We start from the raw sequence: 72,089 nt of genomic DNA on the forward strand, positions 1-72,089 counted from the left end.
CAAATGCTTTGTCCGCATCGCAACTGACTACTAGCACTTTGGAAGAGGGCCTACACTATGTATTGCTGCAATCAGGGTGTCACAACTGAGGGCCTGAGCTGACGGGAGGCAGCCTCAGTTGTAGGGGCTGAGATGTACCGGAACCTGGGAGGTTGTATCAGACCCCTGGACATGTAAGTAACATGAATAATAACTGCCCGAAGGCGTGACCACGACAACTTGGATAAAAGTCAATGATGTTTATTATGACAACTCCGCAACACAGCAGCAGTAAAAGAAAACGTAAAAGTCAGCAAAGAATAAATACAGTTCCTGCGTACTACAGGATGGCAGGAGCCACAGGGCACTGGTAGTGTGAGATAGTTCTTATGATCTTCTAGATGGAAAGTCCTTACCAGGCCCGACTGTAGCAATGGAGATAACCCAGGATTGTGCCAGCTGGTGTTCCAGGAAAAGCTGGGTTGCTGAAGATAAAACAGCTGCTGTGGATACTGGCTGGAACCAGACTGTTGTTAGCACGGAGTGGATACTGGCTGGAACCAGTTAAATAATAAATGAACTTGGGAGCGATGAAATATGAACTGAAGTGTAGAACTTGAGAGCGGAGAAATAATAATACCGGTGGAGAGTGGTAAAGTGTAGAAAGGACACCGGCCCTTTAAGGGAAGCTGTACTCTGCTGGAAGCTGAGCTGGAAGCAGGTAATGTTGTAGCTGGAAACAGATGAATCCACAATGGATTGGAGAGTCAGGCTACACCGCAGGTGGAATGCTGGTGCGGGTCTCTATGGTGGAAGTCTTGAGACAGGAGCTGGAACCTGGAAGACAATCACAGGAGAGAGACAAACAGGAACTAGGTTTGACAACCAAAGCACTGACGCCTTCCTTGCTCAGGCACAGTGTATTTATACCTGCAGCAAGGAAGGGATTGGCTAGGCAATTATGCAGATTATCAATACTGAGAACAGATTGGTGGAAATGATCAGCTGACAGAATCCAAGATGGCTGCGCCCATGCAGACACTTGGAGGGAAGTTTGGTTTGTAATCCATGTGGTAATGAAAACAGTAATGGCGGCGCCGGCCACCGGAGACAGGAGGCGCCAAGCTGACAGATGCACATCCAACCACGCGGACACAGCGGAGGCCGCGGCTGACGTAATCGCCACTCAGACACTCTGCATGCAGAAGTTCAGGGACGGCGGCGGAGGCCGCGGGAGACGCCATGCCAGGTGTAATATGGCGTTTACTGTGACAGCGTCCCAGAGTGACAGGAGAGGATACAGGAATGTACACATCAGGATAACAGATGGGATCCGGTCCTGGAGCGCTGAGCCAGCCTTAGGAGGCATCTGATGGGTAACAAATGGCGTCCAGATACCCGGATCGTGACAGCACCCCCCCCTTTAGGAGTGGCCCCAGGACACTTCTTTGGCTTTTGAGGAAACTTGGAATGGAATCTCCGGACCAAGGCAGGAGCATGGACATCAGAAGCATTGGTCCATGAATGTTCCTCAGGACCATAACCCTTCCAGTCAATAAGATATTGTAGTTGACCGTAACGGTGACGTGAGTCCAGGATCTTGGCCACTTCATACTCAACGCCTCGTTGAGTTTGGACTTTCGGAGTTGGAGGAAGTGAGGAATGAAACCGATTCAAGATCAGCGGTTTCAACAGGGAAACATGGAATGTCCTGGGTATTTTTAAGAAGGGAGGCAACTGGAGTCTGTAAGCAACAGGATTGATGACTTGTTCAATCTTGAAAGGACCGATATAGCGAGGTGCAAACTTCATACTGGGAACTCTTAACCTCAAATTCTTCGTGGATAACCATACCCGATCACCCACCTTGAGAGCAGGAACTGCTCGACGCTTCTTATCCGCAAACTTCTTGTACCTGAACGATGCCTTGAGCAGAGCTGATCGTACGCTCTTCCAGATATTGGCAAACTGATGCAAGGTGATATCCACTGCGGGAACAGAAGTTGCTGGAAGCGGTTGGAACTCAGGGACTTTAGGGTGGAATCCAAAGTTAGTGAAGAATGGTGTTGAAGCAGATGAAGAATGATACTGGTTGTTATGACAGAACTCGGCCCAGGGAAGTAATTGAACCCAGTCATCTTGAGAGGAGGACACATAGATGCGGAGGAAGGCCTCCAAGTCCTGATTCACCCTCTCGGTTTGACCATTGGTCTGAGGATGGTAAGCCGTGGAAAACTTTAGCTTGACTTGGAGGACTTGACATAAACTTCGCCAGAATTTGGCTGTGAATTGAACTCCTCGATCTGAGATAATTTCTTCAGGAAGACCGTGGAGTCGGAAGATCTCTTGTATGAATACTTGAGCCAACTTGGAAGCTGACGGAAGACCGGTGAGAGGAATGAAGTGTGCCATCTTGGTGAACCGGTCAACTACCACCCAGATGGTATTGAACTTGTTGCACATGGGTAAGTCTGTAATGAAATCCATCGACAAGTGGGTCCATGGTCGACGGGGAACGGATAGTGGAACCAGTTGCCCCGCAGGCGACTGGCGGGATACTTTATGTTGGGCACACTTTGGGCAAGATGCAATAAACTCCAAGACGTCCTTTTTCAGAGTTGGCCACCAATAGGACCTAGAGATAAACTCCAGGGTTTTTTGGATACCTGTATGTCCGGCAAAACGGGAAGCATGGGCCCAATGCATGAGCTTCTTCCTTAGCATCGGCTTCACAAAACTTTTCCCTGATGGGGGCGTAGAGTCCATCCCTACCGTGGAGAATGCCAACGGATTTATAATAGGATGCTTGTCTGAAGACTCTGACTCATTTTCTTGCTCCCATGAGCGGGAAAGGGCATCGGCCTTGCGATTCTGAGAGCCCGGACAGAACTGGAGTTTAAAGTCGAACCTGGAAAAGAAAAGTGCCCATCTGGCCTGACGAGGGTTGAGACATTGTGCGCCCTTCAGGTATAAAAGGTTCTTGTGGTCTGTAAGTATGGTGATTGAATGAGAAGCTCCCTCCAACAGATACCTCCACTCTTCTAGAGCGAGCTTGATGGCTAGCAACTCCTGGTCGCCAATGGCATAGTTGCGCTCAGCTGGGGAGAACTTCCGGGAGAAGAAACTGCAAGGGTGTAAATGGCCATCTTTAGCCCTCTGAGATAACACCGCTCCTACTCCAACGGAGGAGGCATCAACCTCTAAGATGAAAGGAGAGTCGATGTCAGGCTGTTTCAGAACAGGCGCAGAGATGAACCTTTGTTTTAAAAGATGAAATGCTTGCATGGCTTCTTCAGACCACTTGGACGGGTTAGCACCCTTCTTAGTGAAAGCAGTAATAGGCGCCACAATGGTGGAAAAGTCTCGTATAAACTTTCGGTAATAGTTGGCGAACCCTAAGAACCTCTGGACCCCTTTGAGGGTTAAGGGTACCGGCCAATTTTGGATTGCTTGTAGTTTCTCAGGATCCATCTCTAGTCCGGAACCGGACACAATGTACCCCAGAAACGGAATGGACTGGACCTCAAAGACGCATTTTTCCAATTTGCAATAGAGATGATTGACACGGAGACGGGACAGAACCTCCTTAACCCAAAAACGATGCTCCTCTAAATCGTTGGCAAAAATGAGGATATCGTCTAGATAGACCACGACATGACGGTATAGAATGTCTCTGAAGATCTCATTGACAAAATGCTGGAAGACAGCTGGAGCATTGCTCAATCCGAAGGGCATGACGAGGTACTCATAATGTCCGTCACGGGTGTTAAAGGCGGTCTTCCACTCGTCACCCTCACGGATCCGGATGAGATTGTATGCACCTCGCAAGTCCAGCTTTGTAAAGATGGTAGCTCCGCTAACTCTGTCAAAGAGCTCAGTAATCAGGGGTAAAGGATAACGGTTCTTGATGGTAATGTCGTTCAAACCTCTGTAGTCGATGCACGGCCGCAGACCACCATCTTTCTTTTTTACAAAAAAGAAGCCTGCGCCGGCTGGAGAAGAAGAAGGTCGAATGAACCCCTTTGCTAGGTTCTCTTTAATATATTCCTCCATAGAATGCGTCTCAGGCAGAGACAACGGATAAGTTCGGCCTCGAGGTGGAACCTTCCCTGGAACGAGATCAATCGGACAGTCCCATTCTCTATGAGGAGGAAGGATATCAGCAGAAGCTTTACTGAACACATCCGTGAAATCTTGATATGGAGGAGGTGGAACATCAGACGACCTGGGGGAGGAAGAACAGACAGGCAATACTTTAAACAAACATGTCTCAGCACAGGAGGAACCCCATGCCAGGATTTGCGTAGTCGTCCAATCAATTGTAGGATTGTGAAGACGGAGCCATGGAAGGCCCAGGACCACAGGATGTGTGGCTCTTGGAATCACTAAAAAAGAAATAAGTTCGGAATGAAGAACTCCCACTCTCAGACGAACTGGTAGAGTCCTTAAAGAAATAACTGCATCAAAAATTTTGCTGCCATCCACGGCAGTTAAAGAAATGGACGAAGGAAGTCTCTCGGTGGGTAGGGACCACCGTTTAACATAGGCTTCGGTAATAAAGTTCCCAGCTGCTCCGGAATCAAGGAGGGCAATGACGTTCCGATAACGTTGAGCAACTTGAAGCGAGACTGGGAGATTACAATCTTGAGGAGATGGAGAGGAGATCATTACTCCTAGCCGGCCCTCTCCTTGGCGAGCTAGGATTTGGAGTTTCCCGGACGTTTGGGACAGGCATTAATGGTGTGAGACGGAGCTGCACAATAGAGACAGAGAAACTCGGAGAGACGTCTTCGGCGCTCAGCAGGAGTTAAACGGGAACGGCCAAGTTGCATGGGCTCATCTTTAGATGGTGACAGTTGACGAGGAGGAGGAGCAGAAGATTTTGGAGCAGATGATCTTCCACGCTCAGTTGCTCTCTCTCTGAAACGTAAATCAACTTTCGTGCAGAGTGAGATTAGCTCATCTAACTTAGAAGGTAAGTCTCTGGTAGCTAACTCATCTTTAATACGCTCAGATAAGCCATGCCAGAATGCAGCATACAGGGCCTCGTCGTTCCATGCCAGTTCGGATGCCAGGATCTGGAACTGTATCAGATATTGTCCTACAGTACGTGACCCCTGGCGTAAACGGAGAATCTCGGATGAAGCTGAGGTTACCCGGCCTGGCTCGTCGAAGATGCGCCTGAATGTTGACACGAAGGCAGTGTAGGAAGATAGCAGGGTGTCGGACCTCTCCCATAACGGTGATGCCCAATCAAGGGCTGAGCCACTGAGAAGAGAAATAATGTAGGCAATTTTTGTACGGTCACTGGGAAAATTGCCAGGTTGTAGCTCAAACTGAATCTCACACTGGTTGAGAAATCCCCTGCAGAATCTTGGAGATCCGTCAAATTTTGCTGGCGTTGGAAGATGAAGACGTGGAGCAGAAATGGGTAAGGTGGGTGGGGTTATAGCTGGAGTCACTGTGGTTGACGCACCAGACGCGCCTGATCCACGGAGAGTTGTCTGAATCCCATCCAGCCGAGTAGAGAGATCCTGGAGACAGCGGATGATGTGGCCCTGTGCAGCCTCCTGATGTTCTAGTCGGGCTGCCAGTTCTTGCATCGGCCTGGCCGCTTGATCCTGGTCTCCGGCTGGATTCATTAGGTCAGTGCTTACTGTCACAACTGAGGGCCTGAGCTGACGGGAGGCAGCCTCAGTTGTAGGGGCTGAGATGTACCGGAACCTGGGAGGTTGTATCAGACCCCTGGACATGTAAGTAACATGAATAATAACTGCCCGAAGGCGTGACCACGACAACTTGGATAAAAGTCAATGATGTTTATTATGACAACTCCGCAACACAGCAGCAGTAAAAGAAAACGTAAAAGTCAGCAAAGAATAAATACAGTTCCTGGGTACTACAGGATGGCAGGAGCCACAGGGCACTGGTAGTGTGAGATAGTTCTTATGATCTTCTAGATGGAAAGTCCTTACCAGGCCCGACTGTAGCAATGGAGATAACCCAGGATTGTGCCAGCTGGTGTTCCAGGAAAAGCTGGGTTGCTGAAGATAAAACAGCTGCTGTGGATACTGGCTGGAACCAGACTGTTGTTAGCACGGAGTGGATACTGGCTGGAACCAGTTAAATAATAAATGAACTTGGGAGCGATGAAATATGAACTGAAGTGTAGAACTTGAGAGCGGAGAAATAATAATACCGGTGGAGAGTGGTAAAGTGTAGAAAGGACACCGGCCCTTTAAGGGAAGCTGTACTCTGCTGGAAGCTGAGCTGGAAGCAGGTAATGTTGTAGCTGGAAACAGATGAATCCACAATGGATTGGAGAGTCAGGCTACACCGCAGGTGGAATGCTGGTGCGGGTCTCTATGGTGGAAGTCTTGAGACAGGAGCTGGAACCTGGAAGACAATCACAGGAGAGAGACAAACAGGAACTAGGTTTGACAACCAAAGCACTGACGCCTTCCTTGCTCAGGCACAGTGTATTTATACCTGCAGCAAGGAAGGGATTGGCTAGGCAATTATGCAGATTATCAATACTGAGAACAGATTGGTGGAAATGATCAGCTGACAGAATCCAAGATGGCTGCGCCCATGCAGACACTTGGAGGGAAGTTTGGTTTGTAATCCATGTGGTAATGAAAACAGTAATGGCGGCGCCGGCCACCGGAGACAGGAGGCGCCAGGCTGACAGATGCACATCCAACCACGCGGACACAGCGGAGGCCGCGGCTGACATAATCGCCACTCAGACACTCTGCATGCAGAAGTTCAGGGACGGCGGCGGAGGCCGCGGGAGACGCCATGCCAGGTGTAATATGGCGTTTACTGTGACAGCGTCCCAGAGTGACAGGAGAGGATACAGGAATGTACACATCAGGATAACAGATGGGATCCGGTCCTGGAGCGCTGAGCCAGCCTTAGGAGGCATCTGATGGGTAACAAATGGCGTCCAGATACCCGGATCGTGACAGCACCCCCCCCTTTAGGAGTGGCCCCAGGACACTTCTTTGGCTTTTGAGGAAACTTGGAATGGAATCTCCGGACCAAGGCAGGAGCATGGACATCAGAAGCATTGGTCCATGAATGTTCCTCAGGACCATAACCCTTCCAGTCAATAAGATATTGTAGTTGACCGTAACGGTGACGTGAGTCCAGGATCTTGGCCACTTCATACTCAACGCCTCGTTGAGTTTGGACTTTCGGAGTTGGAGGAAGTGAGGAATGAAACCGATTCAAGATCAGCGGTTTCAACAGGGAAACATGGAATGTCCTGGGTATTTTTAAGAAGGGAGGCAACTGGAGTCTGTAAGCAACAGGATTGATGACTTGTTCAATCTTGAAAGGACCGATATAGCGAGGTGCAAACTTCATACTGGGAACTCTTAACCTCAAATTCTTCGTGGATAACCATACCCGATCACCCACCTTGAGAGCAGGAACTGCTCGACGCTTCTTATCCGCAAACTTCTTGTACCTGAACGATGCCTTGAGCAGAGCTGATCGTACGCTCTTCCAGATATTGGCAAACTGATGCAAGGTGATATCCACTGCGGGAACAGAAGTTGCTGGAAGCGGTTGGAACTCAGGGACTTTAGGGTGGAATCCAAAGTTAGTGAAGAATGGTGTTGAAGCAGATGAAGAATGATACTGGTTGTTATGACAGAACTCGGCCCAGGGAAGTAATTGAACCCAGTCATCTTGAGAGGAGGACACATAGATGCGGAGGAAGGCCTCCAAGTCCTGATTCACCCTCTCGGTTTGACCATTGGTCTGAGGATGGTAAGCCGTGGAAAACTTTAGCTTGACTTGGAGGACTTGACATAAACTTCGCCAGAATTTGGCTGTGAATTGAACTCCTCGATCTGAGATAATTTCTTCAGGAAGACCGTGGAGTCGGAAGATCTCTTGTATGAATACTTGAGCCAACTTGGAAGCTGACGGAAGACCGGTGAGAGGAATGAAGTGTGCCATCTTGGTGAACCGGTCAACTACCACCCAGATGGTATTGAACTTGTTGCACATGGGTAAGTCTGTAATGAAATCCATCGACAAGTGGGTCCATGGTCGACGGGGAACGGATAGTGGAACCAGTTGCCCCGCAGGCGACTGGCGGGATACTTTATGTTGGGCACACTTTGGGCAAGATGCAATAAACTCCAAGACGTCCTTTTTCAGAGTTGGCCACCAATAGGACCTAGAGATAAACTCCAGGGTTTTTTGGATACCTGTATGTCCGGCAAAACGGGAAGCATGGGCCCAATGCATGAGCTTCTTCCTTAGCATCGGCTTCACAAAACTTTTCCCTGATGGGGGCGTAGAGTCCATCCCTACCGTGGAGAATGCCAACGGATTTATAATAGGATGCTTGTCTGAAGACTCTGACTCATTTTCTTGCTCCCATGAGCGGGAAAGGGCATCGGCCTTGCGATTCTGAGAGCCCGGACAGAACTGGAGTTTAAAGTCGAACCTGGAAAAGAAAAGTGCCCATCTGGCCTGACGAGGGTTGAGACATTGTGCGCCCTTCAGGTATAAAAGGTTCTTGTGGTCTGTAAGTATGGTGATTGAATGAGAAGCTCCCTCCAACAGATACCTCCACTCTTCTAGAGCGAGCTTGATGGCTAGCAACTCCTGGTCGCCAATGGCATAGTTGCGCTCAGCTGGGGAGAACTTCCGGGAGAAGAAACTGCAAGGGTGTAAATGGCCATCTTTAGCCCTCTGAGATAACACCGCTCCTACTCCAACGGAGGAGGCATCAACCTCTAAGATGAAAGGAGAGTCGATGTCAGGCTGTTTCAGAACAGGCGCAGAGATGAACCTTTGTTTTAAAAGATGAAATGCTTGCATGGCTTCTTCAGACCACTTGGACGGGTTAGCACCCTTCTTAGTGAAAGCAGTAATAGGCGCCACAATGGTGGAAAAGTCTCGTATAAACTTTCGGTAATAGTTGGCGAACCCTAAGAACCTCTGGACCCCTTTGAGGGTTAAGGGTACCGGCCAATTTTGGATTGCTTGTAGTTTCTCAGGATCCATCTCTAGTCCGGAACCGGACACAATGTACCCCAGAAACGGAATGGACTGGACCTCAAAGACGCATTTTTCCAATTTGCAATAGAGATGATTGACACGGAGACGGGACAGAACCTCCTTAACCCAAAAACGATGCTCCTCTAAATCGTTGGCAAAAATGAGGATATCGTCTAGATAGACCACGACATGACGGTATAGAATGTCTCTGAAGATCTCATTGACAAAATGCTGGAAGACAGCTGGAGCATTGCTCAATCCGAAGGGCATGACGAGGTACTCATAATGTCCGTCACGGGTGTTAAAGGCGGTCTTCCACTCGTCACCCTCACGGATCCGGATGAGATTGTATGCACCTCGCAAGTCCAGCTTTGTAAAGATGGTAGCTCCGCTAACTCTGTCAAAGAGCTCAGTAATCAGGGGTAAAGGATAACGGTTCTTGATGGTAATGTCGTTCAAACCTCTGTAGTCGATGCACGGCCGCAGACCACCATCTTTCTTTTTTACAAAAAAGAAGCCTGCGCCGGCTGGAGAAGAAGAAGGTCGAATGAACCCCTTTGCTAGGTTCTCTTTAATATATTCCTCCATAGAATGCGTCTCAGGCAGAGACAACGGATAAGTTCGGCCTCGAGGTGGAACCTTCCCTGGAACGAGATCAATCGGACAGTCCCATTCTCTATGAGGAGGAAGGATATCAGCAGAAGCTTTACTGAACACATCCGTGAAATCTTGATATGGAGGAGGTGGAACATCAGACGACCTGGGGGAGGAAGAACAGACAGGCAATACTTTAAACAAACATGTCTCAGCACAGGAGGAACCCCATGCCAGGATTTGCGTAGTCGTCCAATCAATTGTAGGATTGTGAAGACGGAGCCATGGAAGGCCCAGGACCACAGGATGTGTGGCTCTTGGAATCACTAAAAAAGAAATAAGTTCGGAATGAAGAACTCCCACTCTCAGACGAACTGGTAGAGTCCTTAAAGAAATAACTGCATCAAAAATTTTGCTGCCATCCACGGCAGTTAAAGAAATGGACGAAGGAAGTCTCTCGGTGGGTAGGGACCACCGTTTAACATAGGCTTCGGTAATAAAGTTCCCAGCTGCTCCGGAATCAAGGAGGGCAATGACGTTCCGATAACGTTGAGCAACTTGAAGCGAGACTGGGAGATTACAATCTTGAGGAGATGGAGAGGAGATCATTACTCCTAGCCGGCCCTCTCCTTGGCGAGCTAGGATTTGGAGTTTCCCGGACGTTTGGGACAGGCATTAATGGTGTGAGACGGAGCTGCACAATAGAGACAGAGAAACTCGGAGAGACGTCTTCGGCGCTCAGCAGGAGTTAAACGGGAACGGCCAAGTTGCATGGGCTCATCTTTAGATGGTGACAGTTGACGAGGAGGAGGAGCAGAAGATTTTGGAGCAGATGATCTTCCACGCTCAGTTGCTCTCTCTCTGAAACGTAAATCAACTTTCGTGCAGAGTGAGATTAGCTCATCTAACTTAGAAGGTAAGTCTCTGGTAGCTAACTCATCTTTAATACGCTCAGATAAGCCATGCCAGAATGCAGCATACAGGGCCTCGTCGTTCCATGCCAGTTCGGATGCCAGGATCTGGAACTGTATCAGATATTGTCCTACAGTACGTGACCCCTGGCGTAAACGGAGAATCTCGGATGAAGCTGAGGTTACCCGGCCTGGCTCGTCGAAGATGCGCCTGAATGTTGACACGAAGGCAGTGTAGGAAGATAGCAGGGTGTCGGACCTCTCCCATAACGGTGATGCCCAATCAAGGGCTGAGCCACTGAGAAGAGAAATAATGTAGGCAATTTTTGTACGGTCACTGGGAAAATTGCCAGGTTGTAGCTCAAACTGAATCTCACACTGGTTGAGAAATCCCCTGCAGAATCTTGGAGATCCGTCAAATTTTGCTGGCGTTGGAAGATGAAGACGTGGAGCAGAAATGGGTAAGGTGGGTGGGGTTATAGCTGGAGTCACTGTGGTTGACGCACCAGACGCGCCTGATCCACGGAGAGTTGTCTGAATCCCATCCAGCCGAGTAGAGAGATCCTGGAGACAGCGGATGATGTGGCCCTGTGCAGCCTCCTGATGTTCTAGTCGGGCTGCCAGTTCTTGCATCGGCCTGGCCGCTTGATCCTGGTCTCCGGCTGGATTCATTAGGTCAGTGCTTACTGTCACAACTGAGGGCCTGAGCTGACGGGAGGCAGCCTCAGTTGTAGGGGCTGAGATGTACCGGAACCTGGGAGGTTGTATCAGACCCCTGGACATGTAAGTAACATGAATAATAACTGCCCGAAGGCGTGACCACGACAACTTGGATAAAAGTCAATGATGTTTATTATGACAACTCCGCAACACAGCAGCAGTAAAAGAAAACGTAAAAGTCAGCAAAGAATAAATACAGTTCCTGGGTACTACAGGATGGCAGGAGCCACAGGGCACTGGTAGTGTGAGATAGTTCTTATGATCTTCTAGATGGAAAGTCCTTACCAGGCCCGACTGTAGCAATGGAGATAACCCAGGATTGTGCCAGCTGGTGTTCCAGGAAAAGCTGGGTTGCTGAAGATAAAACAGCTGCTGTGGATACTGGCTGGAACCAGACTGTTGTTAGCACGGAGTGGATACTGGCTGGAACCAGTTAAATAATAAATGAACTTGGGAGCGATGAAATATGAACTGAAGTGTAGAACTTGAGAGCGGAGAAATAATAATACCGGTGGAGAGTGGTAAAGTGTAGAAAGGACACCGGCCCTTTAAGGGAAGCTGTACTCTGCTGGAAGCTGAGCTGGAAGCAGGTAATGTTGTAGCTGGAAACAGATGAATCCACAATGGATTGGAGAGTCAGGCTACACCGCAGGTGGAATGCTGGTGCGGGTCTCTATGGTGGAAGTCTTGAGACAGGAGCTGGAACCTGGAAGACAATCACAGGAGAGAGACAAACAGGAACTAGGTTTGACAACCAAAGCACTGACGCCTTCCTTGCTCAGGCACAGTGTATTTATACCTGCAGCAAGGAAGGGATTGGCTAGGCAATTATGCAGATTATCAATACTGAGAACAGATTGGTGGAAATGATCAGCTGACAGAATCCAAGATGGCTGCGCCCATGCAGACACTTGGAGGGAAGTTTGGTTTGTAATCCATGTGGTAATGAAAACAGTAATGGCGGCGCCGGCCACCGGAGACAGGAGGCGCCAGGCTGACAGATGCACATCCAACCACGCGGACACAGCGGAGGCCGCGGCTGACGTAATCGCCACTCAGACACTCTGCATGCAGAAGTTCAGGGACGGCGGCGGAGGCCGCGGGAGACGCCATGCCAGGTGTAATATGGCGTTTACTGTGACAGCGTCCCAGAGTGACAGGAGAGGATACAGGAATGTACACATCAGGATAACAGATGGGATCCGGTCCTGGAGCGCTGAGCCAGCCTTAGGAGGCATCTGATGGGTAACAAATGGCGTCCAGATACCCGGATCGTGACACAGGGTACGTACGTTATGTACCGATGTCCTAGTCCTTACAAACCCAGTTTGGGCAGGATGTAAAATACGTTGCAATGTTAATTGGAGACGAGCGGCCATTAATTTGGTGAATAATTTTAGGTCTTGGTTTAGAAGGGATATAGGTCGATAGGATTGGATATACGCAGGGTCTTTACCTGGTTTTGGAAAAACAACAATTCTGGCTTCGGTAAAGCCAGAAGGGGGAGGGGAGCCTTGTAATAACGTGTTAAACAACGTCAACAAATAAGGTAGCATATTGGGGGGCAAGCATTTTATAATATTCCGCCCCAAACCCATCCGAGCCCGACGTTCTCCCATTATGGAGTGATTTAATCAAGTTTAGTAATTCTAATTCCGTTACTGAGTCCGTCAAAGACGTCCGTTCCTCCTCCGTTAATGTGGGTAAGTCTGCCTTCTCCAAAAAGTCCATACCCTCGGCAGGGCTATCCAAAGGTGCTATGTATACATTTTTATAGTATCGTCTGTCGTCGGAGGGGCTGAGTCTATGTGTAAGTGAGTTATGCGAGAAGGGGTTGTAGATGACCTCATTAAGTTAGCCAATAGTTTGCCCGACTTGTTAGCACCACGAAAAAATTAGTTTCTTTGAACAGCGTAGGAAAAGCTAGCTCGTTCAGTACACAATGCGTCGTAAAGGTGTTTTGCGTCAGTGTAGGCCCGTCTATTGTCTGGGGAATCAAATAATAACATAGCGTCATATGCTGTCGTCAAGGCTTTGCTCAGATTGTACAACTGGGTGCTCTAATGCTTGCGTTTTCTAGAAACATATTCCAAGATTTGTCCACTGACTACTGGTTTAGAAGCCGACCAGAACAAATTAATGTCGTCAACATGAATTTCATTATCACGTGTATAGTTAAGGAAGGCTTGAGTAAGAAATTGATTGAAATCCGAGGAATGTTCCAAATAAGCAGGAAAACGCCAGTTATAGGACCTAGCAAAGGGGTGTCTAGGGTAATCGAGATCCAGATTGGGGCGTGATCTGAGAGTGAGATGGGTTCTATTTTAGCGTCTACAACGTAGTGCAAAAGAGAGTCGTAACTAGCCAAAAATCTAATCTAGAGGAGGAGTGATGAGGGTGGGAGTAGAAGGAATATTCACGGGCATCCGGGTTGCGAAGTCTCCACGGGTCAGATAGTCGTAAAGAAGAGGTAAGCAGTGTTAGTGAAGGTGGATGGCTACAGTAGGCGTACTAGACGTCGTTGTCCTGTCTATATTAATTGATTGTACACAATTAAAATCTCCACCCATAATAATGGATCCCTCCGCCCAACCCTGAAGTTTTGTGTATATAGCGGAGAAAAAGGATGCGTTAGGGCCATTGGGGGCATAGATATAGGCCACCGTATATATTGTATTTAAAATTTTAAGCTTCAAAAAGAGGTATCTACCTTCTAGATTAGTCAAATCATCCAGAATAGAACAGAGAGCGATTTATTGAGGATGGTCAAAACGCCTCTGCGTTTAGATGTGTAAGAAGCTGTTCTATATTCTCCCACCCACGTGTCCCTTAGTACATTGAGGTCTGAAATCTTCCAATGAGTTTCTTGTAATAACACTATATTTGGTTTTAGTCGTTTTAAATAAGTAAGGACCTTTTTCCTCTTAATAGGGGTATTGAGTCCCTCAACATTCCATGAAACTAACTTGAATCGTGATTGTATTATCGTCGAAGTGTCACGTGTTAGCGGCATTTAGCCGATACCAACCCTAGGCCAAAAACGGATTACAGTATGTCGTAATGGTTGATCCCAACCCGTCCCAGCGAGCGGGTCGTGATGGATTAAAGACTTAAAACAGCAAAGATAAAGAAATATGTACATTCCTATCATAGTCCGCAAAGATAGTGTGTGTGTGGCAAGTCATAAACCAAGGTGCAAAATAATTTCAACATTTTAAGAACCCATGCGAGTACCCTTTGAAATATTGTCAGCATCCCAAAGGGAAGCATGGACACATGTGAGGACATCCTCAAACAAAGAATCCAAGGGCACCATAATCTATAATAGTATAACAAAAAATGAGATAAGGGGGAGTGGGAAAGAGAAAGCAGCCAAAAGGAAGATAAAAGAGAAGATAGCAGGTAGAAAAATAAACTTGGAGGAAAGAACATAGGATTATTACAAATACAAAGTCACTGCAGAGCAGCAACATTTAACTTTCATCACAGTGCTGCAACAGAGCAAAATCAATACACTAAACAGAGAGGTGTTATTCATCCGTGTCCCGAACGGACATGCTATAGGTGACAATTAACCAACTGGAAAAGGACATAAGAGTCAGTCAGCGTCATCCATACCAGTAAGCAGTGTCGTGTCTAACGAGTTGACAAAGTTTCTGGCTTCTTGTGGAGTTTCAAAGAGGTAGGATTTGCCTGCATGGGTGATTCTCAGCTCGGCCGGATACAGTAATGCAAAGCAGTGGCCAAGGTCAAATAGACGCTTACAGGTTGGTGAAAACTCGCGTTTTTTTGCAGCAACTAAATAGGAAAAGTCCTGGAATAACAAGATCTTGGAGTCTTGGTACCGAAGGTCAGCACATTTCCGATAGGCTTCCATCATACGGACCTTATCAGCGTAATTAAAGATTCTCATGATGACCGGCCTGGGTCTATCTCTACTGGACTGGTGATCAGGACCAATTCGATGGACACGCTCAACCAGGACGTAGCTTGTGTCCGAGACGCAACCCAGCTCTCTTGGTTACCATTGGGAGACCAGTTTCATAAGATCGGATGTTTTCACAGATTCTGGAAGACCTATGAGGCATATATTATTTCTTCTATTGTGATTTTCCAAATCTTCAAGCTTGTCTTGTAGGGCTACTAGCAGCTTTTCCTGTGCCGTTCAGGATGACTTGGCCGCAGAAAGATCATCTTCTAAGTCAGAAATTCTTTGTTCAGCCTCGGATATCCGCTGATCGTGCGCTGTGAGTTGCGTAAGTGCAGAGTCCAAAGAATCCTTCAAAGGCACTAGCTTTTGATCCAGTAAAGATGAGAGGATATTTGTGATCTCGCTCGTAGAGAAGGATTCAGATGATTCCATGGTTGGTGTGGTCTGTGGGTGTCCCCTAGGGCTAGAACCCTGACTATATGTCGGGGAGACCGAAGCACTGTTAACTGAGCTTTCACAATTTTTGACTTTACCCGTCTGGGCCCCCCGTGGATTACGTAGTGTTTTAGACATGTATTTGTCAATAATAAGGAGCACAGAAAGAATGGTATGGCGGAGTACAGGGCTGTGATGAAAGATATCTCAGAAGGAGGTGTCTGGTCAGGGCACGCCACCTCAGAGCACTGATAGACAAGAATGGACACAGGCTAAAAGGCAGAGACTACCAGTCGGATGGATTTCCAGGTATCTTGAGAATAGGTGTATAAGCCTGAACGGCTGTATATAAAGATGAATGAAGTACAGGCAATGCTTCACCTATAAAGGCAATGAGGGGTAATTGTCGAGAGGGAAACTCCGGCTGTTAGGACTGTACAGATGTCCCAGGAGATCCTCTCCTTGGCTAAACTTAGTGCCCTAGTACCTGTATGCAAGACTCCTCCGCAAGCTAGAAGAAAGGAGCTGCAGTTCAGCAAGGCGCGCTGTCCCCTGTTGCACAGGGTGTCCTGCAGCCTCCAGCCCTCCTCCAATCTCCCCAGCCACCCCTCCATGCAAGGTGGGTAATCTATTCACAATCAGGGCCTCCAGGTATAGAATCAGGCGTGCAGCGCCTCTATTGTGTGACGCCCCGTGGAGAAGCACAGTCACGCGGGCATCCCGGCTCCAGCTCTCAGACGATGTCCCGGCTCGGGCGGCTGCCGTGCACCGCAGACCGCATGTCAGCCCCGTTACCTGGATCACAGAGCAGTTGGCCGGGGGGGCAGGCAGGTCGCAAGGCTCTGGCTAGCGGCCGCAGGGAATGTCCAGCATTGCGTCGTGCCTCACTTCTACCCGGGCTCCACCATCACCCGAGGTCCCGGCTTCCTGCTAGTGGTAGGCCTCAACCCTCACGAGCAGAGAAGCTGCCCGCCGGCTCTGCGAACCCACCATACACCGAAGGCAGAGGTATGCAGGGAGGAATGAGTGCAGCTGGGCTTTCCAAAAGTGGCTCCGTTGGCCATAATAGAAGTAACAGGCAGGAGCTCCCTGGAAGCACGTCCGTCACGATCAGCCTCCCCACTGCACGCCGGCAGAAAACATTTTTACCTCGGGACAAGATAGCCAAGGTACAGTCAAGGACTCAGGATTTGTTACACAGTCAAACAATATCAATCCACGCAGCAATGCGACTGATGGATTTGACAGTGTCAACATTCGACATGGTGGAGTATGCACAATTCCACTCAAGACCTCTGCAGCGTCTGATTGTGGCCAGATGGAATGGAATACATCAGACAATAAAGAAACAGACTATGGTACTTTCACACAAGATAAGAAAGTCATTAGCCTGGTGGCTACAAACATCCCATCTAAACAAAGGGAGACCCTTTTGGATATCAGATTGGGAGATCCTGACAACAGATGCCAATCTTCAGGGTTGGGGAGCAGTGTCTGGAAGATTATGGTTCCAGGGACAATGGACCACAGAAGAAAGTTGCCTGCCAATAAATCTGTTAGAATTTCGGGCCATATACATGGCACTGATTCAGGCAAAGGACACTCTTCAAGGAAGACCAGTCCAGATCCGCTCGGACAATGTAACGGCGGTAGCGTACCTCAACCATCAGGGAGGAACGCGCAGTCAAACAGCAATGAAGGAGGTAAGTCACATACTAAAATGGGCAGAACTCCATCTTCCAGCATTGTTCGCAGTATTCGTTCCGGGAGTCCTAAACTGGGAAGCAAACTTTCTCAGTCGACACGCCATTCAAGCAAGCAAATGGGCTCTCCATCCGGAATTCTTTCAGACTCTAGTAGACAAGTGGGGTCTGCCAGAGATAGATCTCATGGCGTCCCGTCTGAGCAACAAAGTACCCGTATACGGGTCAAGAACAAAGGATCCTGGAGCAATCTTTGTGGACGCCCCTGTCAGTGAAATGGGATTTTCATCTGGCGTATCTGTTTCCTCCGATCATCCTGCTACCCAGGGTGGTGAGGAAGATAAAAGAAGCAAAGGGTGCCGTGATTCTAATAGCTCCGGCTTGGCCCAGAAGGCATTGGTACACAGATCTGCAGAGAATGTCGATGGATGCTCCACTTCTGCTCCCTCAACATCCACGTCTACTAATGCAGTGTCCCTGTTACCACAGGCATCTGGATCGACTATCGTTGACGGCATGGCTGTTGAAACCTCTATCCAGAAGTCAAGAGGATTCTCACAACAGGTAGTTCAAACAATGCTCAGAGCACGGAAACCCTCCTCAGCTCGCATTTATCACCAAATATGGCAGGCCTATATTCATTGGTGCAGTGAAAGCAGTGCCGTAACTAGACATTTTAGCGCTGTGTGCAAGAAATGGCATCAGCGCCCACCCCTATGTAAAATAGGGGCAGTGCGCGCCGTGCCAGCGCCCAAAAAATATAGGGGCGTGGCTTCATGGGGAAGGGGTTTGGCAACAAAATAATACTAATTCATATTACGGTGCACAGTAATCTCCATTATTCAAATTATGCAGCACAGTTGCGCCATTGCACCAGGTAGAGCCCTTTTTACACATTACGGCGAGTCCACTTTTTTTACACAATATGGCAGACAGTCCACATTTTTACACATTACGGCAGACAGCGTCCCCTGTTTACACATTACGGTACACGTCTCCCTTTTTTACACATTACAGCAGACATCGTCCCCCTCTTTGTACATTACGGCAGACATCGTCCCCTTTTTACACATTACGGCAGACAGTCCCCCTTTTTACACTTTTAAAGCAGATAGCGTCCCCTTTTTTACAGATTACAGCAGCAGAGTCCCCCTTTTTACACATTATGGCAGCAGAATCCCCTTTTTTACACAGTAGGCAGGCAGAGTCCCCTTTTTACACATTATGGCAGCAGAGTCCCCCTTTTTACACAAATGTATGCATTGTATGGCAGCCTGCACGCACCAGTAGGGGATACTATGGTGCTGATGAGGCTCTGTGTGAAAGGTTGTGTCTGTGTTCCCCCTGTGTGAAGCTTCCAGAGCCTGCTTACACAAAGTATGAGGGAACCACACAACAGAGGTGGTAAAAAAGGTGTACCTCGCGGTCACTCTCAGAGGAAGACAGTATGCAAGCACCCCCAGCCGTGATAGAAACCAGACTGCACTCTCACATCCTTTAAGCTGCCTGCGCTGCTAGCAAAAGAGTTGTGACTGGGGGATAGTGAATACAGAGCAGGGCAGCTGGAGTGCGGCACGTCCTTCAGGGAGAGGCTGGCAGCGCTGGTACCTGTAATAGCGCCGGGAAGCTGGTCCCGTGTAGTGAATACAGAGCAGGGCAGCTGGAGTGCGCAACATCCTGCAGGGAGAGGCTGGCAGTGCTGGTACCTGTAATAGTGCCGGGAAGCTGGTCCCCTGTAGTGAATACAGAGCAGGGCAGCTGGAGTGCAGCACGTCCTGCAGGGAGAGGCTGGCAGCGCTGGTACCTGTAATAGCGCCGGGAAGCTGGTCCCCTGGGCGGCTGTCACAGCCGCATCTACAAGAGACCAGAACAGAGAGCACAGCACCCAAAAGTGAAAGCAGCATCGAGAGACCAGCCAATCCTGGGCCAGCTCTCAGTGGCCAAATGGAGTTATGACAGCCTGAAGCGGGGACTAAGCAGCAGTGAGGAGATTATGAGTTTGTAAGTGTGACTGTGATCTGCATCGGGCGGACAATGCTAGTTTGGCGTGGGTGGCCCTGCGGGTGTTGCTGACGGTTCTGCGCCTACAGTGCATATGTGCTGTGTGCCAGGCACCGCTGGCACACACCTAGTTACGGCTCTGAGTAAAAGAAATATGGACCCAAAATCTTTCCAGATTTCTAGGGTCTTAGATTTCCTTCAGGCGGGAATGGATAAAGGTTTGAAGGTGGCTTCCTTGAGAGTACAAGTATCAGCATTGACTGTATGGTTCCAAAAGAAAATTGCCAATTTACAGGATGTGCGTACTTTCTTCCAGGGAATGCTGCACATTCAACCTCCCTTTGTTCCTCCTACAGTGCCTTGGGACTTAAATTTAGTCCTGAAAGCTCTTCAAGTTGCTCCATTTGAACCACTTAATAAAGTGGATCTTAAATGGTTGACAGCTAAAGTTCTCTTTCTACTAACTATGGCATCAGCTAGAAGAGTATCAGATTTAGGAGCACTTTCTTGTCGTTCTCTTTTTCTGACTTTTTATCCAGATAAAGCAATTCTAAGAACTAGATCTGGGTATCTTCCGAAGGTGGTGTCTAAATTCTACCTTAATGAAGAAACTGTAGTCCCAGCTTTTCAGGTATCGGGACTTTCTGCGGGAGATGCGTCGCTGGACGTAGTCCGGGCATTAAGGATCTACGTGGATCGTACCAGTGCCACCAGAAAGACAGATTCTCTCTTCATTCTCTACGGATTTCACAAGAGAGGATGGCCTGCTACTAAACAGAAGCTGGCAAGATGGCTTTGAGTGACAATTTCAGAACCATATTCTCGAGCTGGTCTCCCTGTGCCGGATAATGTCTCTGCACACTCAACTCGTAAGGTAGATCCTTCATGGGCAGCACAAAATGGTGCTTCAGCAGAACAGATATGTAAGGCAGCCACATGGTCTTCCATTAACACATTAATAAGACATTATTTCTTGGATACTTTTGCCTCTCATGACGCTGAATTCGGGCGAAAGGTTCTCCTGTCCAATCAGGAGCGTCCCCACTCCTGGCGATATTAAGTCCCTAAAGAACATTTTCCTCTGAAGCCGAACGTAAGAGGAGGAGGGGCTTTGTGATGCGCATGTTTTAGAGAAAGTTGCCGTATTGTTTTCCGCAATACTAGATAGGAATTCCATATGGTATGTGTCCCATATAGCCATCAAAATTGCTGCCATAGAGGGGATAGTTTGGGATTTCCAGTGATGCGCAATCTTGCACTTCACTGCACAAGTGACATGCCAGATAAGTTTCTGATGTGATTTAACTGCATCACAAATGAAGCGAGGAAATAGATGGGGCGAAGGGAATATCTACTTCTGTGATGCGTAAAATCAGCCTGCGAATCGATTTCCATAAAGGAGAAATTTTGGGACAGTCCCAGAAAATATGGAGCAGGGTGCCCTCCATCCCACAACCTCGCCAACAGAGATCTGAAGTAGACGGGAAAATACGCTTTAATCGTGTTGGGACTAAATACCAGCGTACATATATTTTAAATGAGTTTTCCCTGTGTCTAATAGCAGTGTAGGAAGCTACAAGGCTTTGCCTTATTTGGGTCCATGTGTCAGGGCCTAGTTGTTCATGTATATCAGTTTCCCAAGCCATCTTGTGTACTGCAAGAGGAGATAGTTTATGATTAAGCAAAGTCTGATCTACTGTTGAGATTAGGCCTTTTGAGGGGGAGCGGAAAAAACATAACGATTCAAGGGTAGTCCAAACCGTTGAACTACATGAATGTAGCCAAGATGAGTGGAAGCTACGAAGCTGTAAATATTGGTAAAAACATTGAGGGGGCAATTTATATCTGTCTTGTAATGTTGCAAATGATGGGAAAGAGCGTGAAGGAGCTATATCATTGATAAAAAGTAAATTATGTATACGCCAGTTTTTAAAAGCTTGGCTATCTTTACCGTCAGGAAAAGCTGAGTTATCCCAAAGTGGAAACAGTGTAGGGGGAGGAGAGCAGCAAATAAGCTTTGCTAATTCTGTCTCACAAAGATAGAGTGAATGTTATAGTCAGGTACCTTGATAGAGTAGTGGGTCTTTGGGTACGGGGAATCCACAATAAAGAGGAAACGGAACTCATCTGAACTAATGCCGATTCCAATTGAACCCATCTACATGTAGATATGTTGGTATGCCATTGAATTGCTTGAGAAAGGTGAGCCGCATAGAAGTACAATTTCAAGTTTGGAACACCCAGTCTCCCCTCCTTCGCTCCACTATAAAGAGTTTTAAGACATACTCGCGGTCGTTTGCCAGACCACAAAAATAGAGTACATTTTTCCTGCAGAGTTAATAAAACGTGTGATGGAATAGTGATTGGAAGCGCTTGGAAAAGGTATAAGAGGCAAGGCAAAATGTTCATTTTTAAGGCATTCACTCGTCCCATCCATGAAATAAATTGCCCTGTCCATTTATTAAGATCTGCAGCTATAGCATTAATCAGCCTAGGATAGTTAGCTGCGAATAGTTGGGAATATTTTTTAGTGAGGTGAATACCTAAATATGTCATATAAGATTGTCCCCAATCGAAGGTAACGTTCAAGGTTAAAGAATGTTTCAGGGAACTAGAGAGATAAAGGTCTAAAACCCCTGTTTTCGTAGTATTAATTATAAAGTTTGAAACATCGCCAAATTCTTGCAGAATCTGAAAAAGGTTGGGTAAAGCTATAAGGGGATTAGAAAGAGTGAGGAGGATGTCGTCTGCGTAAAGGGATATTTAAAATTCCACTGATCCTATTGTGATACCTGAGACATCCGGACTATTTCTGATTCTGGAAGCTAAAGGGTCTACCATGAGGGCGAAAATTAGAGGGGAGAGGGGGCAGCCCTGTCTAGTACCAGTTTTTATTGTGAAAGATTGTGAAATAAGACCGTTAACCAAAACACAGGCAGAGGGGGAATTATAGAGAGAATTAACTCCCGTTAGAAACCTGTCGTTAAAACCAAAATGTTGAAGGGTCCGATGCATATAGAGCCATGAAACTCGATCGAGCGCTTTTTCTGCATCTAAACCAATTATCAGAGAAGGGGTTTTGTAGTAATCTGCAAAGTGAATAGTATCAAGAGCTCTTATAATATTATCAAAAGCCTGTCTGCCCGAAATGAATCCCACCTGATCTGGATGAACCAAGTGGGAGATCATCCCAGTAAGACGATTAGCTAGAGTTTTTGCGAATAATTTTAAGTCAGAGTTTAAAAGTGATATAGGACGGTAGTTACCACACATAGTAGGGTCTCGATCAGGTTTGGGGATAACAACTATCTCCGCTTTGGTGGTGGCACTATCAAATGATGTACCTGACAAAATATCATAAAAAAAATATTTTAAGAAGGGTAACAGTGACCCTTTAAATTTCTTGTAGTAAAGAGCAGGTAAGCCACCTGGGCCAGGAGCCGATGAGTTCCTGAGAGATTTAATTGTATATTCAATCTCTTCAGTTGTAAATACCGCATTTAGAGAATGAAGTTGTTCATCGGATAACTTCGGGAGAGAACAACTAGATAGAAATGTATCAATACGATCCTGTAAGGTTATATTATCCACTGAGTTGGGGATATTATATGCCTGATAAAACTCTTTAAAACATTAAGCAATTTTCTGTGGATGATAAATCTGTTTATGTTGCGAGTCGTGCAAAGAAAGGATTCTGTTTCTTTGTTTACTAGCACGTAGTCGAGCAGCCAAGAGAGAATCTGCCTTATCTCCTTTCACATAAAATTTATAATGTAACCATCTCATGGTTTTGGCTGCTTTAGCAGAAAGGATTTGGTACAGCTGACCTTTGAAAGCTAAAAGTTTTCTGTAAATCGAGCGTTTAGGGGTCTGTTGGTGTTTAATCGTCAGAGCCTCTATCTGACGCTCCATATCTGTAATAGCTTGTATGTCTTTTAATTTTTGAGCCTTAGCCAGGGAGATAAAGTGACCCCGAATAGAGGCTTTGTGCGCTTCCCATACTATAGCTGAAGACATTCCTTCAGTGGTGTTGAAAGTGAAGTATTCATCCAAAAATTTCTCAGTTTGAGTCACAAATTCCTGTTTCAGAAGGAGAGAAGAATTCAGTCTTCATCGGAAAGAGGAAGGTGGAGGAATCGTGGAAGAGATAGACAGGGAGATCGCCAAATGATCAGACCACACAATTGGAGTAACCCAAGCTTTGGATATTCTGTGAACAGAGCTGGCGTCTACCAAAAAAATATCAATTCTAGAGTGCAAAACATGAGGAATAAAATAATGCGTGTACGTAAGTTCAGAGGGATACAATATTCACGCATCAAATAGGCCCTGAGAGGTTATAGTGTCAGCTAATCTTCTAGATTCTCTTATCGTGGAGGGGCTTGGGTTTCCAGTTTGGGAGCGATCCCAATGTAGGTCAGGGACTGCGTTAAAGTCACCCCCGATAACAAAACGTCCTTTGACTGACTTCTCTAATCGAGGGAAAAAGTCCTTGTGAAAGGTACCCTGCTCCAAATTAGGGAAATATACTGAGGCTACCATCAAATATGAGTGACCTAAGTGTAGAACAAGAATATTAAAGCGGTCAGAAAAGGATTGTTCTATTGTATAGGTTAGTGTATTATGAAGTAAAATATCCGTACCTTTTTGTTTTTTATCTGCAGAAGAATAAAAAGCCTGAGGGCAGGCATGAGTTGCTAAAAATGGATGGGAAGTTTTGAAATGAGTCTCCTGCAGGAGAATTGCTACTTAAAAAATTGTAAGGCCATAGTATGCTTACGTGGAGAATTTAGACCATTGACAGTTAGGGTTAAAATAGTCAAAGTCATGGTGGGAACCAGAAAAAGGAGTAGCTAAAAATAACTCTGATATACTGCATTGTCGAGTGCAACTGCATTGGGGTAGGATGGGAAAACCTATAGGAAAAGAAAACGGGGAAAAGGGGGAAGTGGTTCATGGACCAACAGTGAAACAGAATATGGTTGCAGTCTCGAGAACACGACAAACAGCACGATAGTCCAGTCCCAACTGTAAAGAAAAGACCTATGGTGCTGTGGGGGTGGGCTAGTAAGGTGAAAAAAAACTAGCCATACAGGAAACAAGCCTACTATTATAAGAGAATAAGATACAGTCATATTCATGATGTAGGCAAAAAGGCGAAGCTGGGTAGACCCTTAAAACATCGTCAAACACTAAACATTGAAAGCTTTTTGTCTATGCAATACCAGTTGAAACTAAACCAGAGTAACATAACAGATCAATTGTCGATAATCAAAAAGTATGAACATCCCGACAAGACAAAACATTGGAATGTTAGCATTGGAGATAGAAATTTCACATAAGTCTCCGAGATCTCATAACCGATAACAATAGGATCAGAACATGAAACTCCCCTGAACGGAGGCATGGGACACCAGAGCCACAATAAATTCAGGATATGTACATATCCCTGCTGAAACAGGCAGGAAATATCGTCCTGAAGACTGACACTCCGAGAGAGTGTCATCCCTGAACAACAGCCGTAACCCCCATGCCCACGACCAGAGAGAGACCATCAATCATAAAAAATAAAATAAAATAAAAAACCACATGCTACATGTATGTTATATATGTTTAACACCTGGAAAAGAAGAGTCAGACAAAAAGAATAAAACAATTCCAAGTCAATAATCTGAAAGAGTGGGAGAGGGCAGATTATGAGGTCGACCATTCAGCCAGCGGAGGGGATTTTGACTTAGTAACATAGTAACATAGTATTTGAGGTTGAATAGAGGCAAATTGCCCGTGTTCAACCTGTTTTAAGTTGTGATGATTCTACATACTTGCTAAATAATGTTTTATGACTAGTTAGCTACTATAACTCATGTTACCCCTGGATTAACCACGTTGATATTTTAAGGATTATAACCTTGGATAGCTATTTCATTTAGACATTTATCCATTCCTTTTTTAAATCCAATTACAGAGTCCGCCATTACCACCTTCCCTGGCAGGGAATTCCACATCCTAATTGCTCTAACAGTGAAGAACCCTTTCCTCCGTTGCGTTCAGAACTTTCTCTCTTCCAGTCGCAGCGAGTGCCCACGTGTCCTAAACTGTGTTCTTTTAATAAATAATTCCTCTGATAACTCTTTGTGATGTCCCTTTACATATTTGAAGATATTAATAATATCTCCTCTTAGGTGCCTCTTTTCTAGTGTATACATATTCAGCCTAGTAAGTCTATCCTTATAGTCAAGTCCTTCTAGGCCTTTAATCAATTTAGTAGCTCGCCTTTGAACACTTTCGAGTTCACTGATGTCTTTTTTTATACAATGGTGCCAAAAACTGAACACAATATTCCAGGTGCGGACGTACCAATGCCTTATACAGCAGCATGATTACATCTGAGTCCCTTGTCTCAATTCCCCTTTTTATGCACGCTAGCACCTTACTTGCCTTCTTTACTGCGTTTTGACATTGTGTACGGTTATTAAGCCTATTATCAATGAATACCCCCAAATCTTTTTCCAACTCTGTTTCCCCTAGGCGTTCCCAATTTAATATGTAGGATGCATTTGTTTTTAGTCCCAAAATGCATAACCTTGCATTTGTCTGTATTGAACCTCATTTTCCATTTAGACACCCAGAGTTCAAGTTTAGATAGATCATTCTGCAAGGACTCCACATCCAATTCTGAATTAATTACCTTACACAGTTTAGTATCATCTGCAAAGATTGACACTGTGCTTTCCAGGCCTATTTCTAGGTCAATGATAAATATGTTGAAAAGTAGTGGTCCGAGTACGGACCCTTGTGGTATTCCGCTGACTACTGGGGACCAGGTTGAGGACTTCCCGTTGACCACTACTCGCTGTACCCTGCTATCCAACCAGCTGCTTATCCATGTGCAAATAGTTTTTCCTAGGCCAATCTCCTTTAATTTGATCATCAGTCTCCTGTGAGGAACTGTATCGAAGGCTTTTGCAAAATCTAGGAAGACCACATCCACTGCTTTTCTTGATCAAGATTATTGCTCACTTCCTCGTAGAAGCTAATTAAGTTAGTCTGACATGACCTGTCCCTCACAAACCCATGCTGGTTCTTGCTAATAATCCTAGCGGACTTTAGATACTTCTATATGACGTCCCTTAGAATTCCTTCCAATGTTTTCCCCACTATAGATGTTAAACTAACTGGTCTGTAGTTTCTCTGAAGATTTTTGGATCCCTTTTTAAATAATGGCACTACCTCAGCTATACGGCAATCCTTCGGTACCATGCCTGATCTAATTGAACTATTGAAAATCAAGTATAGGGGTCGTGCCAGTTGTGAACTAAGCTCCATAAGAACCCTCGGGTGAAGTCCATCAGGACCAGGTGATTTATTAATCTTAATTTTGCTTAGTCTCTCCCGGACTACTTCTTTGCTTAAACAAGTATCTAACCATGAATCATTACTGTCACAATTGTTATGCTCTACTCCCACCATCAGTTCTTCACTGGTGAAAACTCATGAAAAGAATTTGTTCAGTATTTCTGCTTTTATTTCGTCATTTATCAATTCTCCTAATTCATCTTTTAATGGACCTATATTCTCCTTTTTTAACCTTTTACCGTTTATGTATTTAAAAAACTTTTTAGGATTGGTTTTACTCTCTATAGCGATTTGCTTTTCATTTTCCATTTTAGCTGCTCTTATTGCTTTTTTGCATTTCTTAATACACTCCTTGTAATACTGGAAAGACTCCTCCTTTCCATTAGATTTAAATGCTTTGAAAGCCCGCTTTTTTTAATCCATTTCTGCCTTAACTTTCTTGTTAAGCCACATCGGTTTGAGTTTAATACTCCTGCATTTACTGCCCATGGGAATAAAGTTATGAATATTGCTATCCAGCAACCCTTTTAAACATCCCACATTTCCGAAGTGTTCTTGTTATTAAACAGAACCTCCCACTCTATGTCGTTAAGTGCACATCTAAGCATACTGAAATTAGCCTTCATAAAGTTAAAAGATGTTAAAAAATGTCGAATGTGATCATATAGTGATCACTATTACCCAAAGACTCCCCAACTTTAGTGTTTGATATAATGTCCACATTATTAGTAATTACTAGATCCAGGGTAGTTTTACCCCTAGTTGGGTCCTCGACTAATTGAGACAAGTAGTGATCCCTAAACATATTTAAGAACCTGCTGCCCTCGCTTTAGCACATGAATCGTTACTCCAGTTTATATCCGGGTAATTAAAATCCCCAATCACAAGGATGTCCCCCAATCCCGCAGCCATTTTGATTTGCTGCAATAGTTGTTCTTCCTCATGTATGCTAATATCCAGCTGTTTGTAGCACGTGCCTGATAAAGCTAAATATTTATCTTATATAAAACCCTTTATGAGGTCTAAGAACACTGTACGTTATTCACGTATGGAGTACCGTAAGGGTACGCTCGTTGCGTAGCAATCGCTTAGCCGTAGTCGAGACGCTCAAGCGTCACGTTCGCTCACGGCCAAGAGATCACAGGCAGGCACGCTATTGGCTGCCGGCTAACGTAATGATTCGCTATAGCGTAGCGGACGCTCGGGACCACGAGGAGATCACCAGCGGCGCTGACGCTCACAATGTTAAACCTTTATATCTAAACCATAAACAATGTAATATGCTGTAAAGCCTTAGTGTAGAGATAGGGTGTAGATGCAACCTAGTGTAACCTTATTAACTTAAAAGCTGTTTGAGCGTCACCGACGCTCTGTGAATACTTAACACTACAAGAAATACACAGATACCTGGGCTTAGGGTCCAACGCCTAATATATATATATATATTATGAATGATATACTTGCAAAAGAATTAACACAATACAAGTCATACACTACAATATAACATAGACTACCTAACCAGATAACTACACAGGAAATACAATACAATACAATTATGTTTTAAGGGAAAATAAGAGAGAAAGAGGAGAAGAGAGAGATATAGAGAGAAATGGCTCACAATAACAGTAAGAACAATATGATTGCGGAGAAACACTTACGCACAAGGGGAACGATCGCATGCGCCTCTGGACATCCAGCTCCCGATTTTCAGCAATGATAACCGTTGAAGAGTGAGCTGGATGTGATCGGCTTGTCTATTTATGCCCCACACACAATACAATTCAATGGTCCCTACAATCTCATTGTTCATTGGACACAGGAATTCGGCTTCGCATTATAACAAAAGGTCATAGGTTGATTCATACAGGTGGGCTGTGATGATTTCCAACAGCTCAGGTGGGTGGGATACTGGGTTTCCCGCCGCATGGCTAAGTAAGAGCAAATAATAGTAAATGGACATAAACTTCTTATGTCCATAACTATTCGCACGAGCGATTAATCCGCTCCAAACCAACACCGGAATATTGCTAATTAAATACTCTTCCGATGGGTACTAAACACCACTGTATGACTCCTGTTAGACCCTTCGTACAATACAAAGAGGGATCCCTCTGTCCAGGAACATGCTATATTAACTAAACTTTCAGAATCTATCAAAGGGACCATGATCTACAAAATACATTATATAGTTAAAATATGTAACGATTGAGTCGCACGCTACGATCACATAAACTCTACCATAAATACGCATACCGTGCGCCTGCGGGTGCCCGCGACTGTGAGTATGCGCACGCACGGGAGAGCGTACGCATGCGCAGCGCGGACGTGTATGAGGTGCAAATATGGCAGTGTGTATAGAGATATTTTTCTGACTTTGACAGTCCACCCTTTGGCAGTCAACAATAACTGCCACCTTCTAAAACATTTCAAAAAGAGAAAAATATATGTCAGGGGTTAATACATTTCCATGGTTGGGTAAGGGAGGAGAGAGGAGAAGGTGTGAAGAGGGTATGACCTAGTGAGATAGTAGAAGCATGTGTGTATGAATCCATGTTTGGGGGGGTCATGTATCATCGTGCCGTACGTGTTGTACATCAAGCTTCGAGGCATTGCGAAGTATACATTTGAATTCCTTCTTATCCCGTGGTACGGGTCTGTGGATGGGCTGTCAAACTTTACCGAGCTCTTTTTGGCTTTTGGTTGTAACAAAATTGGGGAGCACATTTTAGTTGATGATACATGAATGGGGGAATATGTGATTGCTGATATCTGTGCCTGTATTCCCTATACTATGTGTGTAATTACCTGAAGGTTGTAGAGATGAAGAAAAGACATAATTACGGTAAATGCAGAGGTATTCTATGTCAGGTAAATGAACATTTGTCGGTTGAAGTCTTGTTCGGTGTCTGTTGAATGCAGTCTTCTTTGTGCTTTTGCCCATAAGGTGCGAGCAAAAGCTTTGTCAATGTCCATAGATTTACAAAAGTGTTGGGCTAGCGTAATTTTAAAATTTCTAGGGAAACTGGGGATCTATGGCAAAGTTCATCAAAAATCTGTGTATCAGGTTGTCAAAGCTTCTTCTTTAATCCATCTGTTGTCTGTATATCGGCTCATCAAATTCCTCGTCCAAGTGGGTCTTTTTACCTTGGAGGAAACGGAAAAACAGGTGAAAGAAACGGACCGTAGAAATCGCATTTTCATCACATCATTGTTTCTACATTTGGGTCATAAATCAAATCCATTGGAATTACAGTTTCCTCACTCCTCAGACTCATTACCCTAGTACGACGATTGCACTTCATTAAAGCCTGACCGCATCTAAATATCAAACCAATTGATATGACAACACCTAAGATACATAGAAGAAACTTCCCAACATCCATTATGACTCCTTGAGCCCAGTCTCCTAAACCAGAGAACCAATTTCGTGGGTTCAACCATGACACCCAACCAGTCAGCTCATTACCTACAGCAGCGAGAGTGAGATTGTGTCTCCTGCGAAATTCCCACTTCAGTTGGAGAATATCGTCCATCTTTTGGTCTATGACCTCGACCGGGTCCTCGGTGCTATTCGTAATATATGTGCAACATTTCACGCCGTATTGTGTTGCCAGTGTGACACAATATCCGCCTGTTACTGCTGTGAGGTAATTAAGAACCATTCTATGCTGTACCAGTTCTGTTTTATAAGCTTGAAGTTCTCTTCCAGTATACCTAAACGTGTCATCATACATTTCAGTGATATTATCTAACAAATTTGCAAGCGCAGATATGTATTTATAATTCAACACTCCTCTGGCGGTGCGAGTGATGTCTAACGCGATTAGAAACTGAATCCCGGTGGATTCATGGATCATGTCAGAGGCCGGATGCTCTGTTCTTTCTATCAGGTGCCGTTTAACTACGTGCTCGTAATGGGTGTGAGTATAAGGAGTTTGGGCAACACGGTGTATGTCTTTCATTTTGTCATGTGATACAGTCATTACTTCAGGCAGTACTTTTCCAATATAACACAATCCCTCAGAGTTTGGGGCAAGCCACTTATACGCCTTTCTCCCGCATATGAAATATGCATCATCGGGGAGAACATATGGGACGGAGTAGGACATAACCATATTACACACCTTCCATGTGAAATCTCCTAACCCTAATTCTTCCATCTGCTTAGTACACGTATCAGGTTGTACGATATGTGCACAGTATCCTGGTGATACCTCTCCAACTCTCGTAATCCTATTTCCTAAGGTATACCTATATCGGAAAGATTTTCCTCTACTGGCTATGTGGCGTATAAGCTCTGTATCTGTAGGCATTCTATCTGCTCTATGCGAAAAGGTCATGGTTTGGTTACTCCATGATACTTCCCAATTTCCTGGCTTTCGGGGATTGGAGATGTTAAAACATAATAGGGACCTATCCACATGGTATTGGTGGAGCTTCAAACTAGGAGGGCTGGAGATATTAAACCTCCTGTCCACCGGTCTCCCACCACTTAACTCAAGTACCTCCCCTAACGTTAAAGGAAATGGTACTAGCCCTGATTTGCTATGACCTTGAGGTACTTGAGAGCATACCCAACAATCTGTTTTATTTAACACACTACCCACTAAGGAGTGATAGTCACTCAATGGATGCCGGTCCATATGGATATTAAAACTGGATTGGCATTTCTTAATGCACCCATCCTCCACTACGTTGTCACAGAGCCTACAGATACAGTTTTCTTCAGCTAACAATCCTTCACAATTCCTTCTATTGTCAATGCTATCGGATCGTTTTCTGATACTCGCCTTTACTTGTTGGTTAAGTTGTTCTTGAAAATTACGCCTCCATCTTTATCATCAGAACCCATTCCAGAACCTCTCTCGACCTCCATGGTACTCTCGCCGGAACAGACTGCTCTGGTCAACATCATGGTCAACAGGAAAATCCGGATCACAGTCTCTTGGGGCAAGTCCATCTTGTAGGAGGAAACGGAGAAGAATGAGAAGGGGGAAAAAATAATTTGAGGGAGAGGGGATGGGAAGTTGGAGAAAAACAATAAAAGGGAACAGGGGATCGACAACTGCTTTTGGTCTTGTGATTTTCAATGCTCAGGTGCCGCCTCAATCCTCCTGGAACAGACACTCCAGTGATACAACCTCTACCGTCTGTTCCTTATCACGGGACCTCTCTGGATCAGCAACCTTCTTACAGTGGGACGAATGAACCCAAGTCTCTCTCTCAGCAACCTTCAATGCTGTAGTGCTAGTCAATAAGACCTGGTATGGTCCTTCCCATCTGTCAATAAGGCAACCTGAGCGTAGAAAATTCCGTATCATTACATAATCCCCAGGTTCAATGTCATGACAATTACTATCTGGTAAATCAGGAATCACCAACTTCAGATTATCATTTTGATTCCTTAACTGTTTACTCATGTTAATCAAGTATTTTACAGTCACTTCATTGTTACACTTCAAATCATCCTGAGGGTTAATCATAACATGCGGTTGTCGACCAAACAAGATTTCAAAGGGAGACAGATTAAGAGGGCACCTGGGAGTGGTTCTGATGCTGTACAGTACAATGGGTAAAGCTTCTGGCCATGTCAATCCTGTCTCTGCCATCACTTTACTCAGTTTATTTTTAATAGTGCTGTTCACTCATTCCACTTTCGCACTCGCCTGTGGACGGTATGGAGTGTGCAGCTTGCTATCAATTCCCATCAATTTACACATTCCTTGAAAGACATCACCTGTAAAATGGGTACCCCTATCGCTCTCAATTATTCTAGGGATACCGTATCTACATACAAATTCCTGCACAATTTTCTTAGCAGTAAACATAGCGGTATTTGTGGCCGCCGGAAATGCTTCGACCCAATTTGAGAAAACATCTATACAAACAAGTACATATTTCAAATTTCGACAAGGGGGTAATTGAATAAAGTCAATCTGTATTACCTGGAAAGGGCCGCCGGCAGGTGGGATATGAGATGGTTCTGTAGGTATTGCCTTTCCGATGTTCTTTCTCAAACAGGTAAGGCATGACATTGCTCTTTTACTCGCATGAGATGAAAATCCTGGGGCACACCAATATGCTCTTACCAACTTGCACATCCCTTCCTTGCCCAGATGAGTCAGCCCGTGAGCTGCCTCAGCTAAACATGGAAGGTATGCTCTGGGGGCCACTGGTTTACCGTGTCCATCCGTCCAGAGTCCTGAGGACTCCTGGTCATATCCTTTTGCCTTCCAGACTGCCTTTTCCTGTGTGGAACACAAATTTTGCATCTCACACAACTTCTGTGTGTTGATGGTATTAAATACCATCAGTTGTGTGGTGTCTGTCTGTCTGGGGGTACCAGCTGCTAACTTAGCAGCTTCGTCTGCTCGGCTGTTACCAAGTGATACTGGGTCTTGGCTATATGTGTGTGCTTTACATTTGATAACAGCCACTCTGTCGGGTACCTGTATCGCTGTTAGAAGCCTTTTTATGTGAGCTGCATGCGCTACCGGTGTACCAGCTGCTGTCATGAAGTTTCTGAGGCGCCATAGGGCTCCGAAATCATGGACTACCCCGAATGCGTATCTAGAATCGGTGTAGATATTGGCTGATTTGCCCTTAGCCAATTCACATGCTCTGGTTAGGGCGACCAGTTCAGCAACCTGGGCTGAGTGAGGTGGGCCTAGCGGTTCCGCTTCTATGGTGCCTTGGTCATCTACGACTGCGTATCCAGTACACAAGTCTCCCGAGTCTGACTGTCTATGACAACTACCGTCCGTGTAGAAAGTTAGATCTACATCTTCCAGTGGGTTGTCACTGATGTCAGGCCTTGCGGTAAAATTTTGGGTCAAATATTCCATACAATCATGTGTGTCTTCCTTTGTATTAAATCCTCCTTCCCCACCACTCTCATCCTCCACCCTTTGTGCCTGTCCAGGCACACCTGGGAGATATGTTGCAGGATTTAATGCACTGCATCTCCTTATGGTGATGTTTACGGGGGCCATTAGTGCCAATTCCCATCTTGTAAACCGCGCTGATGAGACGTGCCTGGTTTGGGCAGAATTTAGCAAGGCTGACACTGCATGTGGTGTATGAATTGTGAGGTTGTGACCTAGCACTACATCTTCGCTTTTCGTTACTAGCAATGCTATCGCAGCAACGCTTCGCAAGCATGTGGGGAGGGATCGCGCTACCGTGTCTAGCTGAGCGCTGTAGTATGCTACTGGCCTGCTGGCATCACCGTGCTTTTGGTTTAAGACGCCTGCCGCGCAACCAGCACTTTCTGTTCCGTACAGCTCAAAGGGTTTCCCATAGTCTGGCATACCTAATGCTGGTGCCTGCGTTAGGCACTGTTTAAGTCTCTCAAATGCCGTCTCAGACTCGTCTGTATGCGAAATCCGATCAGGTTTGTTTGAGTAGATCATCTCCTGCAAGGGTAACGCTAGAATGGAAAACCCTGGGATCCAATTAGGGCAATACCCACACATTCCTAAAAATGTTCTGATCTGTTGCTGGGTTTGTGGCAGAGTCATGTCTCTAATTGCTTGAATTCTATCAGCGGTCAGGTGTCTCAGTCCTTGTGTTAGACAGTGTCCTAAATATTTTACCTTAGTTTGGCATAACTGCAACTTGTCTTTGGAAACCTTGTGTCCTGTGTCTGAAAGATGAAACAGGAGCTGTTTCGTATCCTTCAGGGATGCTTCCAATGAATCAGAACACAGTAGTAGATCATCCACGTACTGTATTAATACTGATCCACTCTCTGGTTGGAAAGACTGTAAACAATCATGCAAAGCCTGGGAAAATATACTTGGACTATCTATGAATCCTTGTGGTAATCGAGTCCATGTGTATTGGACTCCTCTGTATGTAAATGCAAACAAATATTGGCTGTCAGGGTGCAGAGGTACCGAAAAGAAAGCGGAGCAGAGGTCAATAACAGTGAAAAATTTCGCAGTGGGAGGGATTTGCATTAGGATGACAGCTGGATTTGGCACTACGGGGAACTGACTCTCAACTATTTTGTTAATCCCCCTCAGATCCTGCACTAGCCGGTAACCCCTCCCCCCACTCTTTTTCACAGGGAAGATGGGACTATTGGCAGTGCTGGACGTTCTTACCAGAATGCCCTGTTGTAGCAAGCGCTCTATTACTGGGTACACTCCTAACTCCACCTCTGGCTTCAGAGGGTACTGTGGGATTTTTGGAGCTATCCTACCATCTTTTACTTGTACAACTACCGGAGCTACGTTTGCCATTAATCCAGTGTCCTGTCCATCTTTAGTCCAAAGTGACTCTGGTATCTGAGATGTCATTTCTTCTACTTGGGAGGGAGTCCTATTTGTCATAATGGTATGTGACATTAATTTTGATGGGGAGTCTAACATGTCTCGCACTTCCTGAGCGTGATTCTCAGGTATGTCCAAGAATACACCTTCAGGAGTACAATAAATGACGCACCCCATTTTACACAGTAAGTCTCTTCCCAGGAGATTGGTCGGTGCCGATGCAGCCAGCAAAAAGGAATGCTTGGTATGTAAAGGTCCTATTGTAATCTCGGCTGGTTTGCTAACAGGGTAATGCTGGACTACTCCTGTTACTCCCATGGCTGGAATTGTCCTACCAGTGGTTCTCATGCCCACTGTCGAATTTATCACTGATTTGGCCGCCCCCGTATCTACAAGAAAGTTTAATGATTTACCAGCTACATTAATTGCAACTTCGGGTTCACTTCCAAGGCTTGCAATCAATTTTACTGGCTGCAGATTACAGGTATGGCCACACCCCTATTGGGTATGGTGACCTCCCTGAATCCCGCTGGCAGCAACTACTTGTGAGGGAGTTAGCTGGGAACTACCAGAGGCGTGCCAGTCTCTGTTCGGGGGGTATCTTTTTGTTTCCCCTGTATGTGGCTCATAACTCCGTCTCTGTGGACCCTGATCCCAATGTCGTGTGTCGTGTCGTTGTCTAGGGGGTTGATAAGATTTTTGTACATTTCTCGATCTACAGTCTCGTGCAAAGTGTCCTTGTTTGTGACAAAAATAACATGTTACCACATTTGACTTACCCACAGGGTTTGGTGATATTAACACAGGCTGTTTTGTGGTCAGGGCCTGTATACTTACTGACATTAACTTATCACCTTGTGACTCCCTGTGTCTGGTGATATTCCGGTCATGATCAATAGCAGCCTCTCTCAAAGTAGCCACAGACAGACCTCGCCAACATGGTTGTGTGGTCTGTACCCTAGTCTTTAATGACTCAATTAAACCATCCATCAGTACCGATACTGCTACTTCTCGATGGTTTATGTTTGTTTTAATGTCCTCTATGCCTGTGTATTTTGCCATCTCTGATAATGCTCTGTGAAAATACTCTGCAGCTGTTTCTGACTCCTTTTGTTTAATGGAGAATATCTTGTTCCATTTAACTACCGCTGGGAAATACTCCTTTAACTGTAAGCTTATTCTTTTTACATTATCTTTGTTGTACACATCTGTAAGAGGTACATCCTGATCTAATCCACAGTCAGCTAAAAATTGAGTTGCGTCGACATTGGAGGGTAAACAAGCTCTTAGCAGTACTTGCCAATCTTTATTATTGGGCTCTAAAGTGTTTCCTAGGTCTCTGATGTATTTTTGGCTAGCAACTAAATCTTTTCTAGGGTCAGGGAATTCAGACACTATGGTCCTTAATTCCATTCGGGTAAACGGGCTATACATGGCGATATTCCTAACAGGAGTGACTCCTGAAGTGTCCGTTTTCCCATTTGGCACTACTATTACCTTAACAGGATTAATTCTAACAACATCATTCTGTGTAGATTCTGCAGTTTGTGGTGAAATAGTTTCAGCATAGTGTATGGTGCCGTACTTACCCGTTGATACGACCTCACCTGTCCCTCCGCTAGGGGGCTTTGTTACTAATCTTATAGGTTGGGCCGTGCCTACTGTTGTCTCAGATATGGTGGCTGCTAGAGAGAGCGCTGATATTGTTGCCGATTCGTCCTCTTGATCACACTCCTGGGGAAAGTTCAAAACAGGGTACAACTTGCACGGGTTAATACTTGCATTGGTTAATTGGTTAACATTATCTTTAACATTTACACAGTTGCTAAGTGTTTGTTTGTTACACCTTAGTGCGTCATTCTCCGCAACCAATTTCTCTCCTGATATGTATGGTGGCGGTGGGGCCGTGGCTATCAGTTTCCTGATCGAGCCAGATCCCGCCGCCTGAGCCAATCCTCTCTGTATGTCACCCTCCTGTTGCCACAACTGCAAATAATCATAATGCTTGATTCGTCTCTTTGCTGATTTAATGAGACATATCCTTCTCCTTAAATTCGTTAACACTTCTGTGCTGAAGCCACCTACTCTTGGGAATTTCTCCCCGTCATGTACTGTCATTCTCTCCCATTCATCACATAAAGCTTCTGTGTGACTTCCGTACTTTTCACACATTACGTACCTTGCCGACCCGACTGGTCGGTTTATAGAATCAACCCGAACCGAGGTTGATCGCCCCCTTCCTGAACAACTGGCCCCCATAATTTGCAGGTGTTACGGAACCTTACAAAAAAAACAAGATATTCACGATAGGTTGGCGGTGAAGTTTACCGAGCACCTCACTCACTCGCCCACGCCGACCAATACGACCTGATCACACTGATATAGTGCTGGCGTACTCGACCCAGGGCCCCTATTAACCTTTGTTTACTGGAACATGTGAGTGTGATCCGCAGAGCATTAACCCTTTCCAGTAAAGGTGTGGTTGTCAGATAGTTCCTGAGTGACCAGCGAACTTCCCTTTTTGAAAAAATAAAAAAATTACACAAATCACGTTAGAATGTACAAATAGCGTTTATGACCTTCGTACACAAATAGTACCGGTCAGGTTTACTAATGCACACAATTACGTGCGGTACAATCGTTCAGCACATAAGCAACTAATCTTATGTACGGAGCGACCAGCGGAATCGAAAATTGCGGCTGCGAATTCCTTCAGCAAGAGCTTGTATGGCCTATATGGGTGTTGCACCAACCCTTTTTTTTGGTGTTGTGCCTGTGGACTCTATAGCGGACTTCCTTGTCTGCTGTACCTAGACCTCCTGGTCTGTTATGACCTCCTGGTCTGCTACAGTATGACCTCCTGGTCTGCTATACTCTAATGCTCAAATTTTATGTTTAACCAAGGATGCCTCCCTAGCCACCGTGCATGTCACTTACACGTATGTACCTTCACGAGAACTCGATGATTTCTTTTGGTTCAATCCTCAAAATTGTAAAAACAAACACTCACTCACCACATATACACTTTTGTTTCTATTTCTATTTCTGCGCAGAAATTTCTCTTTAGACCAGATGTGTTACAAATTAGGAGAAGGATCTGTTAATTTAAATTTCGAATTTAAAATAGATTTGCGCTACTTATCGCCTGTTGCGCTATTTATCGCTTATTGCGTTACTTAACAATCAACACTATCGTGTGACCTGAGTTACGTGGGCGTACCCAGACGCTCCGTTGCGTAATTTACGCTGCGTGCGTCGGCCTTTGCGTACGCGAGTCTCAGCCCTTTGTTAGAGACACGTGTACACAAAACCAATGTCCACCGTAACACAACTAACACGTTTATCAATGTAGATGATCCTCGATCATCTACCGCACACCACACCAATCTCTCCTTTTACCTTTAGGTAGAGCTGTGTGTATTTCTATACCTTAACTGTATTACCTTTACTCTTTAACTATGAAATAGCGGCAAATCTCTCTTAGTACGTTTATCAATTATACAATGGCAAACAGGAGAGTGATATATGAAAATACACGAATGAAAAGAAATGCAGATATGCGTGCGTGTGTACGCAAGACAGAAATAAACAGTTTTAAAAAGACACTATCGTTTTGTTCTTACCTCCGGTCCCGGATTCCTTCAGCACCCTTTACTAAGCGAAGCAGACGCTTATCCAAACAGCACTACGAGGAATATGACCTCCCGCCCTTTGCTGCTGGATAATGTCTGCTGAAATTACCTAGTGCAGATATGTGAAGGACGGGCGAGCCGCCAATTGATAAAGCTAAATATTTATCTTATATAAAACCCTTTATGAGGTCTAAGAACACTGTACGTTATTCACGTATGGAGTACCGTAAGGGTACGCTCGTTGCGTAGCAATCGCTTAGCCGTAGTCGAGACGCTCAAGCGTCACGTTCGCTCACGGCCAAGAGATCACAGGCAGGCACGCTATTGGCTGCCGGCTAACGTAATGATTCGCTATAGCGTAGCGGACGCTCGGGACCACGAGGAGATCACCAGCGGCGCTGACGCTCACAATGTTAAACCTTTATATCTAAACCATAAACAATGTAATATGCTGTAAAGCCTTAGTGTAGAGATAGGGTGTAGATGCAACCTAGTGTAACCTTATTAACTTAAAAGCTGTTTGAGCGTCACCGACGCTCTGTGAATACTTAACACTACAAGAAATACACAGATACCTGGGCTTAGGGTCCAACGCCTAATATATATATATATATTATGAATGATATACTTGCAAAAGAATTAACACAATACAAGTCATACACTACAATATAACATAGACTACCTAACCAGATAACTACACAGGAAATACAATACAATACAATTATGTTTTAAGGGAAAATAAGAGAGAAAGAGGAGAAGAGAGAGAAATAGAGAGAAATGGCTCACAATAACAGTAAGAACAATATGATTGCGGAGAAACACTTACGCACAAGGGGAACGATCGCATGCGCCTCTGGACATCCAGCTCCCGATTTTCAGCAATGATAACCGTTGAAGAGTGAGCTGGATGTGATCGGCTTGTCTATTTATGCCCCACACACAATACAATTCAATGGTCCCTACAATCTCATTGTTCATTGGACACAGGAATTCGGCTTCGCATTATAACAAAAGGTCATAGGTTGATTCATACAGGTGGGCTGTGACGATTTCCAACAGCTCAGGTGGGTGGGATACTGGGTTTCCCGCCGCATGGCTAAGTAAGAGCAAATAATAGTAAATGGACATAAACTTCTTATGTCCATAACTATTCGCACGAGCGATTAATCCGCTCCAAACCAACACCGGAATATTGCTAATTAAATACTCTTCCGATGGGTACTAAACACCACTGTATGACTCCTGTTAGACCCTTCGTACAATACAAAGAGGGATCCCTCTGTCCAGGAACATGCTATATTAACTAAACTTTCAGAATCTATCAAAGGGACCATGATCTACAAAATACATTATATAGTTAAAATATGTAACGATTGAGTCGCACGCTACGATCACATAAACTCTACCGTAAATACGCATACCGTGCGCCTGCGGGTGCCCGCGACTGTGAGTATGCGCACGCACGGGAGAGCGTACGCATGCGCAGCGCGGACGTGTATGAGGTGCAAATATGGCAGTGTGTATAGAGATATTTTTCTGACTTTGACATGCCTATGACTAGTTTTTTTTGCATCAATTCCCCCACTTGAGATTTCTACCCATACTGACTCCACATTATCGCCAGTCTCCTCATAGATAACCTCCGTTAGGTATGGTTTAAGTAATGGTTTAACATAAAGACATACACCTTCTCCTCTTTTGTTAGCCCTGTCCCTCCTAAAAAGAGACTACCCCTCCAAGTTAGCAACCCAGTCGTGAGAGTCGTCCCACCATGTTTCCGTAATACCTATAATGTCGTACTCAGCCTTTGATGCTAACAATTCCAATTCCCCCATTTTACCTGCTAGACTTCTTGCATTTGCAAGCAAACATTTTAGTTTATCAGTTCCTTTATTTGTTTATTTTCCTAAAGATTTCCCGTCCTTTTTTTTAGTTTCTGGCCTAAGTCCCTATAATCTTTCTTAAGGACATCCCACCTACCACTAACTTTGTCGTTGGTGCCAACGTGCACCAAGACCGCCGGGTCCTTCCCAGCCCCTCCCAACAATCTATCTACCCGTCCGCGATGTGCCGTACCCGAACACCCGGGAGACAACAGACCGTACGGCGATCACAGTCCCGGTAGCAGATTGCCCTATCTGCCGTCCTAATGATAGAGCCCCTACCACCACCATCTGCCTGGGCGCCTCTCTAGCTTTCATCCCATCTGAGCCAGAGGGACCACTCCTCCGGTTGCTAGAGAGAGCAGTCTCCTCCAGCTCCGTCATTTTGTTGCTATCATCCACTGAATCTTCGTCCAATCGGGCAAATTTGTTCGGGTTTGATAGATCCAAGATGTCGTGCCTACCCCTCTTTTTCTCCCTTCTAACAGTGACCCAACTGCCTAACTGATTTTCCTCATCTACCAGTGACCCCTGCTGCAACTCCTCCACCATTCTATCTAAACTTCGCTCGAGATTGTGAATATCCCTCAGTCGCGTAACGGTCTGCTCTGGATCAGATACCTGGGCTTCCAGGGCAACCATTTGCTCACATCGCGTGCATATGTATTCGCCCTTGGTCGGCTGCTCCAGGTGCGCATAAATCTTGCACGACACGTATTGAGTGAGACTCTCAATCATGGCCCCTCCCATTGTTTGAGAACTAAACTCCCTATTACCTTTCAAAAATACAATAAAGAATAAAAACCAACTAGCCAATACAATCAATACACAATAAGTAAGTATTCAATACTTATCTAAGTGGGACCTCTTCTGCGGCACCGATACTCCACCTAGCAGTTGCAGTTGTTCCAGCTCACTGCACCTCCTTTTCACTCGGCTTCCGGCTCCTGCTTAAAAAAAATATGCCCCTCATACACGCACAATCACAGCCCCTCTGCTACTCCAAGTAAGAGACCCTCTCACTCACTCACAAGGTCAGCCCCTTTCAGCCTCACCAGAAGTTTAATGGTATTGCAAATATATGTGCTCCTGATTGCGTATTATAAAACTCACCTTTTTCTGTATTCTAACTCACCTTCTGCTGATTCCAACTCACATTCTGCTGATTCCAACTCACATACACTTTAAAATGCAAGCTCCCTTACTTGGAACTATTTGCAATGCTATGCGATGGAGAGACCGATGAGGGCGGCAAGAGGCCCATTCTCTGAAGGGATTCCATACCATCTTCTGGGTTTTTAATAGTATGATGCCGGCCATTGAATGAAAATTGCAACGAGAATGGAAATCCCCATCTATAGAGAACTTTCCGATTGCGAAGATCCTTTGTAACCAGCAACATCTCTCTTTTCTTTCTCAAAGTGGAGGGAGCCAGATCTTGAAGTACCAACAAATTGGAATCTTTGTAGAGGAAAGCAGGCAAACCACGACAGACATCCAATACTTTCATCATTCAATATGATAGTAGTGCAACCTCAGTATAACATCTCTCGGAGGTTAATCTGGGGAAGGTTTCGCGTGTGTACTCTGTCCAACAAGAATTGATCTTCATTGAGGTCAGCAAGAAGTTGAAGGAACAAGCCAGATAGATACCCCTGTAAGGTTGAGGTGTCCACCAACTCTGGAATATTTCTAATCCGCAAATTGTTCCAACTTGACCTATTTTCCAAATCTTCTACATGGTCGCATAAGAATTAAACCTCTGAGCGTAACTCCGAGACCTCTTGGGAAACCACATCCTCATAATTACAGAGATCGTCTGTTTTGTGTTCTAATGTGCGGGTCTGTGCGGGTGCCCAATGAGGTGATTTCCGATTTTAGGTCTTGTATTGCTGCCCTCAGTTCAACTCTAAATGTAGTGGCGATGCGCTGTACCAAAGAGTCGTATTGGTCAGAGTCTGACAAAATGGGAACATCTGCTCTAGATGGACAAAAAGTGATATCAGAAGCCACACCCGGTGAGGCAGGCTGGCGTGTCATATTTTTGCCCCGTTTAGGACCGAAAAAGGATGTTGTATCCCCTTTGGGGGTTTACGAATTTTGTTAGCCATTTCAAGTGAGGCAGTTAAGAGGTGAGATATAAATGAAAAATGTCAGTGGCCCCAAAGTCTCAGAACGTATATATGAATGGAAAATTAGCTATACTGAGGTAATTTCAGAAAAGGGAATACCCAGATGCCTTTGATTTAATAATATGACATGGACATATCTTCACTTGGAGCCAGAATATATGGATACAGTGGCATAACTTGGCCACAGGTGATAAATTATTTAGCGATGCAGACAAACTTTTTATCTCTGAAGTAGCAAGTGATTCCAAGAAACCTCAGGGACCTGTCCAGCAGAGACCAGGGAATCCAGGAGCTCACAGCCGGGGCTGAAGATAGAACAATAGCAGGAAGTGATCAATGATCAAGGTGAGCCCCCAGCCATCCCCCTACCTCAGAGATTATGTGCTATGTTAGAAGCTTTGTCCTTCCTCTGTAATCTGCACAGACCCAGTATCACTGCAGCAGGACAGGGTAGAATGCGTTTAAAATGGCCACCAGCCATTGTATGGAGAGCCCTCATTTATTGTCCACCTATTACACACTGAGCTCCGTGGGACAGCGTGCAAGAGAGGGAGCCCCCAGAGAAACAGTGTGGGCCCACTTGTATGTCCGCGAGAGCCGATCCAGAGCCGCAAAGCCTGTGCGCCAAGCAGAAGCGAGACTCAGCGGCATCTAGCGCATCACAGGGAACTAGGGCTCAGCATCCAGGGGGTCTCAGGAGCTTTGATCCGCGGCAGCAGCTCTCCTGTGGGCATCAAAATATATAATTTTCACTGCGCTTGTGTATACTTTAGCAGCTTCTGTAAAGATAAACAATTCTGACTCTAAAAGATAGAAGCGCTTGTGATTTGTTTAAGAAATGCTCATACCTAAAAAAGAAAACTGTTAGTTATAATGAATACAGCTCTTTTGGGTGCTATGTGGAGGTATTTGGTTGGTTTTTTTAATTGCTGGGGGTTCCGTATTGGTGATCCAGGTTTTACTGGCCAGTGATTAGCTGTCCCTAGCTCTCCCTACCTTCTGTGAGCCGCCAATCGCGGCTCACTAGTGGCGTCCCGGCTCTGGTTCCCTCCTGCAATGAGTTGCGGTGTCCATTCGTTTTGGGATCGGCGCTTGGTGATGACATCAGATCCCGCTTCCGCTTCTCCTGCCTCCGTCTCTCTCCAACGCGTTTCGGGCTTCCCGCCCTTTGTCAAGGATTGAGATTGGGTCAAAGTACTTGCTATTTATTGCTAAAAAACTTTATTGTTCTCTAATTAAAAACAGGAAGTGGTCATACGGGAAGTTGCTATTCCGGCGGAAAACACATGCTCCATGTTATCCTATTCTATAGGTTATTCATATTTTAAACAAAAATATAGGTATGGCATTTCAGTTGATAAAAAAATAAATAAAAGTTTAACATTAGTATCAATTATAAGAATTTTGTATTAATCCTAAAAGTTAATTTAAATGGTGTTTGCATATATTAAAATAAAAAACAAGTTTTAAGTTTATATAGGTATCACTTGTTATGTCACTAAAAAAGAATTAATATCTATTTCTACATTCAAGCCCTGTGGTTGCATCGTTTGCATTAAGAAAATCCATTTTGTTTTCTTTCTTCTTAAGTCCAAACATATATCTCCTCCTCTCCAGTTATACCAGATTTTTTGTATCCCCATAAATTTCAACGTGGAGGGATTTTGTTGGTGATGGGCTTTGTAGTGCTTGGAAACACTATGGGTTTCCAAACCTCTTTGTATATTATATAAGTGTTCGGAAATCCTAATTTTCAATTTTCTTTTAGTTTGTCCGATATATTGATATCCGCAGGGGCACTCTAATAAATAGATCACTCCTTCAGTGTCGCAAGAGATCTTCTCTTTCACTGTGTATGTCTTGTTTGTCATATTTGATTTAAACTCTATAATTGGTTTAGTAGATTTATTTCCCATATTTTTGCAGGCTTTACAGTTCAAGCAGTAATAATGTCCTTTGTTTTCTGTCCTGCGAGGGAATTCGTCTTGTAGATGACTTGTAACTAGATGTTACTTTATGTTTTTAGCTTTCTTATATATGATTTGAGGTTCCTCTTTTATGTAGGGTACCAGTTGTTTGTCTAGAAGTAAAATTGGCCAGTGTTTTTGTAGAATACTTTCCAATTGGTAATACTGACTATTAAATTGAGTAATGAATGCTGTACTGTAATTGTTCTCTCTAGGTTTATGTTTATATTGTAGCATGACCTTTCTGTCCATGGTTGTAACTTTTTTGGGATCGGCGCTTGGTGATGACGTCAGATCCCGCTTCCGCTTCTCCTGCCTCCGTCTCTCTCCAACGCGTTTCGAGCTTCCCGCCCTTTGTCAAGGATTGAGATTGGGTCAAAGTACTTGCTATTTATTGCTAAAAAAAACTTTATTCAAAAGGAAACAAGAAAAGAAAAAACGCCTTACAGACCACAGCATAATAAGAACCAGCAAAATGGAAAATATAAAAGAATACTCATACATGAACAACCAAAAACACAGTATCAAAGAAACAATTATCTTCCGTACAAAAAGGAATTTTCATTATGACCAGAAGAAAAGATTCCCTACAGAGAAAGAATCTTTCAATCAGGGGAGAGAAGACGCTAGAAAAGAAGAAAGGAATGAATATCAGGCACTGATGAAAATAGGATTTTGGTACTTACCAGGTAAATCCTTTTCTTTGAATCCATAGGGGGCACTGGAGTACTCTTGGGATATGGACGGCTTCCACAGGAAGTAGGCACTGAATAAATTAATTTTGAAACTACACCTCCCCTCCATATCCCTGAGTACCTCAGTGTTTTTTACTGAGCCGAACAGGAGCGATAGAGAGGTTGACAATGGAGAATTACATATAACATAACAGACAATAATAAAGTTGACACAACATTACTGACAACTAAACAGTTGACACCATAACTTGTTAATCTGAACCAGTCGGTGAAAATGTGTTACCATAAGATCTACTGAACCTACCCCAAACCAGGTAAACTGCTCTGGGTGGGCGTCCAGTGCCCCCTATGGATTCAAAGAAAAGGATTTACCTGGTAAGTACCAAAATCCTATTTTCTTTTTCATCCACTAGGGGTCACTGGAGTACTCTTGGGACGTACCAAAGTTTCCCCCGTGGGCGGGAGAGCTGTTTGGCACCTGTAACACTAGGCGGCCAAAGCTAGATGCTGATGCCGCCATCGTATCAAACTTGTAGAGGCGCACAAACGTGTACACGGAAGACCATGTAGCCGCCCGGCAAAGCTGTGTCGTAGAAGCTCCACGACTCACTGCCCATGATGTTCCCACAGCACGTGTGGAATGAGCTGTTACTGATGTAGGCAGCTGTAACCTAGCATGAAGGTAAGCCTGACGTATGGTCAGTTTAATCCAACTGGATAAGGTCTGCCTAGAAGCTGGCCAACCCATCTTGGCAGCATCATAGAGAGCAAACAACGTATCCGTCTTACGAACGGTTGACGTTCGGGATACATAAATGCGTAATGCGCGTTCCACATCCAACCTACCAGAGTCTCCTGTAACACAGGAACTACTATTGGTTGATTGATGTGAAAAGATGACACTACCTTTGGTAGAAAAGCGGAATTCGTCCGGAGTTCCGCTCTGTCATCATGAAACTCTAAATACGGTGGCTTGCACGACAAAGCACCCAAATCTGAAACACGCCTTGCTGACGCTAAGGCTAAAAGAAAAATTGTTTTCCCAAGTGAGAAATTTAATATCCACTTGTTGTAAGGGTTCATAATAAAAAGACTGTAAGAAATCTAAAAACCAGATTCAAGTCTTATGGCGCAGTAGGTGGAGTGAATGGAGGCTGAACTCTGAGGACACCCTACATAAAGGTGTGAACCGACGGCAATAGGGCCAATCTACTATGAAAATAAATGGACAATGCCGATATCTGCACTTTTAGTGTGGATGATAAACTCAGACCTCTATCTAACCCCATCTGTAGAAATAACAAAAGACGGGATAACTTAAAAGATGATGTCGGAAACTTCCGAGCTTCACACCAACCTACATAGGCACGCCAAATTCTGTAATAATGAGCTGCCGTAACCGACTTCCTAGCTCGTAACATGGTTGGTATAACCGATTCTGGAATGCCCTCTCTTCTTAAGAGGGCTGTCTCAACAGCCACCCCGTCAAACGCGGCCGCGCTAAATCGGGGTAAAGGAACGGACCCTGCTGTAACAGGTCCGAACGTAGTGGGAGCGGCCAAAGACCGACTGCGAGTTGACCGCGGAGATCCGAGAACCAAGCTCTCCGAGGCCAAAGAAGCGCCTCTAGTATAACTGTGACGGACTCTCCTTTGATCCGTTTTAGCCACAGAGGGAGCAGCGGAAACGGTGGAAACAGATACACGAGACTGTATGGCCACGTGATTGTGAGAGCATCCACCGCCACTGCCTTTGGATCTCTCGTTCTGGATACGACCTGGGGCGTTTGATGATTGTGGCGAGATGCCATCAGGTCCACCTGCGGGTAACTCCATTTCTGGACCAGCATGTGAAATACTTCTGGATTTAATGCCCATTCTCCTGGATGAAAATTCAGATGGCTGAGATAATCCGCCTCCCAGTTGTCCACTCCCGGAATGACTACTGCCGACAATATCATTTGGTGATACTCGGCCCAATAGAGGATTCAAGCTACTTCCCGCATTGCCATACGGCTTTTCGTTCCTCCTTGTTTGTTGATGTATGCGACCGCCGTCGCATTGTCTGACTGCACCTGAACAGCCTGAGCCTGCAGCCTGTGCACTGCTTGTCGTAGCGCATTGTAAATTGCCCGGAGTTCCAGGACATTTATAGACAGCAATCTTTCGTGATCCGCCCAGAGACCCTGGAGCTGATAATTTTGAACTACAGCTCCCCAACCTCTGAGACTCGCGTCCGCTGTGAGAATTATCCAATTCCAGGCACCGAACCGTTTCCCTGCGGTTAGATTCTGTACTTTGAGCCACCAGAGTAGAGACACTCTTGCCCTTGGAGACAACCTCACCCTGCGGTAAATCTGCAGATGCGAGCCCGACCACTGTGCGAGCACATCCAATTGAAAAGGACGTGAGTGAAGTCCTCCGAACTGAAGCGCTTCGAAAGCCGCCACCATTGTGTCTAATAGGCGAATGCACAAATGAACCTAGACTGTGCGTGGCTTGAGCACTAATTGTACCAGATGACGAATGACCTGTACTTTCTGTTCGGGTAGGTAAATTCTTTGATTTACCGTATCGAGAATCATACCTAGGAATTGAAGTCGTTGAGACGGAATCATTCAGGAATTCGCGTAGACAATGGTAGGAAATCAGATTTTCCCCCCCACTTGGTCTGCGATCTATCTCGTTTGGAATCCGACTCCGCCTGTTAGGAACGTAGCCAAAGTGGACGTTATGCGCCACTAGCGAAGCTGAAAATGCAAGAACCAACTGCCAACGTCCAAATAAGCTGTAGGCAGCAAGAAGTGTAAGGTGGTCTTTATTTAGGGCAAACCTGAACTGGAGTGCCCTGCCACTACAGCCTTGTTACCTCAAAACCCTTACCAAAGCAGGGCGAAGCAACAGCCCTACTGCTGTGTAGGGTACACTCCGATAGGTAGTAAAACACCCAATAATTGCAATTGTCTCTCATTGGAAATTGTTCAGCCTTCGCTGAGAACCTGACGTACTGGGCTGGTGCTATGAGGGCTGGCGGCAAATCGACCGCAACAATCTAACTGAAACAGTAAAAAAAAATAAAAAAAAAATTTTTCTTTCTCAGGCAGTACATGCCCCCGCATTCCCCCAAAAGAGGACCGGTAAGGGTCTGTCTGTGCAGTTTTTACGCAGAGTACTAACCACTATACGATCACGGCAACTTAAACAAGCCAGGTAGGAGACGAACCTACAATCTTGTTATCTGTAATCAGATGCGTTATACATTGCGCCACTGGCCCAGATTCGTATTTGTCCGACACACTGTGTGACCGACTTTGCAGCGAAGCTGCTTGTTTGACTATGCATTAGACTTAGTGATCATGTACTCCAACCAGTAAGTACACCACAGAAGTAACGTGTGTATAAACCTGCATTACCGTGCATGTGGTTACCAGCAATAGTGAATCTTCCTGTAGAGTCATGCTGTACAAAAACAATTAATAAATTAAACTCCTAACAACACCCCGCTCTTCCAGAGGCTAAGTGTTGTAGGGCAGCAACCTCCGGGAAAGAACCAGGAAGTAACGTTAAAAGAAAATGGTGTCCTACCATGTTTTTTTTGTTTTTTTTTAACACCTGTTAAACCAGGATCTGAACCAGTGTCCATGCAATCACAATGTTCACTGTGGCCGGAAAGCCTAACCACTTGGCTACAGAGCCACCTGTAAAAACAATAAGCAAAGCTGCTGCAGGTGAGGCCTGAACTCACCATGTTTGCCGTGCTCAACAGATACTGTTTAATAAGCACTGTGTGCTGACCAATTAGTCTTGCTTACTGCGAAATAGATTTTTAATGTCAGCATATTTTATATATATATGTATATATATATATATATATTTGTCCATAGCAGCCGGCACTCTGGAGTTCAAACAGCAATAGGTCCCCGTGCCAGTGTAAATCAGCATACACCCCTTCACAAATCACGGCACTGGAGACAGGTTTCAAATGCAATAAAAAGCTTGTAATGTAGGTAGACACACGTTTCAGAGCTTCCGCTCCGTCCTCAGTACCATACAAGATAAACACAACTTGACAATACACACATTTAAATACCTGTGTAGGTCCCGCCGAGCACCGCCGCCGTCCCCCTGGCTCCCGTTCACCGTCGCTGCTCTCACTTCCGCTTCAGCTCCCGACCTCATGTTGCCAGGCAACGCTCAGCTTGCGCGTCACCAGCCCCACAGTCTGCAGAGCGGGACGTCACTGATATTGCAGTTCCGGAACTGGTTCCCCCGGGGTCTGCAGCACACGCCTGACAGGGACCTATAACAAAGACAACACATAATACAGACACTAAAAGAGAAAAACATTACATTAAACATACATAATTATCATACCCAGAAGCATCTTCTCACTACTAAATGCGGATCAATATATATATATGCATATACTTGTATACCCTATGGCTAGATACCACTAATACTAGGGTACCAACTATAAAGAACAGCACTATTCCCCAATCGATCACCCCCACAACGAACAATATAACCCCAGTGCGTCCTACACTAGGGGCATGGAATCCATCAGTAATCCAGTACTATACTCACTGCCAACCCATTTACATAACATTCCAGTTGATCTTATCATTTAGACCAAAGGGAGTGAATGTGTTTAGCCTCATAATCCACCTTGATTCCTTTTCCAGCAAGCATTTGGCCCTGTCACCTCCCCGCAATGTGAGTGGTACGTGGTCAATGCCAAAGTAACTTAGATCACTTAATTTATGGCCAGCTTGTTTAAAGTGGCGTGCAACTGGTTGGTCCACTGTCTTGCCCTTGAGCGTCAACTTGATGGCTGACCGATGGGCTGCCATCCTTTCACTAAGCTTGCGCACCGTCTGGCCTATATAGTAAAGGCCACAGGGGCAGACAATGACATATACCACAAAAGAAGTGTTGCATGTAATTACATATCTAATGCCGTACTTTTTTTTATTATTATGTGGGTGCTTAAAATCTTTGCACACCACCATGTAACGACATGTGGTACATTTCGGGCATCTATAACAACCAGGGGCCTTGCGATAGACATTAGGTGCGTCTCCCTTGCCCATGCCTGTAATATCTGTACGCACCAGACGGTCCCTCAAATTCCGACCTCTCCTAAACGCTGCAACTGGTCTGATCTCCTTGAGCCCAGGAAGTTCAGGATCTGATGCCACAATGGGCCAAAGAGCCTTAGAGGCCCTGTGTATAATAAGACTGGCTACCGAGTAATCACTACTCCAAGGTAAAATGGTACCCTCTTTGTTACTATTGGATGTGAGCAAGTCACAACGGAACATACCCAATACTTTCTGTTTTTGTGTCTGAAGGAGCTGCCTATCATACACTCGGTGCTCAAATTTGGAAATCATTTCATCCAAAAGTTGAGGTACTTTAGTCTGATCGCTGGTAATGCGGGCAACTCGCATCATCTGTGATGTCGGTAAACCCCTCTTCAATGCGGGAGGGTGGTGGCTGGAGGCCATCAACAATGTGTTACGATCAGTAGGTTTAGAGTATATTTCTGACTGTAAAACACCATCCACTAACATCACTTTGACATACAAAAAGTTAGCTACATTGTTGTCACATGAATATGTGAACTTAATCGGAGATGTTGAATTGTTAATCTCCAACATTAAGGCCTCAAAGGTTTCTAGGTCACCCCCCCATAATAGGAACACGTCGTCAATATATCGAGTGTACATAAGTAACTTGCTTCTCACCGCAGGGTTATTAAAGAACATTTTCTGTTCTTGATCGAACATATAAACATTAGCATACGAGGGTGCTACCGATGATCACATCGCGCACCCTCGCAGCTGTAGGTAAAATTCCCCATTGAACAAGAAGTAGTTACGATATAAAGTAAGCTCTAGCAGGGTCAGGAACAAATCATGATTGAATACACTAGAAGCAAGGTTCCTGTCCAAAAATGCTTTCATGGCCCGCATTCCCTCATGGTGCGGAATTGAAGTATAGAGGCTCTGAATGTCTAGACAACATAGCCACGTATTAGGAGGAATGTCCCGAAGAGCTTCCAGTTTTAAGTAGAAATGAGGTGGTGTCTTTTAGAAACGTCTCTTGGGTCATCAATAGAGGTTGCAGGATGCTATCCAGCAATTGTGCCACTGGCTGGTACAAAGAATCCCTTGCGGAAATTATCGGTCTGCCGGGCGGCTGAGTGTCATGTTTATGAAGTTTGGGCAGTGTGTACAGCACTAGATTCTTGGGATGATTTATACATAGTGCTTTGAACACTTTATCAGGAAGTAAGCCTTCATCTTTTACTCTTACACATTGCGGGGAGGTGACAGGGCCAAATGCTTGCTGGAAAAGGAATCAAGGTGGATTATGAGGCTAAACACATTCACTCCCTTTGGTCTAAATGATAAGATCAACTGGAATGTTATGTAAATGGGTTGGCAGTGAGTATAGTACTTGATTACTGATGGATTCCATGCCCCTAGTGTAGGACGCACTGGGGTTATATTGTTCTTTGTGGGGGTGATCGATTGGGGAATAGTGCTGTTCTTTATAGTTGGTACCCTAGTATTAGTGGTATCTAGCCATAGGGTATACAAGTATATGCATATATATATTGATCCGCATTTAGTAGTGAGAAGATGCTTCTGGGTACGATAATTATGTATGTTTAATGTAATGTTTTTCTCTTTTAGTGTCTGTATTATGTGTTGTCTTTGTTATAGGTCCCTGTCAGGCGTGTGCTGCAGACCCCGGGGGAACCAGTTCCGGAGCTGCAATATCAGTGACGTCCCGCTCTGCAGACTGTGGGGCTGGTGACACGCAAGCTGAGCGTTGCCTGGCAACATGAGGTCGGGAGCTGAAGCGGAAGTGAGAGCAGCGGCGGTGAACGGGAGCCAGAGGGACGGCGGCGGTGCTCGGCGGGACCTACACAGGTATTTAAATGTGTGTATTGTCAAGTTGTGTTTATCTTGTATGGTACTGAGGACGGAGCGGAAGCTCTGAAACGTGCGTCTACCTACATTACAAGCTTTTTATTGCATTTGAAACCTGTCTCCAGTGCCGTGATTTGTGAAGGGGTATATATATATATATATATATATCTACACATACATACAACAATGTATATTCACACATACTCAGACCTTAATAAATATATATATATTCCATATATGCATACATACACATATATATTATATACCCATATACATATATCCAGATATATCCTGATACAGAGGTATAATACATTTTTAGAAGTCTGAAACTAAATGTGACCTCACACAGGCTTAAAACCTGAGATGACTGCTGCTTAACCACAGCTTAGTTAATGGGCCCTATCTAGTGGCCGGCGCCGGGAGCGCGCTCTTGGGAGTGGGCTCTGGAGAGCTATCCTGACTGTAAAACCTATGGTAGGTTTATATTGATAGTGTAAGCCCAAACTGATCTATTTTTAACAGTTTAAACTAGCATGTATTAGTATGCAATCTAGTTGGATCACCAGTTTCCCCCAGATGGCAAAACAATATGCAACATTGCTTAGCTTCCAAGCTCAGATGAGTTTGGGCGTATCCAGTGTGGTGTGGCTGTAGATTAAAAATACCTACAGCACCTTGTACTCCCAGGTGGCTAATCAGGCCCAACACTGCTTAGCTTCCAAAATCAGATGAGATTGGGCGTATCCAGTGTGGTGTGGCCAAGTGAATTAAGCCAAAGCTGCTGCAGGTGAGACCTGAACTCACAATGCTTGCAGTGCTCCACAGATACTGTTTTATAAGCACCATGTGCTGACCAATTGATATAACATATCTTACTTTACAACAGTGAACAAAGCCAGTATTTGGCTGCCACAGCCATGATTCAGATTTGCAGTCTTTAGGATCATTATAAACAGTTATGATATAAATAATTAGTAAGAGAAGTGAGTGTATATCCATGTTTTAGACATGGCAGGGAAACTGCTTATTAGTAATTGCTGGTGTCTTACTCATGCAGACAGACAATACAAAAAAAATACAAAGACAGACAACTTGCACGACTCAGTAAATAGCACTAAGGTGTCTCTATAAATATATATCTGGCCAAGTGCAGTGCACGCCAGCAATATGCCTGATCCCAAATTCCCCTTAACACCCCTGCACCTTCAATGGAGGAGAGATGTAACACAGGAAATTCTGGAAATACAACAGGAAACATGGTTAATCTTGTTTTTTAACAAAGACTTCATAGCCTATTGTAATACATATGCAGCGCTGCTGTATTCCCTTTATCAATAAGAGTTGAATCATGAGATTATATCCAGTGACCCTGACATTTCTGTGTGCAAGGAACATCACTGCGGCAGCAAAGTTACTCACTAGGCTAAGGAGCCTGCCTTTTGACTCTCATTTGTGTGCCCCCCCGTGCTCCGTGTACCGTTCTCTATACACGGAGCCGAGCTATGTGGAGAGGGAGCCCGAAGCGGTATCGAGGGCCTGGGAGCGCGCTGCATAGAGCCGTGGAGCGGCCTATGCATAAAACCACATGGCCGACGCGGCTCAGAGCGGCGGGGGAGACAGCTTAAACAGCGGCGCTGGAAGCGGCGGCGGGCGGCTGAAGGCAGCGGCGGGCGGCCACACACACAGTATCCCACACAGCGGGGCAGCAGCGTGAGCTGACCGCCCCGTTCAACATACCTGGACCCTGTGGTGAGGGCTATGACGGGGCTTCTCTGTAAGTTCCGTCCAGCCTTTACTGAAGGTTTTAGTCCTGCACGTGGTAGTGAGGGAGCTCTTTTTTAGAGAGGTCCGACACTCACTGCTGCTATAGCAGCCTTCACTATCCCGGACCCACGCCTATTGGAAGGGGGAAAGGGATGTGGTAAATCGTTGAAAAAAGAAAAAAAAACTTAGAAAAAAAATTCCAATGAAACGTGGACAAACTCCACAAGCCTTCTAACTGTGTCGAGCACAGAAAAAACACTGAGGTACTCAGGGATATGGAGGGGAGGTGTAGTTTCAAAATTAATTTATTCAGTGCCTACTTCCTGTGGAAGCCGTCCATATCCCAAGAGTACTCCAGTGACCCCTAGTGGATGAAAAAGAAAAATATTGAGACAACAAGAAAAGACAGTACCCCTAATATTAAGTATGGAAAAAGGTCACTCGTAGAAGAGGATGAAGAAGATGATCTGAACAATTTTTTAGGGGAACGCATGGAAACAACGAACAAAGAGGATGGCCCTATCACCAGGAGAAGGGGGGTCAGGGGAGGGAAAAAGATTAGAAAAAAAGAAGTAAGACAAGAAAAGAACAAAAGTAAAAAAGAAGATGGAATATACAACTTGAGTAATAAAGAACTCTCAATTGATCAAATTTCCCTATTACGAAAAGGGTTGAAGTACTCACCGCATTCCAATGCCGATAATTTTGACATATTCATAGATGTCCATAAGTTTGTATGCAAATTATGCATTAGGAAATTTTTCTCTAACAAAATAGAGTCAGTATCCTCAACCGGAACAACAGATACATATCAACACAGTCAATTTAAACCCCCATCCACATTCTTTCACTCTCACTTAAAAGGTCCACACATAGAAACATTCCAAAAATTAGTAGAGAAGGACATTAATGATATAACAGCAAAGACAAAAAAGAAATACAACCTCACAAAGGAAGAAAGCCAAGCGCTAAAAGAGCTTAAAGGGGACAAATCAATAGTCCTGAAACCGGCGGACAAAGGAGGAGGGTTGGTCATACTAAATAGAGAACAATACCAACAAGAGGTCAACAATCTTTTGTCAGATGAAAGCACCTATAAAGTCCTCCAAGAAGATCCAACAGCAAGATACCAGAGAGAACTGGAAGAACTCCTGGAAGAAGGAATGAATGTCGGGATTCTAACAGAGAAGGAGAAAGATTTTCTATATATTAAATATTCAAAGATTCTGACATTCTACCAACTCCCTAAGCTGCACAAAAACCCAACCATTCCACCAGGGCGCCCGATTGTTTCGGGAATAGGATCATTGTCATCAAATTTATCCAAACATGTGGACTTCTTCCTGAAAGATGTTGTTCAAGAACAAAAGAGCTATTTAAAGGACACGATACATGTGCTACAAATATTAGATGAAGTTAAGTGGCAGGATGACTACATCCTATGCACTTGTGACGTCCGTTCTTTATATACGTGCATAGCCCACGACATCGGGTGCGATGCAAGTAGATTCTTTCTCTCTAATGGAACACAACTACCAAATGCACAAATCAACTTTCTCATTAGTTGCATACAGTATATTCTGAACACAAATTATTTTTGGGATCAGGATGTATTCTATAATCAAACTAAGGGAACTGCTATGGGTTCCTCCTTCGCACCTAGCTACGCTAATCTATTTGTGGCTAGGTGGGAGGAGGAAAAAATTTGGAATGCAAATCCATATGGACAACACATAGTCATATGGAAAAGATATATTGACGATCTGTTAATTATCTGGAATGGTCCCGAACAAACACTTCAAAAATGTCTGGTATATATGAATATGGCCTGGAATTTACATTTACATACAGTAAACAGATGGTAACATACTTAGATCTGGAAATCCATATCCACGAAAATAAAATTATAACAAAGAACCATATTAAAGAAGTCAGCGGAAATACCATGCTGGATAGGACCAGTAATCATCACAAGAGCTGGCTTCGAAACATTCCAGGAGGTCAATTCCGACGCCTTAAAAGAAATTGTACACAGAAAGATACATTTCTTCAGCAAAGTACCAATATGAGGGATCAATTCGTGGAGAAAGGATATGATAAAGGAGAACTAAACCGAGAAATAGAAAAAGTTACAACCATGGACAGAAAGGTCATGCTACAATATAAACATAAACCTAGAGAGAACAATTACAGTACAGCGTTCATTACTCAATTTAATAGTCAGTATTACCAATTGGAAAGTATTCTACAAAAACACTGGCCAATTTTACTTCTAGACAAACAACTGGTACCCTACATAAAAGAGAAACCTCAAATCATATATAAAAAAGCTAAAAACAAAGCAACATCTAGTTACAAGTCATCTACAAGACGAATTCCCTCACAGGACAGAAAACAAAGGACATTATTACTGCTTGAACTGTAAAGCCTGCAAAAATATGGGAAATAAATCTACTAAACCAATTATAGAGTTTAAATCAAATATGACAAACAAGACATACACAGTGAAAGAGAAGATCTCTTGCGACACTGAAGGAGTGATCTATTTATTAGAGTGCCCCTGCGGATATCAATATATCGGACAAACTAAAAGAAAATTGAAAATTATGATTTCCAAACACTTATATAATATACAAAGAGGTTTGGAAACCCATAGTGTTTCCAAGCACTACAAAGCCCATCACCAACAAAATCCCTCCACGTTGAAATTTATGGGGATACAAAAAATCTGGAATAACTGGAGAGGAAGAGATATATGTTTGGACTTAAGAAGAAAGGAAACAAAATGGATTTTCTTAATGCAAACGATGCAACCACAGGGCTTAAATTTAGAAATAGATATTAATTATTTTTTAGTGACATAACAAGTGATACCTATATAAACTTAAAACTTGTTTTTTATTTTAATATATGCAAACACCATTTAAATTAACTTTTAGGATTAATACAAAATTCTTATAATTGATACTAATGTTAAACTTTTATTTATTTTTTATCAACTGAAATGCCATACCTATATTTTTGTTTAAAATATGAATAACCTATAGAATAGGATAACATGGAGCATGTGGTTTCCGCCGGAATAGCAACTTCCCGTATGACCACTTCCTGTTTTTAATTAGAGAACAATAAAGTTTATTAGCAATAAATAGCAAGTACTTTGACCCAATCTCAATCCTTGACAAAGGGCGGGAAGCCCGAAACGCGTTGGAGAGAGACGGAGGCAGGAGAAGCGGAAGCGGGATCTGACGTAATCACCAAGTGCCGATCCCAAAACGAACGGACACCGCAACTCATTGCAGGAGGGAACCAGAGCCGGGACGCCACTAGTGAGCCGCGATTGGCGGCTCACAGAAGGTAGGGAGAGCTAGGGACAGCTAATCACTGGCCAGTAAAACCTGGATCACCAATACGGAACCCCCAGCAATTAAAAAAACCAACCAAATACCTCCACATAGCACCCAAAAGAGCTGTATTCATTATAACTAACAGTTTTCTTTTTTAGGTATGAGCATTTTTAAACAAATACACTCCTGTGGGAATCACCTGGTGATCCTGTGCTTGCTGCGTCCCACTGCGGGTTCAGTGCTCCTCTGCTCTGGGTCCGGACATGCTGCGGAGGGAGACCCGAGTCCCCGGCTTCAACCGGAAGGTAAGGCCGCAACCCGCAGGAACACACGACTAGCGTATCCCCCGACTCTGCAAACCTCCTGCGGTGTAGTACTGTGCTCCCAGAAGAGGAATAGGGGCAGATGGAAGCAAAATCACAGTCTTGAGGGGTACCATTGAGTACAGGAGACCGAGAGCTACCTCATGCTGCGTCCGTCCAGCTCAGCAGCTAAGCCACGTTCCCCCATTATCTGTTTTTATGCATTTTTTAACATATTGTGAATGTGTTTGTAGAATAAAAATACTGTTATACTTTTACTAAAAATAGTGGTTCCGCCTCCACTTGCATATCTAGGTAATTAATACCACCACTACTCTCCAGTGTTCCTTTACCATCCTTCATAGAGTTATTATTATTATTATTATTATTATTATATTTTTTTAAAAACACCACATGGTCGCTTATACCCCTATTCTTTGAGATAGATACATAGATATATACACATACATATACACACACACACACATAGATAGATCTATCTATCATTTACCTTACTGCAGTATAACTGCTGACTATATGCTCCCCCCTTCTCTATAACCCCTTGGTACTAGTAAAATTGGTGATTCAGTGGTTTCTACGGAGGAGCAGTCTCTGCATGCAGCCTGTACTCAGCAGCAACAGGTAATGGCGCCTTTTGCTTCTGGTCCCGCTCTCAGAGAAGCCCCGCGAACCCATGGCGCACGGTCCCTCTATTTTATTTATACTGGCTTGACTCCATAAATGTGTAAAAAGAGTTTGCAACGCTTAAAAAAAAAAAAAGTATCGCCAGTATGGGTATGCAGCGGGCAGCACAGCCCCTTCATGCCGCTATGTTCACCGGGGACCCGTTAACCGGGACCCCGGTGTTTGTACTCACCGGACCTTCAGCATCTGTTAGGGGTGGCGGCATACTGCCGGCGTGGGCTCACACCCTGGGGCATGAGTTAATAGGATTTTAATACCTACCGGTAAATCCTTTTCTCATAGTCCATAAGGGATACTGGGGTTCACTTAATACAATGGGGTCCACAGGAGCTGGTGCACTTTAAATTCCTTCAACTGGGTGTGCTGGTTCCTCCCCTCTATGCTCCCTCCTACAGTCAGTATAGGTAAAACTGTGCCCGAAGGAGAATGGACATACTTGAGAGAAGGAGCATAACAACAATGAGTGGTGAGATTCCTACACCAGAACACAAATAACCTAAAACAACCAGCAATGGCTGGTAACAAACAGCAACAGCTGAAAAGGTAAAACTTTTCGAAAAGAAAAACCTGCAGACACGTCAACGCACTGAGGCGGGCAAGAAACCCTTGTCGAAGTCGAAAATATTAGACCCACAAGCACCACGTGCAAACACCACACAGAGTGGCCATGGTGCGTGTGCTTGTTCTGCCGTGCGTGCACATACTCACACGTTACGTATATTGGCTCACAAAGTCCTGCGTATTAGCGCGTGGTATGAGTAAATACAATAGCATACGCATTCGCATGGAAAAGCCACAAAGATATCTGATATTTAATTCACATAGTGCATAATTTACACATATCCTACACGCACCACACCAGCAAGTTACATTTACTTTGGAAGTATAACAACAGAGGGATTCAACTTTATAGGATATGAGGGGACAGAATTAGGTTAGGAGGTGGTGTTTGGTATCCAGCTGTACAGTATTTCAAGGGCAATATTCCGATTGCAGTTTGCAGAATGTAGCACGCTCCTGCGCATAGATATGCGCAGGAGTACAATATTAATATTATACTGTATTTACTGTACTCTTGATATTCGGCGGGAACCCAGTGGAGGACATCTGCAAGTGCACCTGGACCAGGCATCGCCCACCTATTCAAACCGACCTATGACCCCTCATGTACTGTAAATGATCAGCCCTTTGACCTATGGATGAAGAGATTACAGTTTCCTTTGTTTCATGCTTTGGACTATTGTATAAAAGCCAAGCCTCCTGGCCGGTCTCAGGTTAATTCTCTGAAGGTCATCTTTCCAGATTGACTGAGGACCGGAACCGGGTGGTGCAGGCGAACGAACGTATGTATCCATTGGTTGTAGCTTTTTCTCTTGTGTTATTGTATTTCTGTTGTACTCCCTTTTAAGTAAATATTTGTTGCTGCGTTGGACCACAACATTACATATAGAATTGGTGTCGCATTTCCTTTCCTGTTAGGGGTTATAAAGTGTATTCTGCTGCACGTGTAGCTACTTTGTGCTTACAGCGTTATGGTGTGCTTACGCAACGTGTATGAATTTGATAGGGGTTTCACACACATGCTTAATGGTCGCAGTGGCCTGAACATTTGTTTATTTAAGGTATTGCTTTTCTTCCTGTAAGTTAAACGAACTTAACAATTGGGGGCTCTGTCCGGTTCACCACATACTTATAGACTTGCAGTGCCACACAGTCTTTATTCTAGCAACAAAGGGTGGAGACGCATGTAACCTTGCATTGTGTTCAAAACTATCTTGTGTTGTTAGACCAAGTCTATGCTGTATAGTCTTAGAGGTGCTGGTGTAACCCGAGGGACAAACAGGAAAAAAGCCATTTATTATCTGTGTGTAATTTTTGGCGCAAAAGCATACACAAAGCGTACAGATACTTTGCATACATTCTCACATATCGTTGCCATAGGTTATTACAGTCATTATAGATCTGTGTGAAATCGGATACATTATTTGCTATATATATATATATATATCTGGACACATACTTACAACCGTGTATACAAGGCACATTCACCCATCTTAAAGACTCAAGTACCTTGTTACACAAGTTTTTGTCTTTGGGGGTCGTTCCGCCTGATACCACCTTGGCCACGATTGACGTGATGAGCCTCTACACGTGCTTACCCCACAAAATGGGTTTGCAGGCTGTTAGACAGCTCGTCATGGGCAATGTGGCCTATGCGGGACCTGACATAGATTTTTTCTTGGAATTGTTAGAGTACACTCTTACGCACAACTTCTTCATGTTTGACAACAAATTCTACAGGCAGCGAATGGGGTGTGCCATGGGTTCCTCAGTGGCACCCTCGTTCGCCAATGCAGTCATGTGGGAGATCGAGCGTACGTTGTTTTTTGCGAGGCCGGAGACAGCCCGGAGGTCGTTTTTGTACTATAGATACATAGACGACCTATTGATATTCTGGCGGAGGGCAATACAGGATTTGGAGGAATTAATAGATGAACACAATTCATCTAATAGTCCCGTTAAGTTTACTATGAATCACAACAAAGATGAGATCTGCTTCCTGGACATCTGCATTAGACTAAGGGAGGGGATAGTTCACACCAGTCTTTATAAAAAGCCAACAGACCGAAATATGGTACTTAGATACGACAGCTTCCACCCCGCAGCCACCATCACAGGACTACCATACTCACAACTCTTGAGAGTGTGTAGGACCTGTGATGAAGAACAGGTACTGATCCGACAATTAGACGAAATGGAACTGAGACTAAGTGAGAGAGGTTACCCACAGAAATTGTTACGGACAGCCAGGAAAAAAGCACTAGGCCACAAACGGGTGGATTTGCTCAGGCCCCGCACTGGGAAGGACATGACCAATGTAATCCCATGGGTTAGCGAGTTTGATGTGAAAAGCGAATCCATGAAAAAAAGCATGAAGTCGTGTCCGATTTGTTTCCACAGATCCTGAATTACAAATGTTCAAACACAAACGCATTTTACCAAGCTATGCAAGAGGGAGAAGTCTTAAGAGTATTTTAGTAAAAACTGACATGGCCAAGTTCAAAAACACCCCCAAAAATTTCATGACAAGAAAGAACGGTTGCTTTAAGTGTACCGGGTGTACAACGTGTTCGCATGTGTCACCTGCTGACTTTATTTCACACCCCTATTCGGGTAAGAAATTCCCCATTAGGTGGCCCCTCACTTGCACCACAAAATTTGTGGTCTATGTGATAATTTGCCCATGTGGCAGGCTTTATGTAGGAAAGACAGAGTGCCAATTTAAAATTAGGATGGCCCAACACAGGCAGGCCATCAGAAATGCACTTCTGACGGGAAAGGGCGATCAGCCAGTGGCCCGCCATTTCCTGGAAGCCAAACACACCATGGCCACTCTAAAACATCGGATCATAGATCACGTCCCGGAATCACAGAGGGGGAAAACAACTGTTACAGCTGGAGTCCAGATGGATCCACACATTGAACACCCTCAGACCCAGAGGCGTCGGAACTGGGGGGGCAAGGGGGCAGCTCGCCCCCCCCAAACATAGAGAGGCGCCGATCAGGGTAGAGGAGGAGCGATGTGCGGTCAGGTGAAAGACCGCACATTACATACTCCGCTCCGTGTAGTGAACGTCCCGCGCCCAGTGCGGACCCCTCCCCCGTCATTTTCAGGCATTTTTTGTTTGTTATAGCTGCCGCTGCGCTGCTAGTCACACAGCAGCAGCAGCATCCCTGCAGCCAGAGGAGCTCCGCCTCCTTGAGCTCTGCTCTGCGAGGTGCGAGCATCCCGGCCGTCAGCTTGAGGGAGGAGGGGATCTCTCCGCGCGCGATGGATGCAGCCTGTAGCCGGACAGGTGAGCGGGAACGGAGAGGGTGAGGAGGCTGGCTGTGGACTGTGCGGCTGGAGGTATCCCCGGGGACAGCGTGGGGGAGAGAGGGAAGGAAGAGACGGCTGGAGGCATCATCCCCTGTGACAGCGGGGGAGGGGGAGGAAGCTGCCTTAGTCGCCGCTGGAAGCATCCCCTGTGACTAGGGGTAGAGGAGGCTGGCTGTGCCACTGGAGGCATCCTCTGTGCTCTGTGAAAGGGGGGGTGGGGGAGGAGGCTGTCAGTGCTGCTGGGAGGCATCCCCTGCCCCTGTCACCGTGCAGTGTGTGTGTGGGGGGGTTTAGGAGGCTGGCTGTGCCCTATCATTCACTATCCCCCTGTCACCCTCCCCATGTCACCCACTATCCACCTGTCACCCTCACCATGTCACCCACTATCCCCCCGTCACCCTCACCATGTCACCCACTATCCCCCGTCACCCTTACCATGTCACCCACTATCCCCCGTCACCCTCATGTCACCCACTATCCCCTTCACCCTCACCATGTCACCCACTATTCCCCCATCACCCTCACCATGTCACCCACTATCCCCCCGTCACCCTCACCATGTCACCCACTATCCACCTGTCACCCTCACCATGTCACCCACTATCCCCCCGTCACCCTCACCATGTCACCCACTATCCCCCCGTCACCCTCATCATGTCACCCACTATCCCCCGTCACCCTCATGTCACCCACTATCCCCTTCACCCTCACCATGTCACCCACTATCCCCCCATCACCCTCACCATGTCACCCACTATCCCCCCGTCACCCTCACCATGTCACCCACTATCCCCCCGTCACCCTCACCATGTCACCCACTATCCCCGTCACACTCATGTCACCCACTATCCCCGTCACCCTCACTATGTCACCCACTATCCCCCCATCACCCTCACCATGTCACCAACTATCCCCCTGTCACCCTCAACATGTCACCTACTATCCACCTCTCACCATCACCATGTCACCCACTATTCCCCTGTCACCCTCAGCATGTCACCCACTATTCTCCTGTCACCCTCAGCATGTCACCCACTATCCACCTTTCACCCTCATAATGTCACCCACTATCCCCCTGTCACCCACTATACCCGTCACCCTCACCATGTCACCCACTATCCACCTCTCACCCACTATCCACCTGTCACCCTCACCATGTCACCCACTATCCCGCCGTCACCCTCACCATGTCACCCACTATCCTCCCGTCACCCTCATGTCACCCACTATCCCCCGTCACCCTCACCATGTCACCCACTATCCCCATCACCCTCACCATGTCACCCACTGTCACCCTCACCATGTCACCCACTATCCACCTCTCACCCTCACCATGTCACCCACTATTCCCCTGTCACCCTCAGCATGTCACCCACTATACATCTCTTACCCTCACCATGTCACCCACTATCCCCCTGTCACCCACTATCCCTCTGTCACCTTCACTGTCACCCACTATCCACCTCTCACCCTCACCATGTCACCCACTATCCCTCTGTCACCCTCACCATGTCATCCACTATTCCCTTGTCACCCTTACCATGTCACCCACTATCCCCCTGTCACCCTCACCATGTCACCCACTATCCACCTCTCACCCTCACCATGTCACCCACTATCCCCGTCACCCACTATCCCCCTGTCACACTCACCATGTCACCCACTATCCCTCTGTCACCTTCACTGTCACCCACTATCCATCTCTCACCATGTCACCCACTATCCACCTCTCACCCTCACCATGTCACCCACTATCCCCCTGTCACCCACTATCCCCTTGTCACCCTTACCATGTCACCCACTATCCCCCTGTCACCCTCACCATGTCACCCACTATCCACCTCTCACCCTCACCATGTCACCCACTATCCCCCTGTCACCCACTATCCCCCTGTCACAATCACCATGTCACCCACTACCCACCTGTCACCCTCACTGTCACCCACTATCCCCCCATCACCCTCACCATGTCACCCACTATCCTCCTGTCACCCTCACTGTCACCCACTATCCCCCCGTCACCCTCACCATGTCACCCACTATCCACCTGTCACCCTCACTGTCACCCACTATCCACCTGTCACCCTCCCTGTCACCCACTATCCCCCATCACCCTCACCATGTCACCCACTATCCCACCGTCATCCTCATGTCACCCACTATCCCCCCGTCACCCTCACCATGTCACCCACTATCCCCCGTCACCCTCACCATGTCACACACTATCCCCCTGTCACCCTCAGCATGTCACCCACTATCCACCTCTCACCCTCACCATGTCACCCATTATCCCCTTGTCACCCTCACCATGTCACCCACTATCCAACTGTCACCCTCACTGTCACCCACTATCCACCTGTCACCCTCACCATGTCACCCACTATCCCCCTGTCACCCTCACCATGTCACCCACTATCCCTCTGTCACCCACTATCCACCTGCCACCCTCACTATGTCACCACTATCCACCTGTCACCCTCACCATGTCACCCACTATCCACCTGTCACCCTCACCATGTCACCCACTATCCCCTTGTCATCCTCACCATGTCACCCACTATCGCCCCTGTCACCCACTATCCCCCGGTCACCCTCACCATGTCACCCATTATCTCCCTGTAGCTCTCTCTCCCTGTCACCCTCTCTACCTGTCACCAAGTGTCTCCATACCTAGTATCTCCCTGTCTCCCTCACCATGTCACCCACTATTTTTCTGTCACCCAATGTCTTTTTGTAAGCCACTATTTCCGACACTTTCTATCTCCCTGTCACACCTCCTTGCTGAGAAATGCTGCTGTTGCTGCCGGCTGCCAGCGATTGTCACTCTGAGAGGCAGCAGCTGCGTCGGCAGCATGAAAAGCGGCTCCCCCCTCTCTGCCTCCTTACTGAGGGAGCCGCACAGTCCTGCCTGTTGCTGCCGCTGCTGCCAGAGCCTGTCTCACTTACCACAGGCAGAGCAGCAGTGGCGATAGCGGCATGAAGAGATGTGCCGCTCACCCGCCCAGGAAGACCACACTATCTCAGGCAGCTCTAGGTACTCTCCGAGTCCCGAGCTCCGCCTCCCCAGTGGGCTGCTCTAAATCAAAGGGATAGCCGTAGCACACAGACAGAATCCCACGTGTGACAGGCTGTTGCTTTTTCCTAAAGAAAAGAGGAGGCGCTACTTACACTCCAAATATATGGTAATCAGCAGTCGGGGGGGGGGGGGGGGGGTAGTGGCTCTCCGTATGTTGTTATAATCTGTATGTGAATGTTTAATCCACACTTGGATTTAGAGTATTTTATTTGTTCTAATAAAGCTATTTTTATATGCCCCTTCCCTCACTCCCTGTAAGTCCACCCTCGGTGCCTCTGCCCTCGCCCTCCCTGTAACTACCCGTCTATGTCCCTGCCCTCACCCGCCATGTAACTCCCCATCAGTGTCCCTGTCTCACCCGCCATGTAACGCCCCGTCAGCGTCCTCAGCTCCTCACACTCCTTCTACTCCGTCAGCATCCCAGCCCTCACCCTCCCTGTAACTCCCCTTCAGCATCCCTGCCTTCACCTTCCCTGTAACTCCCATGGCCACTACTATCAGTCACCATGACACCAGCACTGCACTGGTCACTGCTAGGGCTTGACCTACTCTCCCTGCTACATGGGGCACATGGTGGGAAACTAGAGTGGAATGGGAGAGCTGAGCTGCTTATTTTGCTGTTCTGTGTTCAAATAATCGCCACCTCCAAGGGAAGTGTATATTTGCCGTGCAAGTGTTCGACTGCATGTGTACGCCGAGCTGCTAAAATCCACTAAAATCCACTTTGTGCAGTCTCTGCGCAGCCTAGGACTTACTCCTACAGTGCGATCACATCAGGCTGATCGGGCCGGAGCTGACACCAGACACCCTCCCTGAAAACGCTTGGGCACACCTACGGTTTTCCGGACACTCCCAGTAAACGGTCAGTTTCCACGCACAAACGTCCATTTCCTGTCAATCACCTTGCGAACGCCCGTGCCAACGGATTTTTCGCATCATCCCCTCGCTGACCAGCGACACCCTTTGTTGCTGTCCAACGCCACTGCGCCGTTAATACCTGATTGCCCACTGTGTGAAAACATACAGCAGCGATCAGATCTGAATGACCCCCTTAGTGTGGATGTGGCCTTCTCAATGTATTTCAGGTGGATCTGGCCTTTAGCGATTCAGCAATTTAGGGGCGCCAAAATGAGACTATATCTTGCCCCCCCCAACCTAAAAACGTTCTGACGCCCCTGCTCAGACCAGGGGGTTTTAATGATAATTTGGGGTTGATAAACTTCCTATAGTGATCCTCTAAAGATAGAGGAGGGTAAGAAAAAGTTTGGTTAAATCACTGTTTTTTGAGGGAGCAATTGTTCAAACCCTGCATAGATAATTAAGCACTAGACCAAATAAGTGGCCAGGTATAAACAGAATTGAAAGGGTAGATATAGGAGCTTAGATGTAAAGCATCATTAAATAAGGAGATTATGATCAAAGCTATAAAAAAGGCGACGATTGAGTATGGAGAGGTCATAGTTTCATTATATTTTGTGGAGGTGGCAGGATCAAATTTTGCTAATGGGCTCTGATATAATATGGCAGAGCATGAGGTGATCACCAGTCAGAAGCAATTAAGAGTTTATGGTCACAGAAATAACATAAACAATATATTTTAGAACCCTTGCACAGATTTCGTTTTTATAGTAAAGAAAGCAAGTATTCCATGGTTTTCTATTTATACTTGTATGTTTTATACTTATTAGTCACATACTGAAATGTTTTAGGCTGTTCACTTTAATCAAGTGTGATAGAGATTGAATATGTAACGTTGATTGCACTGTTTTTTACACGATATGTTCGTTACAAGATATGGTTTTCTTCATGCTAACCCGCAGTCAGATTGTTTACAGAGTCGTCATGACCACCCGCCTGGCAACCAAGACGGCCGTACCGCATCACAGGATGTGCGCCGGGACGCCAGACAGTAAGCCGGAGCAGCGTGGCCAGCGGCGTCTGCAGAGGGACAACGCGATGGGCGTGGTGGTCTACTGAGGTTTTATTGTATTTTGTTTTTTTATTGTATGTATTTTTATTTTTTCTATTCTTTGTTTTTTCAGTAATCAATATATGATGCTCTCAAAATATTGTGTATAAATTGGAAGCTTATCTTGATAAAGATCCCAAACTGAGGATCGAAACGTCGACTAAATAAGCCTAATCTCGACTACAATAAAGTTACTGTGAAAAAAATGAACTTGCGAGAAATTATTTGATTGGATGAGTGCACCTCCACATTGCTGGACTTCTGCCTAAATATTGTGGGTCTACCATTTTATGGAGATTTCCACTAGGAGCACCCCACCGTTGTCTTAAAATTCTGATGCGAGTGCAGAATTATACTTGTTAAATATATATATATATATTTGAAATAGTGTGTTAAGGGAGTAATTATAAAAACACGAAACACCGTTCTGGCCTAAACGTTTAGGTATACATTCAAAAGAGGTTTGCCTGTGTGGGTGAGTTCCGGCGAGTGTACGGAACAATTATGTGTTGTGTTAGTGAGCAATAATAGTTGTTTTGTTGCTCACATTTATCAATAGTGTGGTTTATTGAGTTGACATTTGTACACGTGGTATGGTACGCAACGACAGCGTACAGGAGCACGCACGTGGCGTAGGGACATGCACGGTCGCGTGTTTACGCAAGGTTGCATAGAGTTGCAAGCGCATGTTATAACCGCACAATAGCAGTTCAATTTAAGGCGGGATAGAATACATTCATACTATAGCACATAACTATTCAATTTTAAAAAGCAGAATATTATAATAGTTTGTTTAAACTGTACTAACTCTGGGACCGGCTATCAGTCACAGGGTGTGATATTTTTCTGTACAGAAAAACACTGTGTATTTGTGTGAGCAGAAAGTAGGAGTGAACGTATTGAACCCCGGAAGTCGGGATCCCGTGGAGACATTGAGTTAGCAGAGGCTCAGTGGTGTGAGGCCAGCTACCTTACGTTATAAGACAAATACGCAAGTAGTGAGGAAACTTGCACAGGAGCGTGATAGAGTATAGATTGTGAAGTAATTGAAGTTTAAGGTTTTTGTGTTACGCTCCAGCTGTGGAGCGCAGCTTGTGAATTCGACTCCAGTGATCGTAGGGCGGATAGATAGCAAGTATCTAAACGCTGTGCGATTGGACCACTCGTTTGTGTGCTGTTCAAGTCAAATTACTTTCTAACAAATATTTAAAATGCCAGCTCTATTATATACTATCGATGCCTGCGCATCTTATCACCATGTGCTATGAATGTGCGCTATACATCGCAAAACACTACATCCCATAAGAGAAAACAATACACCCACACATTATCTGAGTTCTAAAGCTCATTTATGTATATATTTGTTATTAAAAGGATATGTATTCAATATATCACAATGTACGGTATATATATAGTTACATGGCTACGGTTTACACAGTAAGCAGTTATTACAAACTAATTCAAATACAGACACGGCCGGGCATGGCTTCGGTGGACATGGAGTAGCACACAGGTTGTGTGTCTCTCCAGCTATTTTATCCTGAATCACCATCCTGTGTCCCCCCCTGGGCCTGCAGTCCACCCCAATACTTGCAATACCGTGTGGGGGTACCCCTGTGCCGCTCTGGGACCCATCAGCCAGCTATCCGCTGCAGCAGAGTGTTTCTGTTGTGCGGGGGCCCCGGGCCTGCTGGCACACGTGGGATGCCGCCATCCTGCTCCCCACACTGAGAATCTGCACCCGGCTTCCGTCTTGAGCGCTGCTCACGCACGGGTCCACGGCTTCCCCTCTGCCGTCGCTGGGAAACCTGTGGCGGGCGCCTCTCCTACCTCGCTCCTGTCTGCTTGGGAGCGTCTGCGAGCGGTCCCCGGCCACGGCACCATCACATGACCCGCTGCCACTCTCCCTGCTCGCTCCGGCGGCCCCAGCCTGTACCCTCCATCTCCTGCATTGTCCAGTGTTCTGCGGCTTGGGAGGAGGTGCACGGCACGGCTGGATTCTATAAGTGCCTGTGCCCTCCCCATACAACTGCTGCCTTGCTGAGCTTTGCTCCACATGGGGACAGGGAGCAGTGTCCTATTAAACCTTGGAGAGATTTGTGTAGTTTAATCTCAGCCTCCCAGCACACATTTAATTTCACTTCACTGGATCCAGTTCTATGCTGCATGTGCCCCATATGCTGAGAGGGGAGGAAAGATTTTTATATCCTGTTGCATTTATTTAGTCTGTACTGATAGAGCCTGATTCTTCCGATATTATACACGGTCACTGGTCAGTTTTGGTATACTATACTTACCCGCAGGCAGCGACTGGACAATTCTGATATACTACATTGAGTTATTCATTGGCCGTCCCTGGACAGTTCTTGATATACTATTTAATATACTTCTTGCTCCCTGCCGCCCGCATGGTTATAATGGTCAAACCGCATCAGTCTGCCGCGGTCAAGTTAGAGAAGTTTGCCAGAAATCCGCCAACGCGGTCCCAACATGGGGGGGAGGTGCGGTCTACCTCAGCACCGCGTTCTCCGTCGGCTAGCTCCTCATCTGTGGAGGCCACCGATACTGCTCTGCAAAAGGTGCTGGATGCGGTCACGGCCAGTGAAGCCCGCTTGGCCGACAGAATCGGTCAGGTCCAGGCGGACTTATCCATTATACACCAAGATCTTCAGCAGGTGCGAGAGAGGGTCGGTGAGGTTGAGACGCGCACCTCCACGCTGGAAGACACGGTTACGTCTCTCGGTAGACGCACTTCTGCTCTGGAGTCTCAGATGACGGAGGTACATAAGAATATGACGGATATGGAGGGGAGATTACGGCGAAATAATGTCTGTTTCGTCGGACTCCAGGAGAAAGAGGAGGGTGCCTCTCCTGAAAAATTTCTTGAACGTTGGCTGTTGGATGCGTTTGGAGCGGAGGAGTTCACCTCACACTTCGCAGTGGAAGGCGCCCATAGGGTCCCGATGCGCCCATTGCCTCCAGGGGCACCTCCACGTACGTTTATTGCCAAACTCCTTCATTACTGGGATAGAGACGTGATTCTGAGATTGGAACGGTTCCCCGGTTTCAGTTTTTCCGGATTTTGCTGTCGACGTCCAGAAGGATAGAGCTCAGTTTGTCCCTGTGAAACGCAGACTGCGTGAACTGAATATCCCATATGCCATGCTCTTTCCGTCTAAACTGCGGATGGTCTCGGATGGAGAAACAAAATTTTTCACGACCACTCGTGAAGCATCAATGTGGCTGGACGGACGCTTTCCGGCACGGTGGGCGTTAGCCGCTGATTGAACTTATGCATTTGCTTTCTCTACTTGCAAGTGTACTGCTTCCTTTATGCCTGCTATGTTATTGTTATATCGCCTTGGGAGGGATGTATGGTTGTTTGTGGTTATGTTCCTTATGACTCCCTGCAAGATGTCAGTTTGGCCGGATAGACGCTTTCTGATTTGGGGAGCGATGGCCGCTGATTGCACTCCTGTATGTGATTTCTCAGCTAGTTAATATGCTACTGTTTGTGATGTGCTGCTATGTTGCTCACATGGGGGCTTTCTGCGGCCCTTGTGGGCCTTTATTGGGAGTGGGTAGCTCTGCGGAGACGGGCGACTGTTAGATGTTGCCTCTACGCTGATCGTGGGCCCTAGCATCTCGGTGCTCCATCTGCCATACAGTCTTTAAGGAGTAAACGGTTACTCAGTGGGGTGGGGGTAATGGTCTAGGGGGGATTGGTTTTGTTTTGAGTTTAGCTGGAGAATTCTCCTGTCTCATGGTCATTATATTCTTGGCCCCCTTGGTATACGGGGTGGGGGTTATTTTAGACTGTTAGTATTGATGTGTTTTCATTATTTGCTGTGCAATGTGCTTATTTCCGCTATGTCTATGTTGCAACTAACTGCAGGCGTATCTTCTTTGATATTCTCTGGCGGTGGCTGGCCGTGGGCGCTATGCAATATTACAACACTGCCCTGCTATGGCGTTTGTTAAGTTTCTGTCATGGAACGTGCGGGGGATCAATGACAAAATTAAGCGCTCCTTGATCCTTCGACAGATTAAGTTTTATGCTTCGGATATAATTTGCCTGATGGAAACCCACTTACTGGGTACTAAGATTATGTCCCTTAAAAAACCATGGGTGGGCTGGGCTTACCATTCTATGCATACTGCAGCGTCCCGGGGTGTGTCGATCCTAATTAGGAAGTCTGTTCCCTTTGCGCTTGATTCTGTGCAAACGGATCAATGGGGTACATATGTATTTCTCAAGTGCAGAATTAACTCCATCCCCCTGTTATTGCTGGCTGTGTATGTACCCCCTCCATATTCGCACAACGTCCTTAAAAAGGCGTCTGCCTTTATGGCTGCTTCTCCTGACATAGCCGTTATCTGTATGGGGGACTTCAACAACGTTTTAAATCAGGAGTTTGATAGATTGTCCGGGGCGTCCTCCAACCCGCAGCCCAGGCATTCCCCATTTGCAGACACTGTGTCGGAGTTGGGTCTGATCGACCCCTGGAGACTGAAGAACCCCGTTTTGCGGCTATACTCCTGTTTTTCATGCTCTCACTCTTCCTTCTCTAGGATAGATTTGGCTCTTCTGCCCCGGGAGCTTTTGCCCAAAGTTCAGAATGTAAAATATAAGACTAGGGGTATCTGGGATCACTCCCCTATATCGTTACATATTGACTTAAACTGTCAGCGAGGCCAAGCAGTGTGGAAATTTAATCCCTTTTGGCTGACGCATATGGGTGAGGGATCCGATTTGGAGGCTAGCTGGTCAGAATTCTTTGTCATGCATGACGACACCTCGGATGTGTCTCTGCTATGGGACACTTTCAGGGCTTTCTTGAGAGGAACACTGATTAAACGGGTAGGG

General features: G+C 45.6%; 1 protein-coding gene across 1 annotated transcript; it reads right to left on the reverse strand.

Annotated features, from left to right (window-relative positions):
- Positions 1–7,662: 7,662 nt before the first annotated feature.
- LOC134968692 (uncharacterized) lies at positions 7,663–51,027 on the reverse strand (the record flags this gene model as incomplete). The annotated part of the gene is made up of 7 exons (XM_063944205.1): positions 50,562–51,027; positions 49,941–50,117; positions 41,067–41,221; positions 23,009–23,378; positions 22,458–22,642; positions 8,824–9,675; positions 7,663–8,187 (listed from the first exon to the last, which is right to left on the reverse strand). Coding segments are annotated over exons 1-7 (2,730 nt in total), but the record flags the coding sequence as incomplete, so codon positions are not given.
- Between the last annotated feature and the right edge of the window lie 21,062 nt (positions 51,028–72,089).

Source organism: Pseudophryne corroboree, chromosome 11 (genome assembly GCF_028390025.1).
Source record: "Pseudophryne corroboree isolate aPseCor3 chromosome 11, aPseCor3.hap2, whole genome shotgun sequence".
NCBI classification, from domain to species: domain Eukaryota; kingdom Metazoa; phylum Chordata; class Amphibia; order Anura; family Myobatrachidae; genus Pseudophryne; species Pseudophryne corroboree.